General features: G+C 45.5%; 2 protein-coding genes across 2 annotated transcripts; one reads left to right on the top strand and one right to left on the bottom strand.

The window, feature by feature from the left end:
• Positions 1–18,727: 18,727 nt before the first annotated feature.
• On the bottom strand, positions 18,728–52,768 carry LOC8043108 (gem-associated protein 8). The gene is made up of 5 exons (XM_029995786.3): positions 52,666–52,768; positions 49,880–50,014; positions 47,025–47,255; positions 29,562–29,615; positions 18,728–23,264 (listed from the first exon to the last, which is right to left on the bottom strand). Exons 2-5 carry the CDS (start codon positions 50,010–50,012, stop codon positions 23,062–23,064), a joined length of 621 nt encoding a protein of 206 aa, XP_029851646.2. The 5' UTR covers positions 50,013–50,014; positions 52,666–52,768; the 3' UTR covers positions 18,728–23,061.
• Positions 52,769–55,896: 3,128 nt separating this feature from the next.
• On the top strand, positions 55,897–59,331 carry LOC115324447. Its single transcript, XM_040207347.3, has 5 exons — positions 55,897–56,161; positions 56,375–56,610; positions 56,679–56,859; positions 57,410–57,626; positions 58,036–59,331. Exons 1-5 carry the CDS (start codon positions 56,000–56,002, stop codon positions 59,154–59,156), a joined length of 1,917 nt encoding a protein of 638 aa, XP_040063281.1. The 5' UTR covers positions 55,897–55,999; the 3' UTR covers positions 59,157–59,331.
• Positions 59,332–72,089: the final 12,758 nt, after the last annotated feature.

Raw genomic sequence — 72,089 nt, 5'->3', positions numbered from 1 at the left:
TACTGAAACACAACCTACAAAGATTCAGCTACCTAGAAAGATATGTGAATCGAAATCTGGTGCGGGTTGACAAACAAGCGACGACAAAATTGCAGACTGCCTGAGGCACACATCCATTAATGAAATTAATAAAATTCATAAACATACTTTTTTATAACCATAGTTGCAATGCATCATTGCATTGCAACTCTTTACTCTGCAGAAAACAATTTTTCGGCAGTGTCTGGGCATCATAGTCAAATGTCTCCTTAACAAAACGAAAACAAAACAAAAAAATCTGATCCATCCCCTCACCCATAAAACCATACCCAAGTTGGGAAAAAAAAGAGGACAGCTTAATTCTATTTATAAGATCAGGATGACGCTGAATGTGTCTGTTCAGTTCATATGTGAGCTCATATGTGATAAAAAAAAACATCACCTAAAAACAAGCTAAAAAAAATTAGAGCCGTTTACAACTCCCTGTAACGCCGAATTAGAGCGCAGCTCTTGAGGAGGAGGAGGGAAGGGTACTGAGGGGAGGGTATACCCTCCTCGCTCCTCCTCACCTCCTCATCCTGTCAGCTGCTGCTTCCTCCGAGCGGCGGCAGCGCCGTCGGCGTAATTGAGAGGTCACGTGACCCTCATGACGTCGCGTGACCCTCGTGACCTCACGGGGGTTGGGTCACATGACCCCTTGAGGTTAGCGGCAGGGGGGGAGGGGTCACGTAACCCCCTTAGGGTGGTCACGTGACCCCCCGAGGTTACAGACCCCGCACGCACATTTTGGCACGATGCCGAAACGTCACCGCAACTACACCGACAAAAACGGCAACGCCGCTCAAGCCGGAAACGAGTGCCCAAGAGCTGCGCTCTAAAACATTTATTTCCAACAGTTTTGCAGGTCGACTGGGCATTGGGTCTGCACTTACATGCACCCATATATGTGGACTAAGCAATATGTGATATTTTCCCACTCTATGTAGCGAGAAAACTACCTGCTAAATTTAATGGTTTGCACTTTTCGTAATGAATGCAACACTCAGAAGGCCAAAGCCAGCCCCAAAACACATTCTGCGTTAAATGTCAACAAATGAGAACAAACAACCTTGCACATGACCCATTACAACCTCACGGTTCGCATAACAATGGACGTCTGGATACTCTACGACCCAGACGTGCTTTTTGTGAACATAAAAATTTTAAAAATATATATTGTTGAAGAACAATTGCACAAAAACAGAAGTATGAAATAAATCTCATTCAACTAGTCACATGGCATGCTTGTCTGCTACAAAGACATAGAACAGATAAAAGTTAAGATGTTAGCAAAACATTCATTGCCTCAAGCCAGCAATCAGCCATGATTGTTTTTTGTTTTGTTTACTGTGGACACAAATAATTCTTGGTGTTAGAAGTTAGCACATTATACAAAACTAAAAGCAAAAGAAAAGGAAAAACAATTAATACAGCATGACACTTTAAAAAATTAAAAAAACCGTAAAGTTCAGAAAGAACGCCCATCCAAAATGAAGAGATGAATTATCAAAAATATAGGTTCAGCGATGTTCAAGAATGCAACAGAGAAATTTCCTAAAAAAATTGGTGATAAGCACAAAGGGGGTAGAAAGGGCGGGCCGCCATTACAAACTATGCGAAACGAGAACTAATACCACAGATCGTGTAAACGGCAAGTCCGAGTCTCACGGTGCGCTAAGTTTGTATGGATACCGCAGAAGGCAGATGCAGCACATTCGCGCTTCACAGTGCGATAAACACTCGGGAACCCGCTACAAACTTGGGTGTCAATGGAACCGATATTGTGTAAACAGATCGTCGAAGAAAGCACAGGAACCCGCTACAGACACGAGTGGATACGACGCAAGGCGCACTTGAAACTGAAGTTTATTTAAGAAAAGCAGATAATATAAGCCGTTGTAGAACGCTTATTCATCACAACGATCAATGAAATCCCTTAATAAAATCAAACTCTTTCCTTAAGAGGGCAAGGGAGGGTTCACTGACGCACTCATTTCCTTTTGCCCTAATCTCAAACGCCTTATGAACTTTTCTATGCGCTTTTTTTTTAATATTTCACTGGAATCTTAACATCACGCAGAAGTGGTGAGCATGGGCAACGAATACAATGGATGACCAGATTAACAGAAGGACTTGCTTACATGGCTGCTGCATGTTTGCATGCACAATCATTGACAAACCTACCTGTCTGATCAATGTACTACACGTGTACATTGGCCAGACGGGTAGGTTTGTCAATGATCGTGCACGCAAACACGCGGCAGCCATGTAAGCAAGTCCTTCTGGTAATCTCGCCATCCACTGTAGTTCTTGGCTCACCAGTCCTGCATGATTTAAGGTTCTAGCAAAATATAAAGAAAGAGTGTGCCAAGAAGTTCACGAGGTGTTTGAAATGAAGGCAAATGTGATTTTGCCCTCTCAGGGAAAGCGTTTAATTTTATCAACGGGGTTCAATGGATTTTTGTGACAAATAAGCGTTCTAGAACAGCTTATATTATGCGTTTTCTTTTTTAAATAAACTTTACTTGCGAGTGTGCCTTGTGTTATACCCTGTCGTCTTTGTCTCTGTCGTTTTTGGCACTTTTCTATATTTAAAAAATACACATTTTTGTAAAAAAAAAAAAAAAAAAAAAAGAACTGTGATGAAAATGGCATTTTACCTCTTGCAGAAAATTCAGTAGCAAGCAAAATATTTGTTTGCAGCAGTCACTGATGCATTTCGAGCAGATGCCAACATCTGTTAGCACATCACTTGAAAATGAAAAAGTGATTGCATCTCTAACCGAGTTCATCTATGATAATGAGTGAGGGTTCCTCTTTGATACTGGGGCATATTACTTATTACCTTTTGTGATAAGAATACACAGGAAGCGAAAGGATCACACAGCCTTATATTTAGAAATAAGGGTGTGGTCAGAGAAGGTAGATTTAATTTACAAAGGGTATTAAAAATGGTTGAAACATGAATCACAGCGCAACATCTCAGTTGGAATAAAACCTCTCTTCCCTCAGATTTCACACACAGTAGTTTATTTAGCCTGTAAACATAATTACTGCAAAATGCCAGCGAGAACCAGCATTTCCGCTGACACGTCTATCAATCAAAACGCATCCCCCACAAGTTCTATGAACCTACCAATCCCAACACTTTAATTAAACTGCTAAAACAATCCCCCACAAATAATATGAAGGATTTGTTCTTTAAAGGTGACACCGCTCTTTAGCGGCATTAAAACCAGAGTTAGGTTCGCTGCTCTTTCGGTCGACAGCTGAACGGCAACTGTCCTGACTACCATATTTATCCCGGGTTCCTTTCCTTCTCTCTTCCTCGACTCAGTTTCTTTTCACGTTAGAGATGAACCTACAATCTGTACAAAGAAGGTCGACCCATAATAATCCTAAGCACAATTTGCGTGCCTATCGTTCTAAGCCTGCTGCTCCCCCAGGCCAGCAGCCGCTGCTGGCATTCCGGTGTAAAGCGGTGAAGCTCGACGCGCGTGTGCCGGTGAAGATTGACGCAAGTGGAGAAGTGCCACGGTACACACAGTAGCAATGGCATGGAGGCATGTGGTAGACATGATGACGGCCAAGTGATTTCATGAGTACAAGACCCTGGATCTGTCTTATCACGCTAGCCGCCGTCGTAATATTTTTCAAAGATTACTCGTGAGTGTTAGTTCCTGACGCTGCCGATGTCGTCTGGAAATTTAGACAATGTCGGCCATCAACCGGTCAGCGCGGTAGACGAGCAACCTTCATACTTCTTTCTCCTAAAGCCGATGCTACAGCCAGTGCTACGAGCAATGGAATCGATCAAACAGCATCAAAGTGCGACGTCGTGGCATTCCTCATTTCCCTGTACGTGTTCTTTCGTCGACTCATTCAATCAAGTGCAACGAATGTCCCAGGACTTGCGCTTTTAGTAGTGTGTTCGTGGTTGCACGTGTTCTAACCTAAGCATAGTTGTACCATTTCTTTTATACTTTTACTTCTCTGAATATCAGAATCGGCACTAAAATATATATATTTTTTTTTTTCTCTTTGCTTTGCACCTATTTTGGCGCAGGTACGGAGCAATTCTTGGCGAAAATGGCATTTTGGTGCAAGATGTAGCAGGCTTCATCCTTCATGTCACAATTTAGCGCAAATGGCGCAGCCGTCACAGAAAGATACATAATTTAATAAAAGATGCCAATTTTCATGCCTTAATTGTGGGAGATTGTGCCATCTGTTTTAGACTAGATGTATGCACACTTAACAGCAGAGTAAAGGCTAAAATTGTTTTCATTTTTACCCATGCATTTCATTCGTCACAAATTACATTATCGGAAGTACGAAATCACTATGGTGCAATGATAACGAAAACCACGACACAATTGATTAAAGTATGAAATCACCTATGGCACAATGATAACAAAAACAACCATCATCATCATGGTTATGATAAAACACTACGCCGCAACTGCTGAAGAGTACACTCCATTTCCTCTAACCAAGAAAAACCATTCTGTTGTCGCAACCTCTGCCACGTCGGTTTCTGAAATATCATAATTGACGCAAGAAGTTGCACTGGCATCAACCGGGATTCAGTGAATGTTATACCATACATTATAAAGATTTCAGCTTATCACATACAGATAATGGGAATAGAGAAAAAGTATAGCCACAAAGACGAAACAGAAATACTTCTGGATTTAAGATAGTCGAATGAGCGGGTTTTCCCCCAGCAGATGACAGAAATAAACGGCTCCGCATCAAAGCAAGCAGCCATTGTCAAGGTCAACTGGTATTGCTTTTGCGCTCGACCTGTTTAGAATTTCTCTTTCGGATATGTTCAGTACTTCCGAAATATAGATTGCCAGTCCACCTTTAGCAAGGTGTGTGTGCTGTATCTATAGTCCACTAGATTTGGTTAACCCAGCAGATAAAAAAAAAGTGTCAACGAAATGGAGTTAGGGAAACCGTGAAATTATCTTGAAAGATTAATTTAAGTGCTTTCAAGAAAGGTCATGGGAATAAACTGAAATATGAAATCTTTAGACAAGTGCTTCAAAAAAGGTGTAGGCTAGCCTTTCTGAATCTGGTTATCTTTTCTTCGAGATATCACTAGGCTGTACGTTTCCCGGTGTTTATTTATACTGGAAATCGGTGGATGTTCTGCAATGTTTATCTATTTTCGAAATATCAGAGTATTTCGGTCATCTGTTTCGTACGGACGCAAAAACGGTGATTATCGGTGAAAGAATCTAATGAAAAACTAAGACACCAAGTTTAAGACGCAAGGGTTTTGACAAAAACGGTCCTAGCTGGAGTGGAAATTTTCAGAAATCTGTCTTTTACAGTCATAACCGATTTTTATTTTTGACAGATGTTTATTGGTGTTTTTTTTTTTTAGTTTTAACTGACTTTACATTTCAACACCAATATATGTTTGTCGGTGTTTTTCGGTTCAAAACAAAAAAGTCTACGGCCTAGCTATCAGTTTATAAGATTAAGATTGAGTGGGAAAAAACAGGCGCTTCATAATGTTCTGTTGCAATTAAACTATCCAGTTTGAGGGCAGAAACGTGTTTTACTTTACCAACTGCAGTTTCATACGTAGATAGAGAATGCACACCAAGTGAAACTAAAAGGTGAGACATCCTGCAAATTTACTTCTTCGAGAAAGAATGATCAATATACAATGGTCAATTAAACAAAAAAAAAGGAGACTGATTTAAAGCATGTAAAACAAGGAAAGCATCAAGTGTTCTTGGTGGATCAAAAATTCAAAATATGTATTAGAAATCTATGAAATCTAAGGTATGCAATCTGTAAGCTGAGATGAAGTCACAAATGATTATAAAAAGTAATGTAAGCGAGAAACTTGCCCATAAAAAAGGCCTACACCTCAACAGATTATCCCTGCAGTGTGAGAGGAACCTAACTGCTATACCAGTTCCTCATCAAATGCAGCAGAAAATTCTTCGAATTATTGTTTCGGATGACACGGCGAGAGTTCAAAACCCGGTCGTGAACCGCTTTACGCTGAAAAAATTTCTCGCAATAACCGTAAACAGTTTTTTAATGAATATACTCTAAGAAATCTCCTTCCCATAACAGGCAAACTAATGAAGAAACTATGGTGAACGGTAGTTTGCACGTCCGCAGTCGGGTGTGCTCAAACGCATGGCATTCCCCGTAACGCTTAGGAGGAGAGCACGCACGGGTATACTGGCACTATTTATTGGTGGCCCTGTAAAACTTTTGTTCTTCATATTTATATTTTTGTAATTTTTATGCATCATTCTTTAAAGGATCCTGGGCTTGAAATAACTCTGAAAACGTTGAAGCGACTGTTTATTCTAGTGTGCAAATCTGATCTCGCAGACAGTAGAAAACCCTCAATCTAGTCATACAAGGTTCCAGGGATACCCGAACATGGCGCAAGCCTGATCTCTCGCCGTACTCGGTTAAAATGAAAGGCAACGCACTGAAATAAACTTGATTGCAGATGTGTGAACCAGCCTTATCTTGTCTGTGGTACTCCCAATCAGGTTCCATTCCATATAGGCTCCAGTTAAATTAATGTTCCCCATATTCTTTCTGGAACAAGTTGCATTTGTATGTGGATCGGGAATTGTAAGCGGAACGCCGGTTCTCTTTGCTTCATTTTTGTTTTTCTTTCACTTGGAACACGTAGGCAGAGTGTCAAAACGGAACAAAACCGAAAAACGAGAAGAAAAACCATCTTTGGGCAGAACGAAAACGGGATTGAAACATTATTCATTATACTGTTTTGGAGTAGAACCGAAAAATGTTCCAATTTGTTTTCAGTTCAAGCGGGAAGTTTAGGAACTGCTTCTGAGAGCATGCATTCTTCCTGGCGATCCCTTTTATCCGGATTTCTGTTGTAGCATTAAGCGAGCACTCACTACAGGTTTTTAATGACCTACTTTTTGATAAAAACAAATGTTTTCCTTGTTTTAATTTTGTTTCTGCATTTCCTTCGCACACAAACACAAATCATTACGAACCATTTTTTTTTTTTTCTCGTCCTGGAGCAGAAACGGAACGAAACTTTTTTCAATGAAACGAAACTGGAACCAGAACAAAAAATATTTTGTTCCGACACCCTGCACATAGGTGCTACGTGGACTGTTGTTCCATTAACATGCTGCTCCACTTGCCCTACTCCACATAACTCCTCCAGTTCAAACTTCCAGAAAGTTAATCAACTAATTAAATTTATTGTTCAAATTTATTATTTATCCGAGGCACCGCTCTGCAAAGATATTTTTGGTTTACTCTCATTTCTAGCCTACCGGTAGGCATGACCGGTATGGGCAACGAAAAAATAATAAAACATTTCAACCTACAAATAGTAAAAAATAGAGGGGAGGCAAAACAAGAAGGGGGGTCGGGTACGCTATACCTAGGGTTCTGCGTTTTCGGTTTCTATTTTTTCAAAATTCGGCATACTTTTTTCGGTGTTTATTTTAAAATCTAATTTTCGGTTTTTTTCGGTGTATATTTATGTCCACAAAAGTTAATCGGCTTTTTTCGGTGAATATAAAATAAACACCAACGAACACTAAATCAGATGATCCTTGTAGCTCTGATATTTGTAATCACTCAAAGAATAACGGCAGAAATACATTGAAAAAAATCGACATATTATTGGCAAATGTGAGCAACTGTAAAACAAACAAGAAAAACACAGACGTACAAACAAGCCAGATATGAAGCCTATGTCCCAAAAACATGGAACTTCACCTTCTGTACATCCGGATTACGTGATCTTATAATAGTACACACACATGTACTTTCCCAGGTTCTCCTCGTTGATCCGCACTCTTTCTTTCCCCTTGATATGATCCAGAGCTTCGAGAATGCCCTCTCAACGCTAACACCGGACTCTGACAGGCTGAGGAGATGAAGCGCTGCCTGAGCCAAAATCGGCCAATCAACCAATTGTGACCGTCAAAGGAGACGCGGTGCAACGTCTTGAAGCACAGCACAACATGCAGAGCTTGCATCAAGTCAGTTTTTCTTGCTACGAATTTGAAAACACGCTCGTACATGGCGAAGTCATGGGCCATTTCGGACTTCACGTTTTGATCCATGATGCGCACATTAAACCAAGACGTCGTGATGGCATCCGTGTATACATTCGGACACGTTTCGATAGACACTGTTCCACTTTTTCATCACGGCCCTGCGGTACGACTGGAAGGTCAAAGGCACCTTTACCGGTTAAAACTGAATTTTAGAAAATGGACTTGACGTACATTTATCGATTTTTAACAGTTGAAATTGAAAATGCCGAACCTAAAAACTGACCTTTTTCGGTTAAAACCGAATTTCCGAAAATAAATTCGGCGTACTTTTATCGGTTTTTATCGGTTTAAACCGAAAAATCCGAACCCTAGCTATATCCTAAATGTATCCAATTTGCGTGGCGACGGCAAAACAATGTTTTCGCCCATACTGGAAGTGACGAAATTCAAGATGGTGCCACCCTTGTGGAAAAGGTCTATAAACCACAATGTGGAACACGCTCTGAAAATTAAGCAGTCCTTTTTTGCAAAAGAGTTACGGCATTACCAGAACCTAAGTAGAGTGAGATTAAGAGTGTAGGCATTGCTAGTTAGAGCTGTCTTCTGGACATAAGGTGCTGAGAAAACTAGCAGCTGACAACTTTTCAAAACATGCTTTCCTAAAAGGTTCGGTGGTTGGCGTCGCTTTGGCAAGAGAAGGTCGACCGATCAATGGGGGATTATGCTGCAGCAGTGACCAAGGCTCTAATACAGCGATCACTCGTGGAACATGATAAAATACATTTCACAATGACTCACTTGTTGCAACAGGAAACGGTTGCAAAAATTTACTGCGCAAACATGTCGTGTAAAACAATCATTACGTCCGCCACACAATGTAGTTTAGCGCTGACTGTGAAACTCGGTTCCTGCGGGACACCTTAACGTTCCAACGAGGGGTGCTCTGGAAAAACTTGCAAAAGAATCACCCCACAAACACATCGCGCAAAGTAGGATATTACAACCGCAACCGGATCTCACGTCAGGGATGCCACCATGCTGAGACGGAAATACAGGAATAATAGTGATAAGATGTGATCAATCAACCAATCAACTTTTATTGATCGATTGAATAATAATAATAATAATAATCTTAATTTTTCCTGTGCCCACAAACAGCCTCACAGTCCGCTAAATGGAAGTACCAAAAATAAGAGTCTCCTCGTTTCTTGGAATGCTAAAGCCACGAAAGGACATATTAGCCCGAATCTTCCTAAAAATAAAGAGCCAAATACCCTCAGTTAACGAAATATAACTCCAATTCTGTGTTTCCGGATAAATTTTTTCATTTTTTTTTCAAATCCTGGGATGTTTTCTAGGGGACTTGTTTTTTCCTACAGATTTGGTAGTTTTCAATGCCTAATTATGGCATAAAATAAAAAAAGCATTTGTAGGAGTTTGCGTTGAAGAAGACAGGACACGGCCGTAGGATCCCCCAACCTTGAGGGAACGGTGTGCATAACCCGAATACTTGGAAACCGTCCCAGTTACCGATAAGGGAAGTAAACGAGATAGAAAAAGAAAGCGGCAGCTTAGCGGTCGGTAAAGAGCAGGCCGTGTTCCAGATCGAGAGGAAATAAAGCTGTAGATAAAGATTTCTTTCCGTCAAGCTTGGGCTTTTCTTATTCCAGGACAGCTCCGATTCGGTGCACCTTGGTTTTTATTGATACAGAGAAAACCGGCGGGGCCTATCAGTGGATACCGAAAACACGGACCACTGCACCTTAAAGGGAAGATGGGACACTTCTACATATGAGAAAAAACGCTCGAATTGCGTTCATTTGGCCTTTAGATTAACAGATATCAAAATTGTATTTCAATGCGACGCGCCGGAGAGCCATACGAGCAATTTCAAAATAGGACTGAAGGTGGTTTTTCCGCTAAACTACGTGAGAACTGCGTGAGCGAATGGACAAAAATTCGGAATCGGGGGCTAGCATTGAAAACCATATTGTGCTTTAATAATAATCATTATCCACAGTTTCTCTTCCTAGTGTTCTCGGTACAAAGGATGCCACAGTAATGAGCATTTCTATAATCATTGCTGCGTAACGAATGCAAAAAGGGACTCTGAAAGAATATTCCTTGCTTTGGCTAATGAACAGTTAGGATTAACTCAACTTGCATTGGCTCATAAACAGTTAGGATTAACACACCAGGGGCCGTGCGACGATATTAGGTAGGAAGGTTTCACGCTTTACACAAGCTTACTAACAATAGTGGGAGCTAAGTCCACTTGTTCGCGATGCTACTGACGAAGATTTTTCGTTGCCGCATAATTTTAAGGATAAGAGCAAACGCTTTCTTTCAGTCTCACCTTTGCAAAACTTGACGACAAAGTTGAGGGGATTGCATTGTTAGCACTGTCAACAACGCAATACCCAGGATTTTGTCATTGAGCTTCGCAATCTCCGTGGCGACAATATTTAAATGCAGTTTATACAGTGGACACTAGCACTGCGCGATCATTCGATTTGGTGTTATGACAATCAATGCCTCGACAGGCATTTTGGTAGAGGCTTGTGCCCAATCACAGCGATGACGTGAATAGCTGAACTTTAACAATCCATGGAAATGTGCTTTGCCAGCCCCAGTGCACGGCTACGGTAAACATTGCCAGCATATAATTGGCTCCAGATCACGTGGCCGCTCGTTTTGGCTGCGAGTTGAGGGGGAAACCCTGCATGTTTTTCTCGAATTTTGTGTGACTGCCATCGCGCGGAGAAGAAACCTAACACATGTTTCATAGGTAATGAAGGTTAAGGAAAAATTCTAAGTGGTATTTAGTGGAAGTCCAAACATTGTCACATTGCCCCTTTAAGAGTTAGGTCCCTTAAAAACAAATTTAAAAAAACATCATCTTTTAGTGATCTAGATTTATGGAGGGATGGTATTTATACCTTTTTATAATAACGGGCGGTAGCTTCCACCACCTAGCCTAAAAACATCTATACTAAGTGTAAATGTGTTGTGTGTTTGGTTATACAGCGGGAAGTCAGCCTGAATGGGCGCGCGGTGTCTTCACTCTAGATCAGAAGTCTAACCAGTGCAGTACCACTGCTAACCTGGGGACTTTCGACTGCTTCGCGCAGCAGTGATGCAACACCGCACGTTAGTATGATACTCGCCCAGTTCGAAACGAGCGGGCATTGAGCCCAGGATCCGCAAGTTCCGCAGCACGAGTTTTCACTCCAGATGCTATGAGCTGCAGTGCATTCAAACACATAGCCACCGATTTTCTGGGTCCATGGTCCCTTTTTGTAAAGAGACACACCAAATGATTGGGAACTAAATATTTTTACCTAGCCTGCACAGAGAGCTTATCCAAAGCAGAAATCCACTGTGTTTCCTTGACGCAGCTGTGTCGACCACTCGCAGTACATGCACACAAATAAAGCCCCTTCGAGAATGCCATTATCTGCCCTGCCCAAAGTCAAACTTGACAATCTAATGGTGGCATCCCACTGCTTCACCACAACAGGAAAGCAGAAGAATCACATGGACCGAATCAGCGACGTGTGCGACCAAGTGTCGCTGCAGCCGGTTTTCTATGTCTGGTCAAATGCTCACCACAAACAAAACTACTCAAAAACCCAAAGGCAAAAAGAACAAAATGGACCAGACAACAATGGCTCAGGCATTGCTGTCCCGTCCCCTTTTCTTGCATTTCGTGTCTCTGGATTTTTCGGTAATTATTCGCTCGACAGCATATTAACTCTTAGTCCGCTCGCGAGGACGTCCTAAAAGCTATTAATTCTGCTTTGGCTGAGAGAAATAAGAGTGGTGCCAGTGTGTCCATGGCAACGTTTAAGAATGGGACGATTGCAAGATTCCGCGACACTTCATACATGCACACCGGCGAACTTCAACTGATGATAAGGAGCCAAAATCACAACATCATGATGAGGCAAATCCTAGAGCTCATGTGGGACTCTGAGACCCTTTAATCTTGAGGAACCCTCACCTTGCTCGACGGGAAGCCGAGGGACCCTTTCGGGTCCTGGCATTAATGCACCAGTGCAGTGCAGAAGCCTACGGACCTTGTAAGGAATAATGCATTTTGTATCTTAGTTATGCATCAATGGATGGCTCAGATCTGCTAAGACAGCACTTCAGCTGGAGAAACACTTCACTTAGGGGCAAGGATAGTCGACAAACCCTCGATTTAAAAATCAGACCAGTTTCACTATAATGATGTAAATTCCTTTCCTGCAAAAAGAAAATTCCTAATATATATATATATATATATATATATATATATATATTTCTTTTAAATATTATTGCTGCCCATTATTTGATGAAAAAACAGTTAGGGCGCAGGCGAGCTGGTGTAGGTTTACCATTTTTTTAGACCACCCAAAACCAGGTGGAAAAAACACAAGTTTCTTCCACCCAGTCTCAGGGAGTCTTAAAAAAATGGTATTATTTGATGCTTTCTGTGTGCATTTGTTTGGTGTTAAAAATCGAGGAATCACCGAGCAAAAAACATTCATACAACTGAAGACTAGCACAAAGCAGTGGTCTTTCGAGAAAATTGGAACTAAAAATATGTCTGTTTTTGTTCTACTGTGGGGGGTTTACTCAATAAAAAATGGTTACTCAAAGTGTACTTTAAATTTACAGCAATTCTTTCTTCCGCGTTGTTTTCAGCAATCAGACGGATTGATGAATTAATCTGTCACACTTAAAAATACATTTAGCGACTAGGAAGCAGTATTTTATAGCTATAGTGATTTAAATCAAATAAATTTGATCAACTTGATTTTTAAAAAAAAAGTCTTTTTTTCTTACACTTTGCTAGCAACCCAGTTTAAATTATGTAAGGGAACCATAAGAGGATGCCACTGAAACATCTAGGTGTTAATAGGGCCAGCGGCAAAGAACCGATTCCCCGAAATTGACCGCTGTACACCGCACAACACTTATAGCCCAAACACAACATTGTAGTTTTTTTTGCAGTTTGCCTCGAAAGGCATATCTACGGTCCACCGAATTCTGCCAATTGGGTCAGTATCCTAAACGAGTGCTGTAAACTAAATTAGCAGTTTTGGCAGTGGTCTTCTGGTTCTACGAGAGAAGCGAGGAAAACTGGCGAACACTTATTTCCACCAACACTGTTCATCGCCTTCAACTCACAAACATGGGGGCACGTAGTTTAGGCACTTTTTGTTCTCCCGTCACTGCCATTGGAGTGGAAATTTTAAAGCTCCCGTGACGACCACAAGGTTGGTCTGACGTCTGAAAAGGGTCTATTTTGAAAAGTTAGATCTCAAACAATTATCTTTCCTAACCTGTTCAATATGCAGAAATGCAGGTCGACGATGATAGGTATAAGGTTTAAAAGCGCAAACAGAAAGGGACGATAGAAAATAACACGAACGACAAGTGATGATGGCACGGCTTTTTCCCTTTGTAGCGGTTCAGCTCAAAGAAACTTTTGTGTCCTAGTCAAGACTATATTAAAAGACTAAATTAGGGTGGCAATGCAGGCTAGTTGGTTTATACCAAGTAAAATCGACACGGTGCACAAAAAATGAAGACGAAGTAGAAGTGTGTACACAAGGCAAGTGCTTCAGGGTGTACACAAAACAAGCACTTCCACCGTTGAGAATTCTGTACCACCTTTCTAAACTACAGTGCCAACTAGTGGCTCAAATATCAAGTGTAACTTTTGACATGTTAATGGCTGCAAAAACGCATTAAGGGGGCATGTTGTCTTCATGTCTTCTTTGTCCTCGTGTTGTTCGGGCTTCTTAAACCTATTAACTAGTCTAGATCAACTAGCCAAAACCCAAGTTTTAATGCAACCGATTCATTTGACAAGAGTTAGAAACTAATGGCGACGCAGCACTTGTATCCTGCTAGTGCATTGCACTCCGCTATAATCTAGTAGGCACAGGCTTCGTGTTATCTGCTCTGGTGCGCGTCTTCAACTTGGCACGCTATTGGCGGCCATCAAAAAGCTGCGCGACTATGCCACAGATGTCATATACACTCAGATGATGACAGCAACGGAAGTAGGCAAACTGAATTTTGGAAAGGGTGAATAATTTTGATGTCTAGCATTTCTTTCGATGTTACTAAAAGTATATACACCAAGGACAGTCAAAGCGACACCTCTTTCAGCGTGCTTATACTTTTAGTGTAACTGCAGCCAATGTGCTCACCTTGTTGGTTGTTTATGAATATGAATGAACTGCTACAGTGTAGTGAAGTATCAGATGGTGATAGTGGTTGAAGCAAGCAGAATGAATTTTGAAAAGGTGGATAATTTCAAAGTCAAGCATCTAGTTTGACGTGGCTTGTAGCATACGACTGATACCTGCGCGATACAAACCAATATGACGGAAAAGTACAGTAAAGTGAAATAGCCCTTACACCATAATGTGCCCCTATTCACGACTGTTCCCAACAGTGCTACCCTCAGGAGCCGATTATTTTTTAATGAGCAGGCAACGATGGTACATCAACCATTTTTTCAAACTCTTTAAATACTGGAGAGCATGGTCACACATGTATTAAATGTGGCACAATAACAAACAAGTTCCCAAAAACCAAAACGGCAGCACAAGTGGGGTAAACCGCCTCGACCGCACCTGAGTCCCTTTGAATGGCGCGAGTTCTTAGCGTGAACAATTCAATTTTTCTTTATTTTTCTTTGTCCTTTGGCGTAATTCCCACTGAACTATAGACAATCCAAAGTATCGGTTCCAGGTCGATTCAGACAGAACAGCAGAGGCAGATAAGAGCAAACCAGACATGAATAAAGCCGGAGGCTGTGCAAGTCGAGATCGACCGTATTCTTCGTTCAATGAAACTTTGCGCCCGTAACGAAGCCAACGCGAAACTACCGTTCTAATTAACACCTCGAACAGCATGGCTTTGATGAGAGCTGCCAGGTGACCGCCCTAGCACGCACCGCACGTCCCAAGATCCCAATAGTTACCGGCGGCTAGTTGGGTTCCGCGAGGGGTGACCAAACCATACCCAACGCGCGCTGGTGTCAATTCTCGACCGATTCGCGGCGTTTCAGGTGTCATTTTAACGCGTGGCAATCGGCTGTTGGACAAAAGAAACCGGGTCGAGTATTTGTCCGGCTTCGTGCAATTTTTAATCCGCTTATTGTTCCGCATTTATTTGTATAGCCTTCCCTCTCCGCCCCCACCACACTCGTATCCATTGAAACGGAGGAGCGGTCAGCAGCGCGCGGACTGCGAGTGTGCGGTCAGTCGCTGTCGCGTTGCGACACAAGCGCATTCCGATCCAGACCAGAAAAAGCAGATAACGCACGCGATGGCATTAAAGGGACCCTATTTTTTTTTTCTTCTCTTTAATGCTGCCCTTTGCGCAGGGTATAAAACAAGAAATGAAGGGATAGGCGTGGTAAGGGTGCCCCCTCCACCTCCTCCCCTTGGCCAGTGTTTACCGGGGAGGGGGGGGGGACGCGATATTTTGTTTTTGAAACGTCCGTACGCCCTGCGGACTTTGCGGCACGACCGATCGCGGCCGACCGCGTGCAATTCGGGCCTCAACCCGCACGTAAAGTGAGCCAACTCACCGTGCGGAGCGTCTCTTGTAGCGATTTTAATTTCTTCCAGTATGATGGGGGCCATGGTGTAATGGCACCCGGAAGTAGGCACACCGGGCGCCACCTGTGTTGCGGCGGGAGAAGCCGCTTAAAACCGGGCGACCGAAGCACGGCGGAGACTGCGCGGGAAACGCGCGGACCGCGTTCCGAAAGTTTCCCAATGGAGAAGCGGCATGTTTGGCGTCTTTCGGGCTACGGCTACGCTTTCGACTCGTGATGCGCGTCCCGCCGTAATGGCTTCGGATTCGGAACGATCCGGACGAAACCGCAACATGGCGTCGCACCATTTCCGGTCTATCTAGACGACTTTCCCGGCGTTTCGGAACTACCCTCGGTTTCGACGGGCCGTAGGAGAAAAATAAATAAAATGCCCGAACGGATTTAAAGAGACACGATCGTTCGTGTGTACGAACGCGCGGCAGCAAATGTGCGTGTGTGTGTCGTTTTGTACGTTTGTTTTGTTAGTTTCCGCGCGGCCGTGTCGCATTGTTTGTACACAGCGGGGGAGACGGGGATGGGTGCTGCGGTGGGCAGTGGGTGGCTGGGACGCAAGACGCGAAAGCGTGTCAGCTTGAATCGGCACCTGCTCCCGCCACGCCCCTCCGGCACATGCGTCGTTACACTCGAGGCCATATCACGCGCTCGCTCCTCGCCGCCGAACTTCGCTGGTCGTGCTAGCCCGAAAACTGAGCGCAGATCACACACATTTTGGTTTGTTAATTAAATGACGGAAACAGAGATCAGTCGGTTTGTCATATGATTAGCAGACACATTTTCGATTAAATGATGTGTGTATGTATGTATGTACGTATGTATGTATGTGTATAAATATATATATATATATATATATATATATGCTGCGAAGAATCGTCTCAAACGATATGTTTAATTTGCCTAAACCGTTTTGCGAAAAGGCATACCACCTTCAGATGCCTGACCTGGCGACCTGGCCTCCAGCACGCTCGTGTGCCTTCCGTCGTGCTTCTTAACTGCGCATGCGCGCTCGAGGCTCAGGAGGCGCCATCTAAGGTACAAGGCTCGTGCTAGACGCGTGACAGCAGGAACTCTGTCAGCATATTCGCGCGGTGTTGGCTTGACCGTATGCGAAAAATTTAACGCGCTCCTAAAGCGGGCGACTCGTTCCGTTGCGTCACTCGCCCGTTTATAGCAGTCCTTTTGCAATAATTGTGGTCGAGCAAATTGTTGTAACGCGCAGACGCTGATGAAATAGCCGCGGGAGGAAGCGGCCGTCGCGTAGACTTGCGCTTGCAGAACGGAATCCTTACGACGCGCTTACAATTTCCTTTGGTAGCTAGTTCAATTATAAGCGCAATTAACCAGCTGTTGCGGGACGAAATGAAGGGCGGATTGATTGGAAATTTACGCGGCAATAAAAAATAGGCATGTCCCCCCCCCCCTTCTTTTTCCCCCCTTAAGAAAAAAAAATCCTGAATTACTTCGTATGAAATGGCACATCAGCAACTGAAACAGCCCAAAGGAAAAAATGAATGACAAAAGAGCTAGCTAGCTTTTTTACGTTAGTGTTGCTGTCCTTCAAAGACAGCTCAAAAAATGCCTAAACTCAAATGAAAAAAAAAAAAATAAATAAAGTTTCAAACATGTGCAATACACTACTTTTAGGTATGTCTGATGGTGTCAGGTATTAGACACTACAACAGTAATCCAGATGCCCAGCTGCTGTACTCCTCACCTCAAGAAAGAAAAAAAACTGTGCAGTTATTTTGCTGCGTGAAGCAGTTCTTGCAAGACTTGGATGTCAGAGAACAAAAGAAATAAAAGACAGCTTTTGCATTTTAAACATGTATGTCCCGATAAAGTGTCCCATAACGAATCTTCACATAACACAGAAAATTAGTAACGCACTGCATGGGGTCAACACCTTTTTACTAAATCCGTTGCAAGTCAACAAAAGCAGCACAAGCTCCTCCCACAACGCCCTTTACACTATTCACTTTAGCAGAGCAAATGCTGGAGCGAAAGTGAGTTGAGAGGAGTACTACCAACCGTGAGGAGCAGAGAGCTTTGTGGGAGGGTATTGTCCAGCTATTCTTAACCTGCCATTTCATTGCAACAGCTGCAGTTATGTAAATTCTAAGGTGCTACCCATGCAATGCATACACAACAAAAACAATGAATTCTAACAACATGTCTGCCGATCAGAAGGGAGCAAAAAGAGAAAGCTCACCCGTGGACATTTGTGCATTGTGTGGAGAGAAACAAATTTGAGTGAAATATAACCCTTACAAAAAGTTCGCTAAAGCACATAAAGTGAGAAATAACGAAAAATGATATTAAACCGCAAAAACATCCCTTCATAAAGGACCCATGATGGCAAAACAGTAATGGCAGCCAGACTCCAGTCAAATAGTCAAGTTTGAGACATTCTGTGGAAGGGATAAGCCTCTTTTGGAAATGTGCCCTATTAAAACTTAAACTGTTTTACCATTTTTCTTGCTGTTAGTAACCGTGACTGCAAGCAGCTACCACCAGATAACAAGCATAAGTAAATACACCCCTTACAAAATCCCCACCAGACAAAATTGGCGGTCATAATATTTTGGACACTGCTTTTGACATAGCGCCTTGCATACATAGATACCCTCATGAGCATCTTCGAATGGTACTAGACGGTGCACACGTTTCAAAGGGGTCTGTTTCACAATTCATGAATCGTTTGAACTAAGGAACCAGTATTTACCACTTTTATTCCGAATAAATGGCACCGAGTAAATGAAACTGGGTAAACAAAGCGGAGATCATTCGAAAGGTAAAAACTCTTGCTGCGAACTTCCTTCCCCAAATAGCATATTCTCTGCAGAAAAAAACTGATTATACTTTTCACTACTCTCAACAGAGGTGCGATCAACCTTCAAAATCTCTGACCAAGGACATGTTCTACCTGGTAACAGTTGTGCCAAAGAAACATTAAATTGTGAGAGCGTTATGGTTTATTCAAATGGTACACAATAATGAAATTTTCATCATGTACCATTGCCAGAAGTAGCAGAGGCTTGCAACAGCATACTAAAACTTTTAATGAACCTTCTTCTCACACATCCTTTATTCAAGTTGCCATATGTGTACAGCAATTGTCAGACATAAAATCTCACACACAAAAGAATGTGAGTGTGTGTGATAAACACACGGCAATTTAAAAACTTAATCAAACACATAGTCACACCTTACAAACTGTTTCGAGCGGACACAAATAAAGTATGTACAGGGTAGGGCACCTGCCCACACTCAGCCTTGGACAAGAATGTACATTGTTCCACTAAAGAAGCACTCCTACATAGGAAGCTGGGACACATGGCAGCTACCCATCAGAATGCTCTTTACACGCATTGCATCACTCACTGGGAAAGATGAGTTGATAAAATCACCAATTGAACAAAACCTGTATCTGGGAAATGTCAAAATCTGACCCTTGCATGCTCTCAGAAAGGCATGATCACACACAAACTGCACCCTTGATTAACTGTTCACCAACCAACAATGCAAAGCTGCACACCAGAGCTGAATAAAAAGTTGATGCCTTACTAAACGTCCATGTTATGAACGTGCTTATACAGTGATGTCTCGTTAATATGGACACCTCCGTTCCCACAAAAAATCGTCCATAATGCGAGTTGTCCATATTGAGACAAAAATGCATGTATTCTCCCGGTTGGTCCCCGAAGGTGGTGTCCATGTAGCAGGGTATCCATATCAGCAGGGTCCATATTAACGAGACATGACTATATTTGCAATGTTGGTACAGCTTGGGAGTTTGTGCAACCATGCTGCACATTATATTGCCTCGTGGCAGAAAGATTTCAGCTAGCAGTCATAAGTACCGTAAAGAATGGCGGTGACAAGAGTGTCTCAGCACGGTTCATATCTAGGGTGGCACAAGCGAACCCGACATTCTGAAACAAACCGAGAAAAATTGGCACCTGCTCAAAGAAAGTTCAAACTCTCACAGAATGCGCAACGAGCAGTTCAGTCTTGGCGTGTGAAATTTCAAGGGATAGTTCTCCTTCTGTAAAAATAGAGAGCAACAAACCTGCTAAAGTCAATGTTGGGCACGTTCGCAGAAGACTGAGTTAGTGGCGAAATTAACTTGTGTCGCCACCCCCCGATAGGCGAAGCAAGCAGACGACAGAGTGCGTCGTCTGCTCCCTGCCCCCATCAGGAGACGGTGCCGCAAGTAAATAGCCTCGCTGACTTGGTCGTCTGCAAATGCAACCAACCTTGACTTTGGCAAGTTTGTTGCCCTCACTTTTTTCAGGTAGAGAACTAACTACACCTTGAAATTTCACACGGTAAGACTGTCCCGGTCAGTGCACATTCAATGAAAGTTTGAGGTTTCTTTGCACAGACACCAATTTTTCTGGCTCGTTTTACAGCGTAAGGTTCGCTTGTGCCACTCTAAATATATTCGAGTGTTGATCTCCCGGAGAATGCAGCCCCCTTCCAATTTCTAAAAAATTTTGTTGTAGTATTACTTAACAAATAGGTCAACAAACAAAGTTTTAAAGAGAGAACAATGGTACTTAGGGTTGTTCTTACACTAAAGTTTAAGCAAGATTGCTAACAAAATGAATTCGGCATTTCCATGAGCAACGTTTGGTTTGTTTACTGAGGTTAAGGTCACACACAAGCTGTTGATCACTGAACCCCATTGGACAAGTCAAAAAAATTAGTCTTCCTTGCATCGAGTGATTCCTGACTGGTGAAGATGAGTGGACCCCTCATTTTCTCTCGTAACAGGTCAGGTAGGAGTGTTACGGCACTTCAACATGGCATGCAATTATGGCTCGTCGTCCAGAACGGTTGTCTCTCTAGCTCCTTTCTGCAATATATGAGAGGGAGGGGGGGTACATTGAAGGGCCAGCTGTGTGAAGGATGTAATCTCTGGGATGATGAATGTCTATGACAAGTCAACTTCGGTTTCGAATTTGGCACAGAGAAATGGCGAGGGCCTTGAGGAGGACAAGTACTCCCTCGGGAACAGTATGTGCTACAAGGCGGTTCACAAAATGCCAACCTAAGTTTACCTGCAAATGCTATGCGTTCAAAGAAAAGAGGAGATGCTTATTAATGATTGCCACAAGATGTTCAGTTAGAAATTTGCTCGTTAAAGGCCCGTTCACAATCTTGCAACCGAGTACGACCGAGAGAGACGAGACCTGTCGAAACCTATTAAAATTTTTTAGGACGAGAGAACACACTGGCATCCTGGTGCCATCTATGCGGTGACCCTGGAACTGCATTTCACAAGAACCAAGGTTTTGCAGGATTTCCGAGGTCAGATGCGCGTAATACCTATAAGAAAGGCTCGTTTATAACATTGACAAAAGTTTTTTGAGCCAAGAAAGAAAGGATAATGCGCAAGGGAAATAGAAAATATGCCAGACCACCAGGTTTACACTGCTACCCAATAGATAACGCCAGTGTGTCCTCTTGTTGAACAAGATATTAAGAGGTTCCAAGGCACCCGGTTTTCTAAAAGGTCGCAAGTGTGTGAACGGGCCTTAATATGAGAAACTACTAAATAAATCGCATTTGAAACTCGACAAAAAAAAAAAAAAAGCTTGATCTGAAAGTTATGTTGCGGTATTGGCATTTCTTTGCCTATCAATGGAAAATTAGCAGCCATTAAAATGTGCCTCCGAGGTCTAAGTTGTTGTCACTATAATGCGGCAAAGAGTAGGCTCAAACACCGGCAGTACATTGAAATGGACGCATTTGCGAACATGCTTTAATTCTGACTATAAGCGACTTATTTTGTGGCTTCCAATAATGCTGTGCAATCATGTAATGAGGACATGCCTTTGTGTTTACGGATTATAAAGTTAATTAGTATTCACACTTAATTAAAAACTCAAGCGTCCCAAACACCACGCGTCCACGTCTTTCCTACGCAGTGCGTAACGTTTACAGGAAAACTTCCAATGGCATTTCGTGAAACTCTAGTGATTGGACGCAGCACAGTGTACTCCCGTAAGGTTCATACAAGTGCGGATATTTGACTCCTGCATTTGGCCCCTTAGCGAAACGGTGAACTCTAGAACCTTTTTTATTGTGAGCAAATCAATATGTTCGAAAATAAATTTTCTAGAAAAAAAATGTTTCTTTAGGAGTTCTGGAACGAGCTTCTACTTTGGACGTTGATGCCAAAATGGAGGCAGTTTTCGGGACCGCTGAAACGAGTCGCGCGACGAAGATAGTGCTCCAATAATTTTTGTATTTGAGAGGGGAGGGGGAAAAGTTTGTCTCGCAACGTAGGTACCCTTGCAGACAATATGAGCCGAGACACCAGACCCGGCCTTTTTCTACATCTGCGGGCCCCGCAAGCTCTGCTATCTTTCAATTTCTCAAAAAGTCAGAAGTACGGATCTCAGACATGCGTTCCATTCCTAAATCGCATCACACCGTTTTCAAAAGCCAGCAGGTACAGTGAAGAAACACAAAGGACTGTTTCGGCTCATAGTGTCTATGATAGTACACGAGCTATCCACATAATTAGGGGAAACATAGGCCTATGTTTCAAATTGTTTTGAAAAAATTTCAATTTTCAAATTTAAGGTTTTTGGTTTTAGGAATTATTTATTCACCCTTACAGTAAATTTGATAACCGTACGCCAAACAGTTATGTTGATATAAAGTATTTTCAACAGATTGTGAGGCAGTAAAAAAGTAAAGGAGTTCAATGTTTGAATGCATTTTTCTCAGTTCCACTTTTTTGCCGCAAATTTCATGCGGAGGAATCTATTGTTCGAAGGTAAAAGTATTCTGACACCGCTATCAAAATGTCTCTGAACTTATATTTACTGGGGGATAGCGCTATCCACTTTACCTTGTTTTAAATTGAAGTCCCAACTGAAAAAAAAGCTAAGTTTTCAAAAATTTACATAGGACAGAAATGCATCTCATTTTTCGAGGTAATAATTCTTTCTAAATTCATATTTGAGTTTGAAAAACAAAATAGTCCAAAGTTCCACATCCCCCACTTTATATTCAAGCTGTCCAAATGGTGCTTAATAGCTTCATTTGCACATCATAGATCTCTTAAAGAAGAATGACGCATCTTCTTATGCAGGTATCTAAAATTGTCTTAAAGAGTTGAAAGTTTGGACAATACACCTACATCTGATGTTAAATCTTCCCCGCACATTTCATTCCGATCACTCGGGTACTTCAGAAGTTAAAACTCTAGCCAGTGTCCCCCCTTAAAAAGAAGATGTTTCTTGGGAGTTCAGTGTCAATTCGACTGACAGCGTTCAAAGGCCGAGCTCGGGCAGTCCATCATACAAATACAGGCTCCAATAGTGAAGATGAAAAAAAAACAAAAAAACAATGTTGTTCTTGGTGCTACAACTTGAGCGGTATGTTGGGCCAGTGCTTGGGCTGCTTTGTGTCCCGGAAGCGGTCGCACGAGAGCTGCATGGCCGTCTCCATGCCGTGAATCATGGCCGCACTCTTGCCGTACAGGCTCTTCATCTCCGCCGTGCGCCGAGACAGCCGCTGTCCGGCCGACATCGGCCCGTCGTTGGGCCGGGGTCCCGACAAAGCTGCTGGCAGAAGGCAAGCGGACAAAGAGAGTGAGAAGACCCACGTAACCCCAACCCCGTCAGTGCTGTACGAGATCTCAGTCCGCACGTAGCAGAAAGGAACAAACTAAGAGCGCATGTCTCGCTTCCGCTTCGGCGCTCGTCCGGTCTGCTGCCCGCCTTTATCCTCGTTTTGCAAGAATGAAGAACGTCTTTGCAAGAATTTGCAAGAATAAACACACTTGCTTGCCCCCCCCCCCCATCGCCAGCTCGATTCACTAAAAGCGGTGTTTCCCAAACCGCGGGTTGCGACCGCAAAGGAGGTCGTGACAGATTCAGCGAGGGGTCACAAAAAAGCTCAGGAGCATAGAAAAAAAAAATCCAGACTTTGCTTTTCTTTTTTGCAGTGGCGCCGACGAAAAGAAAGTGCGGATCGCAAGAGCCGCGGTGCCTGTCGAATAAAATTTCCACCTCAATTTTGTGCATTTCTGTTTATGCACTCATATTGAAAAGCCAGTAGCATCGCGAAAGGCCAGAGATTGCAACCCAATATTTTTGGCAGGCTGCACGTTAATAGATACTCGTAATTTACGGCGCAGAAGAACAGTTCACACTGAAATATGCATGTCAGTAAAAAAGGAACCACTCATTCGGAGCTGGCTGTCAACTCAGTGTTACGTTTGGTCTTCTTCTTGTACACTGTTTGTACATCTATCACACTTTGTTATTTTCTATTTGTTGCTATTGTCGAGATCGGTTATAACAAAGTCAACGGGAACCAGAAATCACTTCGCTATATCCGCTATTTCGTTATAACCGACTTCGGTCAATGAAGTGCAAAAGAGAATGCGAAATCGTGATCGCTCCGCTGTAGCCGCTATTTCGTTATAACTTCGTTATAACCGGTCTCGGCAGTATAGTCAACCACGCTGCGGCTCGCGGCTCCCTCTGCTCCCTACTCCCTACCCCTAACCCCCCCCTCGGCCACCCTCCCAGTGACACAAGCACTTCCCCAAAAAGAGAAATGGAACGCGTTTTAAATCGAAAGACAGGTAGCGGTTTGGTAGTCTTGTGCTACTGCTATCTTACGTGCAGTTGGACTGCTTTTCACTCAAATAGATTGAAAGTTATTTCGAGTTTCATTTACTGCTCTAAACAAAAGTTTGAACCCCCCCCCCCCCCCCCCCGCGGCCCTTGGAAGTTTCGTGGTTTTGTTTGCGGCTCTTAGGCCGGGTCAGCCTAGCCACCCCTGGTATAGTCCGTTGCAACTCAAGAAGGTGGGGCGAGGAAAAGGAAGGCTGGGGAGTAGGAAGCAGACAGAACACTGCAGGAGTAAAGAAACCTCTTCCTCTATTTAAAGTTTTGTCTGCTTCCTCTTCCCCAACCTTCCTTTCTCTCACCCTGTTTTCTTGATTTGCAACTGACTACTATAGGTAAAAGAACTCTTTCTCAGACAAGGTAATAGAAGGTTGCTAACACATTTTTCGTCCAGCTTCACACTGATCTTGGACTCAATAATTTCTCGCGGGAGCTGTCGAAAGTTCCTGCTTATAATAGTGCAGTCTTTTAAGTCTGCTGAGCATCTGCTATCCCACCAAAGATGCCTAAATGTACAAAATTGATTTTTTTTTTTTTTTATCTTGTTGGGGTGTTCTCTTATGCGGTCATTTACACATCTTCTCTTTTGTCTTATGTTTTTTACCACTTAAGAGGGAGAAAGAGTATACTAAATGAATAGATAGCCAACTCGCCCAATCTTCCGTCTCAAGACATAAAAGAGAGTTTGAAAAACACAGTTGTATGTCATATTCAAATTTTCAACACACTTTCGATGCATATTTTCAATATACTTTTAGCGCACCATTTGTCGTAGCAGTACACTGCACATACCCCTAAGGGGTACACACACTCAAGGAATGTCTATGGGGAATCAGTCTGTTGGCTCGGGGAATGATTGTAAGGAGGCAGCACATCACGAACAGAGTATACATCTAAGACCACGTGACTGCGTAGTCTCGTTCGCCCTTTCGCCGCAGCAACGTCAGAATGTCGCTAGACACCATGTGTCCAGGCGTCGCGTGACCGGATGGCAGGTGACAAGGTAGCACGGCCCGAGAGCTCGTGACCACATAATTCGTGTGATTGGATTCTCCATCCTAAAGAGTTTGACAGGAGTCGAAGCATTTGTTTTATTACGCTTCTAGTAAGAGCCCGCTTAATCCATCCGATAAAAACTCCTCGGTAGCCTGTGTGCTTAGTCATTTACTATCTTCCCATCAGAGTTGATTGTAACCAGCCTTTTTATGCATTAGTGCATCGCATTAGGCTGTGGTCTGAAAGCGAAGATCCTATGCGCGGTGCCACGTTGGCTGATAAACGTATTGTCACGGGTGGTGACCAACGAACAATAAATAAACAGGAAGAAATAAACGTTTAATGTGGTGAACTTGTGCCAAAAATAAAAGGGTACAAAAGATAATAACAGAGCGTCGCATGTACATGCGTGGGCTTCTGGAATAATCGGTGTAGAAAGTTCGACGCGTAGAATATTCGGACCTCGAACAAGCAACAGGATTCTCGAATTTACCAGAATACTAGTCTGCAGGAATAAACAAAAAGATGCGTCGCTCCCAGGAATCGAACCCTGGCTTTTCACGTGGAAGCCAGGTACGATAACCGTTAGGCCACGCGCGCGCTGCCTACTTGGCCAGTTGCGCGCGCAGCAGTATCTTGTTCGTAGTGCTCGGACAGAAATACGGTTGAATTAAATCTGCGGTTCGCGGTGGTCCAGAACTTTCTATCTATTGAATGAAACTCTGGGGCTTTGTGTCCTATTGCTTGAATCCCAAAAAGGCACAAGATCATGCAATGCTGCCTACTACAGTATAGACCACTTACAACGTAACCGCTTATAGTGCAGGACCGGGTATAACGCGGTTTTTTTAAACCACCGGTTCACCTCCCATAGAACTCCATGTAATTACATACCGCTTAAAATGCAGGCGCGCGAAGGGAAATACCGGTTATAGTGCGGTTTTTGGCACAGCCCGCCGACCGCGCCGATGACCGGAGCAGCGAGCTCGCTTCCCTGTGCGACACTAGATAACGGCGCTGACGGCGCGAGCCGCAAACTGCACTCGCGGGGCAAGGAGGTTGCTCGAAAATGCGGGGAGAAGCGAAGACAGAGGCTTCAGTTGCCATAGCTACGGAGGGACGCACGCACGAGTCGTTCACGTGCGTGCGTCCCTCCGCTGCGTTGGAAACAAAGAAACAAACAACCGCAACGACAGACCAATCGCAGGTCGAGGAGAAGTGTTCGCGCGCGTTGCATGCCGGTGTGCCGGTCGCGGGCCGGCTGCTTCTATTCCGCAAACAAGGCGTCGGTTGTGATCGTCGTCGTAGACGGCGTGCATCTCATCATTCTGCGTAAAAGCGCTATTCTTGACTGTGAATTTTCGTTGTGTGTCGCTATGATAACCCAGCACGTACTAGAAGGGAAGATCCACCTACTCATGCGGCGATGTCGTGGCGGCGCTCTCAAGACGGCAAAAACGCCCGTGTCGTTGTGTTTGTTTACTTCGACTACAGTGGTGATTTCTAAGCATTTGTGTCCTCGAACACCGCCCGGATTTCTTATTTGGCGCATTTCATGCGTGTGCTCAAGTTCAAGGTATTACTGGCGCGTACCGTAAGAAGGATGCGAATTTTCACGCGTTTTCATCGGCGAAAAGTGATTAGGGTTAGCAATCCTGAACGCTCGCAACGTCCGTCCGCAACCCGCGATGCCGTTAAAAGGCTGCGCCAGGCAAAAGCCGCTAATTTTTTTTAAAATGTGTGACACACTTGAGACATAACTGTACTAGTCTATTGAAATAAAGACTTTCCTCAAACTAAGCTTATTTTTTCATCTAACATAAAATAAATTCTTTTACAAAGGTAAGTTGTCTCATGGCACATATTTTGCCCTGAAAAATTTATGTTTTGGTTATAGTGCGGTAGCGCTTATAGTGCGGATTTTCGCGACTCCCGAGACATACGTTATATGCGGTCTACACTGTAGTAGTAAAAGACGTCACCAGAGACACTTCATACTATTGTGCAGTTTAGATACCACAAGAGCCCACGTCCTTGGTTCGTAGCTATGGCAAAAATGAGGAGGGAGTGTGTTAACTCCTTCCTGACCACGGGAAAAGTAGCAATTTTCGAAGGATTCATGAAACCGCTTTTATTTTCCTAACTAATTTGTGTATGAAGCAATATGACACATCAAAATGTGGCCAATTGTTGTCCTTTCAAAAGGAACAGAGGTTGGTATAATGTGGGATAAAGATGTTAAAATTCAACTTCTTCAAGATATAGCACATGCGGAAGGCGTATAAATGCTGAAACTGCTAATGCTGTGCCAAATTAAACGACAAATAAGAACACTTCCGATATATAGAAAGTAGGCCCCATACCTATGGCTATTACTTCTGAAAGTTACTGTACTCTAACGTTGTCTATTTTTGGTTCGTCGGAGAGCTAGCCTCTGTAACACATGTGCTTTTCAACAAAGGAATGCTTATATTGGTGAAGCACGAATAGTACACCTCACATTCCCTGCAGGGTTCTTTCTTTGTGTTCTACCTTGGTTTTGTGAGAGCCTTGATTTCAGTTCCTTCATGTTTAGCATTTTTGTCCATGTTGTTGGGACCATGAAGCATACACGCCGGCTCGGGACAGCATTGGAAATTGTGTTCCACAAGATTGTGAAACACAAAGCTCCGCACTAAATTTAATTTCTCAACGGCACTTGGGAACCTTCGATCACCGCTAATCGATGGCCTATAAGCGCAATCGGGAAAGAGGTAATGCATTGGAGCTTAGAGTGCATGAGGCGAATGCTCGTGCTGCATGACCCCGGGGACCCTGGGTTCAAGCCCCACTCCTGCCCGTTTCAGTCCAGACGAACATCGTACCGGCCTGCGGTCAAGTATCACCACTGCGTGACGCACAGTAAAGACCCCAGGCTAGTAGTTGTACTGCGCTGGCTAAATTTCTCGTCTACAGCCGAGACACCAGACGCCCATTCAAGCCGACTAACCTCCCGCCATATAAACAAACATGCAACACAATTACATGGAGCAAACAATGTACAATTATAACGGGGTCCGACGTGACCCGACCGAATGGTCAGCCGCCTTTTTTAGGACGGTCACGAGAAACACGCCAACATCACCGACGTACAATGCCGATGGAGCTTCGAGGTAGGGCAGCAAAGTTGAGTAAAAATAAAGTAAACAAAAAACAAAAGCACAATGTCCACGGCATGGCGTCAGTGTTGGCCACGCTTCTATACTCCGTTTCACCTTCAGTCCGAGTGCAGCGGACGCTAGGAGCCATCCCAGCCATTCCAGCGTTGAGAGAGAGTCCTGTGACCTTGAGCTCCCTGTGTCGCTCTGCCCAACCGGCAGGTCACGCGATTTTGTCCTGGCGCTGGATCGGCTAGGGTAGCTCGTGGTGTCCACTGCACTCGGACTGAAGGTGGAACGGAGTATAGGCATCCACTAAATAGTGTATTATGCCGACTCGTCACACGACGGACTTCGATGCTCAATCTAACAAACGTACAGAAGTATTCGGAAGGTGCAATGGTTTTGTCAGATGACGCGGAAGCAAACGGCATTAATATTTCCCTAAGGCTCGCTTCAGACAGAGCAATTTCTCCCAGCAACTTGGTGTCGCAACACCGGCGTTCACGCGCGCAACCAATGGCTACATTTGCCATCGTCATTATTACATTTTATTTTTCTCACACTATTTAGACACACAGTTATGCACCATAAATGTGTTTTTATACCTTTAAATGGCATTGAGAGTACTAACTCATCTTTCTGAAACGGTACATTTTCAAAAACAATCAATTTAAAACCAGCACCGTGTCTTTAGTTGTCATCATCATCAAAACGGGGTGTTGCGCAAAAATACTGCGTCCCCGATTGGCCGCTGCCACATCAAACGTCTCAGAGTTGCTCGTCCGTTTCGAGCCGCACATGCTCCGAGCAATTTGCGTCGCACTAGGGAAACCTAGGGAACAACTCACCAGCAACACCGAAATTGCTGGGAAAGTCACCCGGTCTCAAGCAGGCCTAAGAAAAGTTAAAAGGAGCACACGAAAGAAAAAGAAAAGATATAAAAGAAAGGAATAATAGGAAAATGAGTTTGGTTACATTACAAGGCTGCCGGGAGGTATTTACACCTTTCGGTCACACGACGCCGGCGACGCACCGCAGCTCGCAAAGCCGAAAAACGTGCCGCAGAAGTGAAACAACGATGACTCACTGCTGCCCTCTTCCCTTGCCTTGTCTTCGTTGTCTCTGGACTCCCTGGCTGCTCCTGGAAAGTGGCAAAGAAAAACGATGAGTCGACCACAGTGCTTCGTTCCACCGTAGCTCGGCAGACGGCAAAGTCTACGGTTTCGGTGAGCCAATCGGCGCGTTGGAGGGGGACATGTGACTACTGTAAAAACTTGAGAGAGCGCTCACCTAACATCAAGAGCAAATCGGCTGAAAATATGAAGTGGGTAACTCTCAGTGTACAATCAAGAAAAGTTATAAAAAATTGTTATTTTTAAGTCGTGCCCCTTCCAAACTTATTATGGTGACAGGAGGCAACGAAGCAAAGATGACTGTACTTCCAAGTTAGCAGTGTTTGCTTATATCCCACCATAGCGAACTAGCCACATTTCCGCCGAGGCCATCATTGATTTCAACACTACTATTACTAAGAGTGGGCTAGCTTTCGGCGTTTAAAAAAATATAGCTGATCAAGTCAACAATAGGAGTGGGCTATCTTTCGAGGGTGAGGCATCTCTCGGGATTTTACGGTATACTCCATCTCGCCACTTGCGCGCAGTGCTGTCTAAGCCATCGGTAGGAGAAAGGAAAGCCCGTCGCTCTGGATGGATCGAACGGGCCGTAGTGTTTGCTCTTTGCCGAGTTATGGTGGAACATGGTATAGAACATAATTACGAAGACCTCCGGGACCGAAACGGTAGAAGGACAGCACAAATACAAAGTCCCAAACTCAGCTGAAATTTATTCGACGGGAGATTGCTTAAAGGTGCGGCGCAACAACACTGGGTTTAAACGATTTCCCCTTTACGCAGCTTGCTGGCACTATACTCCGTGTCACTAGTTGCATGCAGTACAGACGAAGGCAGCGCCGGGCAAGAGGAGAAAGGGTAAACACTAGGAAGGCTGGGGAGAAGGAGAGTAACCTCCTCTCCTCTCTAACGTTTTTAGTGCTCTTTCTTTTTCCCCTCGCTCTCCTCTCCCGTCACGCCTTCCTAATGCTCGCCCCTTCTCTCTTCACGTGGCACTGCGTTCGCCTGCGCTGCACAGAACCAGTGACACGAACTTTAGTGTGACCTGAGAAGACTCGCACGAAACGCATCTGACCCGGGATTTTCCTTGTTGCAGTGTAATTTCGTGGAAAAGAGCAGACTTTTTCCTTCATTTACCTCTTCGTGAAACATGATCACATACCATATTTACTTGATCCTAGGGTGACCGCGTTCGTTAACGCAGGGGCAACTTTGCACATTGCCCCGCGGAAAAAAATAAAGCTACGAACGTAATGCGAGGCTAAGTGGGGAAAAATTAACACTACGGTACTTTACTCCATTTGCTCGGAACACCTGCGAAAGTTCCGAAACAAACCCACACGCTACCAACCGGACCATTTAAACTTAAAGACCACCGAGCCAGTTGAATTCACCCTAACGTCAAGTACGGAGGTTAACACCACGAGAATCGCATAGACGGCCGGTTTTTATGTATTTTAATCTGGATTACATAGTTCACATTTCAAGCATCGCGAAGTATGCGTTGCCAGCACTAGAATGAAAACCGCGGGTACCCAAAAGGTTGCAGTTGTTAAGGTTGCAGTTGTTTCAAAATGGCGGCACCGATCGGGTTATTTTTGCGGACATTCGATTATGACGCAGGAATCAACTTTAAAACACAAAATTAAAAAAAAATCTTCAGGTTACATTTAGTTAGTTACGGTAGTCACGGGCACTGCAGTTTCGTCACGGTCATGGGGGTTGGCGATATCTGAATGTGGCTAATAGATTCGACATGAGCACCATGTTAACACTCGATTCGGGCTCGTGATGATCAATGCCTCAACAAGCATTCCAGCAGTGGCTTCTGTCCAGTCGCTGCAATAAGGGCCAAACTTTAACGATGCCCGAAACTCGGCCCATGCCCTCCACAATGTCAAAATCAGCGCGTGGCCGTGATATGAACACTGGCGTCATGTTATTAGTGCCTGGCCACCGTTTGTTCCGACTGCAAGTTGGAATAATTGCTGCTCGTTTCTCCCTAATTTTTTTCTGCAATTGCCACTGCTTAGAGAGAAAACCGAATGCATGTTGTGTAGGTTATGAAAGTAGAGGATTGATTGTGATTGGTTTCAATATCTCCACTCTAAATGGAGAAGTCGTTGCATTGCCTCTTCATTAAGTACAGTCAAATCTCGTTAATTCAAACTCGAGGTGGACCAAAAATTTGTTTTAATAAAGCAAAGTTTTGAATTACCAGGAGTTTGATTTACCGGGACATGGGACCTGCATGTTAGTTTGATATATCCACAAGCGTGAATTAAGAGAGTTTGAATTAACGAGATTCTACTGTAGTACCCAAACACAAAAAAGACACGAAGAAATGAAATAAAAACAGTACACTAAAACCACCCTCTTTACAGAAACAAATGAAAGATGCATTACATTAACCAAAAAAAAAAAGGTTCTCCTTATTTTGCTAAATTTATACCAGCTTGCTTGCGCTCTTATTTTTGTTCAACTACTAGACCGGCACTGCAAACACCGACACCAAGCAGATCACCGACAATTAATCGCTGATGAGTGATTTCATAATGGCATTAGTAGACCTACATGAAGTTACTATTACGGGGACAGTTCGATTGCTTTTCTGAGAGAACAAAACTGCTGGAAATCATTATTCTCAGTTGTCTTGTTCTTGGTTAAAGGCTGACATCCACTTTGCACTTTCTACTCTTGACCAAGGTTGTATGTCAGTCTTTAACCCTTTGTGATCACAGGTCAGGCATGGCTCAACATTGGAGAAACGCGTTTCCGGTCAGTTGTTGGATGTCGCCCGACACGCGACTGCCGCTCTCGTTTAAACTTATTCCTCCGTGCTTTTTGACTGGGTTGGTGGCGCCATCTCTCAGCACGTTTCTTTAACACTTCATTGTTTCTATAGTTTGAGTTTTTTTCCAATAGAGGGCAGAAGCGCTCGTGAGCGGTGGAGGCGCGGGCCGTTTCGAATTTCGCTGGCTGGAAAAAAACATGGCAGCGTTAGCGCCACGCTCCTTTTATGGAAACTCATCGCATGATTTCGTGGAGAGTGATGGCGATTTTAGTGAAGAGGACAATAATGTGCCTCCATCAGACGACGATGAAACCTCCTCTGCTGACTGCATTGACAGTAGCGACGAAGAAGTGAGCGTACCAGACAACAACAGTGGACCCTCATCTCCACGTACACCAGCGTTGTCCTCGTGGACTGCCAACACACACAATCTCCCAGACTTCCCTGGTGTAGCGTTCACCATTCAACCCTGGACCACAGGTGGGATCATCAAATCTCGGCTCCGAACTTCAGTTTTTTCAGTTATTTTTTACTGATGAACTCATAGAAGAAATTGTCCAAGAAACGAACCGGCATGCCCAAGAGAAAATTTCGTCCATGGATTCGCTCACTGAGCAATCGATATAGAAAAGTTGGGAAGACACTTCTGTAGAAGAGTTTAAGGTTTTCCTCGGTGTTCTCATGAACATGGCCCTCAATCCCAAGCCGGACATCGAGGAATATTTTAGCCAAGAAATTTTGAAGAAGATGCCATTTTTTCCCGCTGTGTTCACTCGCACACGATTTCTGCAGATATTTTGGATGCTGCACGTCTCTCCACCTCCACAGGGTCCCTCGCACCAGCCGACACGAGGTAGCAAGGTGAGGAACATTGTGAACTACATCGACACGAAATACCGTGAGCATTTCAAGCCCGGTCCAAAGATTTGTGTCGATGAGAGTACAGTTGGCTTCAAGGGCAGGGTCTCATTCAAATGCTACAACCCGTAGAAACCAACTAAGTGGGGCCTCCGTGTCTATGTACTCGCCGACTGTAGAACAGGTTACGTGTCAGTATTTCAGCCCTACTACTGTAGCACGACAACAGAGAGCCTCTGCCGGCCAGACCTCCCCTTCACATGTCGGACCGTCCTGCACCTCCTCGAAAAAGTGCAATGCACTTCACTCGGAAGCAGGTACCCCCTCTATACGGACAGGCTTTACACGTCCCCACAACTGGCTGAGAAGCTGCTCTCTCAGGACGTTATGCTCACTGGCAACGTCATGACCAACAGGAAGCAAATGCCCCAGCAGCTAAATAAGATGAAGAAGGGTGACGTGGCAGCGTATCAAAAGGGTGACTCATACATGGCCCTGGCTTGGCAAGATAAGTGCCAAGTTACAGTGCTGAGCTCAGCACACAATCCCTCGACGAAGCCTGTGACAAGGAAACAAGCACACGGCCAAGCTGTGACACTGGACAAGCCAGTAGGCATTTGTGACTTTACAGAAAACATGGGAGCTGTTGATCGAGCCGACCACTACTGCACGAGTTACGCATTCTGCCGCAAGTCCCTCAAGGGGTGGAGGAAGCTTTTCTTTTGGATCCTTGAGGTTGCCATCGTCAATAGCTTCCAGCTAATGCAGATGCAACAGGCTGCTCAGAGACTGAAGGGGCAAAGGCACCCCCAGTACCGCCATAAGCTGATCGAACAGCTGGTCGGGGACTTGCGAGTGCGACCCAAGAAAAGAAGACGGGCATCACAATCCGACACTGAGGAGAGATTAGATGGAAGGCAGCACTTCATATACAAGCTACAAGAACGTACCAGCAAAGACTGCACAGCGTGCCCCAATCGAAAGACGAAAGGAGGCAGAAGTGGATAATTTTTCTACAGCAAGACTTGGACAAAGAACCCCGGTCTGCACCCCGGAGAATGCTCAGAAAAATAACACACTTTGTCGGAGTATCGCTAGAGAGCACAGGAACGCAGAAGCACTTCGAAAATAAATATTTCTTGTTACCTCTGTATGCTGCAGTAATTTTTCGTTCTTCTGGCTAATGCGCCCAAAATAATATCTGACCGGAACCACCGTCAAGTTGGTCAGACTGGAACCACCGTCAAGTTGGTCAGACTATCTGACCGCAAAGGGTAAAGAAATCTGCACTTCCGGCAATCTTTTCCATGTGCAATTTTCAAATCACGGAAAAAATATGCAGAAACTGGTCAAATAATATAGAAAAACATTGCATTCTTACAAATTCTTTGAGGTATTCCAGCCTCTGATAGCACCAAAAATACTGCAATTGTAGCATGACCCATAAGATCAACAATTAAAAAGTTAAGTGACAGGTTTTAGTTTATTAGCCAACTTGCTGTAACGGTTATTTCCTTATCTAATGTCTGCCAAACCTGATAAATACACGGTGAAAACAGCACCCAGAATACCCTGACCTATTGTGTTTTTTTTTATAGAAATCTGTCATAATGAACATAAAAACCCCCGTATAAAGACAGAATTAGGCAAAATTTACTTCTTCTCGGTCAGCACATCTGAGCATACATGCATTGTTTGCTAGTCATGTCTAAGGTTGTTTGTCCATACACACACACATATAGACGGTCCGAGAAATACTGTGATGACAAAGGTGAACTTGAGCCTTTAAAGTTCCCACAATTTAATGGGTGCAAAATTCCTCCGCTCAATTCGCACGAAATTAGGGCTGTAAAAGTAAAGGGCCTTTAATCGAAGCAAAAAAAATTGCGGTGGCTTAGCTCGGCTATGCCAGGATATACGTAGCGTGAGCTTATGTGCACAAAATGAGAGGCGCTAGCGGCTCCGGTGCAGCCTTGGCTACTGCGCAACGGAGGCGCACAACTGGGCACGCGGCGGCGCCAGTGCGTCTGCCGCGGCTATGACGTCACTCCTCTGGAATGTGCAGACCGGCAAGGCGGGCGCAGCGGCGGCAAAGCGCGCCAGCTGTGCGCCGTGTGACGTCACTGCTCCTCGCGCATGCGCAGCACAGCTCATCATGCAAGCCACGCGAAACTGCTCAACCTCGGCCAGTGCAGCTCACGCTACAAAACAGGATTTATGTCACGTTGCTGTTGCCATACTGTGCCCTCACCTGCTAAATTTAGTGGGATGCCAACTATGATTTACAAGGTCACATGGCTGGTGTCAGTATGGGTCACGGAGTTAGATGACCATGTGACGTCCATCAGGCAACATTACTACATCACCTCAGTTGTGGAACTCCCATGGAAGGGGTACCCCCTCACACTCTTCAGTCCGCCTCCCGTCGTTTGAAGCGCCACCTAGATTTTTGTTTTAAAACTGTGTGTTCCATAGAGCAGAGCTGGAACGCCACCTAGATGCTGTGCTTCGAAACATGCACGTTCCATAGAATACACTGCAGTTACCATAGCGGCCGTCCGGCGCGTCGAACGACGGGAGGCAAGTCGGGGGGAGGGGGGGGGGGGGGGAGAGGAGGATACTGCTCGTGCGAGCACCGTCAACAAGCAGTTCCATAACGGAGCTAGTCTAATAATGTTAACGTGGGGTCACGCCAGGTCACAGGTCACGCCCAGGTCTTGGAGCTTTCTTACATATTTTTTGGCCAAGCCCAATGAAACAGCACAAGCACGTTCAGATTTTTGTTCTGATTTCAAATATCTGTTATTTATTTTTAATTAGTAGGTTAATTCTCAGGATAATTATAATTAGCCAAACTTTGTTTTGAAAAACAATAGTGAAAAACCATATTTAAAAAAATGCAGATGGTCAGATACTAAAAATTTAAAGAATACAATGTTGTAAGCACTGTTTAGATTGAACCTATATTAGTGACTTTACAACACATTGAAGTTCAGTGCTCAATGTGTGGCTACCAAGCAATAAAACAACAGTTAAAAATTTTCTTACACCTATATTGAAAAATTTGCTTTCAACATTGTATGCTTTGCATATTTGGCTATATGTTGTTAAAAGAGTTATATTTTGGTATGCCCTAGATGTCGAGATATCCCTCCTGAAAATTTGAACAGTTCAAAATGTGTGTCTTGAAAAAGCGTTGTTTTAGCATCAGCTTCAGTGCAATTGTGGCCCAGAGAGATAATATAGTGATATTAGGCTCAAATATTAATCTTCAAAATAAGAAACATGGCAGATCAAAAGAAAAATATCTGTAGATTTCAAAATTGGCATGTTCCAAAAAATTGCTTTCTTAGGGATTTTTGGGCTTCAAAGACCCATGTCTTGTCTTAGATATATGATATAATCCCGCTAAATTTACTTAGAAATACTTCCCCACATAACTGAGCAGTTTGTGCTCTTTGCTAATAAACATAACACTCCAAAGGTCAAAACCAGCCATATAATACAATCTGCATTAAAGAGGCAGTGCAGCAATTTAAAGTAAAAAAATTAGCTGCATGTATTTTTTATACCGTTTACCATGGCACAAATGAGAAAACATTTGCCACCTTCCCTCGAAATATGGCAAATCCGCCGCATAATCACAAAAAAAAAACCATTTTTCTTTTTCTGCAGCTGCATTGGCGGTCATAAGAACTATGGTGTCACGTCTTGAAAAGTACACAGCATTCGTGGCCCCATCGAAGAGAAGTCAATGAAACCATTCCCTCTGTGCCACTAGCCTCCCCATCAGCACCGTCTTTTGTCTTGAACGCTTCCCCGCAACCTTCGGTGACGCCGAATCCTCGAGAAGACGCCAAAAGCCCTCGAAAATTCGGCAAACGCAAGAGGGAGCGCTGGGGACCCCAAAGACTGGCCTTTACAAGAAACAAGCTGGTAGCCAGCGACATCGCGCAAAGGACCCTGTCGAGGGTTGCAGGGTACCCTGAGCTTTGATTTTTCAAGCAGAGACTGGTGCACGTAGGAAAAAAGAAACGGTTCTCTGTTCTTCATTTTATAATTGGCATTAAACCGATTCTTGCTAATTAATTGGCCAAAGTCTGAAAATTGTTGCACCACCTCCGTTTGAGCGCACAGGCCCGTATATGCTCGAGCACATTCCCATGCAATGTCAGCTTTGGTTTGCTACCTGCCCCTCCCAACTAAGCTGTCTTTTTTTTTTTTTTTAAATGTGTAGCACACGAGTGAGCAGCCGATGAAAACATTTTATTTTCTAATCTCAATTTTCAATGGCACGTAATTTTTTTTTTCTTAGGCGATTTCTGGTTTGAGGCGCTCCTTCGTTGTTACATAATGGCTAATCTATGTCATTTAACCTCGCGCACCATGGAGCAAACATTGGGATCTAAGAACTACCAATGAACATGGTATTTGATGATTGTGAAAACAAGGAGGTCACGGTTCTGAAGGAACGAAGACTGAGTAAGCTTGCCAGTGATGCGATTTGCCTAAACCATTTTGGAGCACCTTTCAGAGCAGCCAAAACAGTGTTTTGGAGCAGCAAAAGTGGCTTTTGGAGCAGATTTTCTTAGAAAGATAAAAATATTTGTTTTAAGCGCTGGACAAACGATGGGCAGTTTGTGTTGTGTTCTGTTGTGATGTGACGTGTTGTGACGAAACTCGCTGCTTATGTTTTTACTGCTGAGACATCCCACAAGTGTACAGTGCTGTAGGCATTGCCGAGCAATTCCGAAACAGCACTTGCCACCATTTTACTGGTTCCCGATGTGCCAGATTTTTGTCAAAAGTAAGCAAACGTAAAACAATGAATTGCAAGCGTGCCGGCTGGTGCCTCTGTCATGCAGTCATGTTTCCATGCACGCGAGAGAAACTTTGGCAGGCTTGCAGTTGCACGTCCTTGTTGCGAGAGAGGAGACAACGGCCGTTAGATCGAAACCGAAACCATGCCACTCCACTCTGTCACCAACAGTTCTCAAAATTCTATGCAAAATATAACTGTCCAGCATACGACAAAAAAACAATCCAGTGACGCATGCTTGCCAAGCGAGGTAGAAGGTAAACACACAGAAAAAAAGAACCTGAGCGCATCGATGCATGAAATAGCGAGCCAGGGTTAAAAAGTTCTTGGAGTGCTTTGTGCAACGACTGAACTCGAGACAAACAAGCGCACTCTGCGGGTTCAGTGTGCAGACATTACCTTCTTTTCTTTAGCTTAACTCTATTCACCAACTTTTTTTTTTGCGGCAGATTTTTCATGTACCGGGTTTGCTCTCGAAACAAAGCCCACCGAGAGAAACCTAGGTAATCAATGCTTCGACACAGGAGCCTTTGGGTTAAAGAGGGATTTTTGCAGTAGCGTATGATTTAAACAAAAACAGAAATGTTGATGAAAATTCGGCGGTACTAACGTTTCAGTTTAGAAAGCGCCATATCTGCAACGACGTCGGGACGGCAAGACCCGACGTCATGCGATGACAGCGACTGGTAGGCAGGGACCAAATATAGTTTTCCCCCAACCGCCGCTTTCAGGAGCGAGTGTTTCAGCTCGCAAAGTAACTCCCGCCGCACAAAAGCGTGGTTTCGTTTTGAAGCATGACGGTATGGCTGGTACCCGGCATGCTAGCGTCGGAGCGTCCGCACACACCCGCGTCTATCGTTGAAAAAATTAAAAAAAGACGCGAGACGAGACCCAAGAGACGACGAGAGCGTGAAACGTGAGGCGGCAGGAAAAACCGGAAAAATTCATGCAAAACCAGATGGACCATTGATGAAGGGTACTTTCTGTCAGGTGGCTGCTTGCACCACCTATACTCTTTTTCACCTCAACTTGTGCACCGGCGAATTCTCCTCAAAGAGAATTGTATCAGTGCGCCAACCAACCAGAGTGCCGGGTGTCCTCACCCGCACTCCCACTGGGAGGAGTCAGAGTGCATGTTGACAGTTGATTCAGCCAGCGGGTTGCAAGCAGGTTTGTGGCGTGCGTATTCGTAGCGGTCGCTCAGGTCGCTCGCGAAAGAGCGGGAGTCTGTGCTATCAAACCGCACTGGCCGGCATCTCAACAGGTGCAAGGAAATGTAATGCATAGAAAACATGATTCGCAGCTATCGTCGCGCTTCGTCGCCATCGCTTTCAATCGGGCATGCGGACCGCGTTTGCAACTTCGCTGCCGCGCAACATTCGCGCTTTTTATGTTGCCTGGTATGTGACATGCCCTTACGTTACGGTCGCGGTTTTGTTGAAAAAGTTTATATTATTTGCTTCTTGAACTGGTAGCCTGCGATTTCAGTCTCTCCAGCGCCAAATACCACGCCCGCGAACGGCTCTCTGCTGCACCGATAGGCATGCGAGATGTCCGACAGCATTTGGAAATGACTGGTAAAGTGCCAGATTGCTGTAACAGACGGATTACTCAGCAGATTCTCAAAATAGTGTAAAACGTGTTTTCTGCAGCTGACGTCGACTGCATCAAAGCCGCGAATGTGGAGTGGTGAGAATTGTGGTCTAATATGAGCAGTTATACAATATTGTTGGTCTAATATGAGCAGTTATAGTTATATGAGCAGTCACCAAGAAAACTGCAAGTATATCTACAAGGTTTATTGTTGGTAACAAGGAGCATACCACATTCATAGTAGCTCTGGTTCATGTTCTGTGTTCATTGCAGGCCACTGTCCACAGCTCTTCTAGCCCCTGCTTTTTTGCTGCGATGACATGTAGCATTCTAAGTCGAAAAATTGTATGATCAAATGGTGGATATACACAGCATTGGTTGTTCTCTTTCCCCCCTCCCCCATGGTAAAAGCCCCTAAAACGAACAATTTCGGTATTGTACTGTACTGCCCAAAACAGTTTCCTGTTACAATGCTTGCATTGTTTATTCCCAGTTCTCTTACCTTCGAGAAAACAGATGCAGCTGTACTACATCTGGGCACTATAACTGACCGCCCCACATCCACTTATTTTAGTACGGAACTATGTCACTTCATTGCAGGTCTAATCCTTTGAATCACTATAAAATATTTCTGGGACAGCACCAGCATGCATTTGTGTATAGCGAATGTACTTGTGGCATCTTTTGTTTGCAGTGCCACAGCCCTGCATCTTTGCGACTCATAAGCTTCTTGAAGTTCGTATTTTGTACATCCCTAGGATGAACACAGGACAAGCACTAAAAGGCCCTTTCGTGTTTGTCCTGTGTCCTAGGTTTACAATGTGATGTAAGCTCATGAGCCAAAAACTGGTAACACAAGCAAATTCTGTAGACCTGCACTGTTCAATTAGACCTCGGGCACTTCCTGTGTACTCTGCATTCAACGAACTGCATTTCTGGCGTCTTTGGGGCCAGGGGTGTTCTAAAATTGAATTCTGCTGTGCAAGTCTATTCTGTAACCTTTGCTGTACCCTTATTATGCTGTTATATTGTGTACGACAAGTGTGTATGATGTTTGTGATTGGGAGGGGGAGCGGGGGGGGGGGGGGGGGGGGGGGGGCGGCGCCTCGTGAGGCAATTCTGTTTGACTTTTGTGTCGGCTCTTGGGCAACGACTGTTTGTATGTTGTTGCCTAAATAAAGATTCAATCTAAGAGGAACTAGCAGATGAGTGCACACAAGCCGGTGTAAGCTGAAGACATGCTAAATCCCGCAATATTAGCCTGGGAGACGAGAAGGGAATGGAACGACGTCTTGAACATGGCTCGGTGTTTAATATTTCTGTGCAACATAACGGAGCCGACTCGTCGTGTTGCTGCAACAGTTCTCGAAGTGGCAGGGCTTCAATCAAGGTGACGAGAGTTAGCCCACACAGGCAGGCCGCCTTGTTTTCAGTGAAGGCTTCACGTAGGCTTCCGAAGCCGCCTCGTCGTGTTGCTGCAGCCGTTCTCGGAGAGGCAGGGTTGCATACCAGATATCGGGAGTCAGCCCACACAGGCAGGCCGCCTTGTTTTCAGAGAACGCTTCAAGTGGGCCTCCGAATCCGCCTCGTCGTGTTGCTGCAGCCGTTCTCGGAGAGGCAGGGTTGCATACCAGATATCGGGAGTCGGCCCACACAGACAGGCCGCCTTGCTTTCAGAGAAGGCTTCATGTAGGCTTCCGAAGCCGCCTCGTCGTGTTGCTGCAGCCGTTCTCGGAGAGGCAGGGTTGCATACCAGATGTCGGGAGTCAGCCCACACAGACAGGCCGCCTTGCTTTCAGAGAAGGCTTCACGTAGGTTTCCGGATGCCGCCTCGTCGTGTTGCTGCAGCCGTTCTCGGAGAGGCAGGGTTGCATACCAGATGTCGGGAGTCAGCCCACACAGGCAGGCCGCCTTGTTTTCGGAGAACTCTTCAAGTGGGCCTCCGAAGCCGCCTCGTCGTGTTGCTGCAGCCGTTCTCGGAGAGGCAGGGTTGCATACCAGATATCGGGAGTCAGCCCACACAGGCAGGCCGCCTTGTTTTCAGTGAAGGCTTCACGTAGGCTTCCGAAGCCGCCTCGTCGTGTTGCTGCAGCCGTTCTCGGAGAGGCAGGGTTGCATACCAGATGTCGGGAGTCAGCCCACACAGACAGGCCGCCTTGCTTTCAGAGAGGGCTTCACGTAGGCTTCCGAAGCCGCCTCGTCGTGTTGCTGCAGCCGTTCTCGGAGAGGCAGGGTTGCATACCAGATATTGGGAGTCAGCCCACACAGGCAGGCCGCCTTGTTTTCGGAGAACTCTTCAAGTGGGCCTCCGAAGCCGCCTCGTCGTGTTGCTGCAGCAGTCCTCGGAGAGGCAGGGTTGCATACCAGATGTCGAGAGTCAGCCCACACAGGCAGGCCGCCTTGTTTTCGGAGAACTCTTCAAGTGGGCCTCCGAAGCCGCCTCGTCGTGTTGCTGCAGCAGTTCTCGGAGAGGCAGGGTTGCATACCAGATGTCGAGAGTCAGCCAACACAGGCAGGCCGCCTCGTTTTCAGAGAACGCTTCAAGTGGGCCTCCGAATCCGCCTCGTCGTGTTGCTGCAGCCGTTCTCGGAGAGGCAGGGTTGCATACCAGATATCGGGAGTCAGCCCACACAGGCAGGCCGCCTTGTTTTCAGTGAAGCCTTCACGTAGGCTTCCGAAGCCGCCTCGTCGTGTTGCTGCAGCCGTTCTCGGAGAGGCAGGGTTGCATACCAGATGTCGGGAGTCAGCCCACACAGACAGGCCGCCTTGCTTTCAGAGAAGGCTTCACGTAGGTTTCCGGATGCCGCCTCGTCGTGTTGCTGCAGCCGTTCTCGGAGAGGCAGGGTTGCATACCAGATGTCGGGAGTCAGCCCACACAGGCAGGCCGCCTTGTTTTCGGAGAACTCTTCAAGTGGGCCTCCGAAGCCGCCTCGTCGTGTTGCTGCAGCCGTTCTCGGAGAGGCAGGGTTGCATACCAGATGTCGGGAGTCAGCCCACACAGACAGGCCGCCTTGCTTTCGGAGAGGGCTTCACGTAGGCTTCCGAAGCCGCCTCGTCGTGTTGCTGCAGCCGTTCTCGGAGAGGCAGGGTTGCATACCAGATATTGGAAGTCAGCCCACACAGGCAGGCCGCCTTGTTTTAAATGAAGGCTTCACGTAGGCTTCCGAAGCCGCCTTGTCGTGTTGCTGCAGCCGTTCTCGGAGAGGCAGGGTTGCATACCAGATGTCGGGAGTCAGCCCACACAGACAGGCCGCCTTGCTTTCAGAGAAGGCTTCACGTAGGTTTCCGAAGCCGCCTCGTTGTGTTGCTGCAGCCGTTCTCGGAGAGGCAGGGTTGCATACCAGATGTCGGGAGTCAGCCCACACAGGCAGGCCGCCTTGTTTTCGGAGAACTCTTCAAGTGGGCCTCCGAAGCCGCCTCGTCGTGTTGCTGCAGCAGTTCTCGGAGAGGCAGGGTTGCATACCAGATATCGGGAGTCAGCCCACACAGGCAGGCCGCCTTGTTTTCAGTGAAGGCTTCACGTAGGCTTCCGAAGCCGCCTCGTCGTGTTGCTGCAGCCGTTCTCGGAGAGGCAGGGTTGCATACCAGATATCGGGAGTCAGTCCACACAGGCAGGCCGCCTTGTTTTCAGTGAAGGCTTCACGTAGGCTTCCGAAGCCGCCTCGTCGTGTTGCTGCAGCCGTTCTCGGAGAGGCAGGGTTGCATACCAGATGTCGGGAGTCAGCCCACACAGGCAGGCCGCCTTGTTTTCGGAGAACTCTTCAAGTGGGCCTCCGAAGCCGCCTCGTCGTGTTGCTGCAGCAGTTCTCGGAGAGGCAGGGTTGCATACCAGATGTCGAGAGTCAGCCAACACAGGCAGGCCGCCTTGTTTTCAGAGAACGCTTCAAGTGGGCCTCCGAAGCCGCCTCGTCGTGTTGCTGCAGCAGTTCTCGGAGAGGCAGGGTTGCATACCAGATGTCGAGAGTCAGCCAACACAGGCAGGCCACCTTGTTTTCAGAGAACGCTTCAAGTGGGCCTCCGAATCCGCCTCGTCGTGTTGCTGCAGCCGTTCTCGGAGAGGCAGGGTTGCATACCAGATGTCGGGAGTCAGCCCACACAGACAGGCCGCCTTGCTTTCAGAGAAGGCTTCAAGTGGGCCTCCGAAGCCGCCTCGTCGTGTTGCTGCAGCCGTTCTCGGAGAGGCAGGGTTGCATACCAGATGTCAGGAGTCAGCCCACACAGACAGGCCGCCTTGCTTTCAGAGAAGGCTTCACGTAGGCTTCCGAAGCCGCCTCGTCGTGTCGCTACAGCCGTTCTCGGAGAGGCAGGGTTGCATACCAGATGTCGGGAGTCAGCCCACACAGGCAGGCCGCCTTGTTTTCGGAGAACTCTTCAAGTGGGCCTCCGAAGCCGCCTCGTCGTGTTGCTGCAGCAGTTCTCGGAGAGGCAGGGTTGCATTCCAGATGTCGAGAGTCAGCCAACACAGGCAGGCCGCCTTGTTTTCAGAGAACGCTTCAAGTGGGCCTCCGAAGCTGCCTCGTCGTGTTGCTGCAGCAGTTCTCGGAGAGGCAGGGTTGCATACCAGATGTCGAGAGTCAGCCAACACAGGCAGGCCGCCTTGTTTTCAGAGAACGCTTCAAGTGGGCCTCCGAATCCGCCTCGTCGTGTTGCTGCAGCCGTTCTCGGAGAGGCAGGGTTGCATACCAGATGTCGAGAGTCAGCCAACACAGGCAGGCCGCCTTGTTTTCAGAGAACGCTTCAAGTGGGCCTCCGAATCCGCCTCGTCGTGTTGCTGCAGCAGTTCTCGGAGAGGCAGGGTTGCATACCAGATGTCGAGAGTCAGCCCACACAGGCAGGCCGCCTTGTTTTCAGAGAACGCTTCAAGTGGGCTTCCGAAGCCGCCTTTGCCACACTGCTTACATATTAAGTGGCTCCACACCTGGAATGTGTGGCTGGCCTGATCCAGAGACAACTTCATCGCAGCTTTCATCTTCATAGGAGTTGTCGCTGTCATCTCCGGCATTGATTTCGATGATGATTGGTGCAACCTCTCTGTCCGACAGGCTGTCATTCTCCCAGAACTGCCTTTCCATCTTCTTAACATGCTGTATAGCAGCGGTCCAGTTGTCTTTCGTGACATTCTTGATTGCCTGCTCTAGAAGCACCTTCACATCTTTTAGTTTGAAAGACGAGTTGCTTCGCGCAACCTCATTCTTCACTTGCCCCCAGATAAGCTCAATGGGATTCAGCTCACAATGATAAGGGGGCAGCCTAAGAACCGTGCACCCAACAGTTTCAGCACGTGTGTCCACTCGGTAGCTGAGGAACTTGTGTCGCACTTGGGAGACTAAAGAAATTAGTTCCACCTTGAGCATGTCTTTGTCCCACTCAATTCCCTTTGAGCTTAGCCATTCTTGGATGACACTCTTGGTTGAAGATTTCGTGGGGACACACTCCACGCGTCTTGAGTGGTAGGAAGCGTTATCCATTACAATAACGCTTCCTGGCTCTACCTTGGTCAGGAACAAGTCAAACCAATGTTCAAACCTGTTGCCATCCATCTCGTCGTGGTAATCGCCCGACTTCACTCCATGAAAAATGTCGAGGCAACCTTCCACAAAGCCTTGGTCACCCCCAACGTGAGTGACAATCAGTCTGCTGCCTTTGCCAGATGGATTTTTGAGACCGGTGCTGAGGCCGCGGTTTCCTGCGTCTCTGGCAGAACGCACCGTCGTGTCGACCCAGATCTTGTTGACGGTGTGTCCGGCGTTGACCCACGTTTCGTCGAGATAATAGATCGCCTTACCCTCTGCTCGAAACTTCAGGATCGAGCGGAGGTACTTCGCACGCCACACAAGGATGTCGTCCTTCTCAATGAGAAGAGAGTTGCGACTCCTCTTCTGCAGCTCGAACCCAATGTCATGCAAAAGACGGTACACAGTCGATGGACTCGGTTCCACGGCGACCTCATCATCCTTCAGCGCTTCAATGAGGGCTTCGCGTATCTTCGTGACGGTCGGGGTTTCGTTCCTTCGAAAGAAGCCGTGCACGCAGGACCGCAACGCAGACAGCACAAAAGAGTCGTACTGGACCAGGCGACGACGGGTGCCAACCGACTTTGGGCGCTTACCAGTTGGAGTTCGAAGGAGCCCGGAATTCGTGATGGCTTCCTTCTTTATGGCAGCAACTGTCCGTGCTCCGACGCCAGTATACTCAGACGTCAGCTGGTATAAGTCGTTCCTCAACCTGTCCGGGTATTGTTCTCGCAGCTTGGCATACACGGAAAGAACCATCTGCTTGCAATCGCTCGAGAGCTTGCGTCCTTGCCGATGCTTCTTCCACAAATTTACTGGTGTCGTGGCGGCTGGCTTACGTCTCGACGGCGGTGGAGATGGAGCCATGGAAACTACCTCAACGATATCCACAAAGGAAATACGCTGAATAATAAAACAGAACGATAAAGTTGTAAAAAATATCTGAACACGCAGAAGAAGAAGAACGCAATCGGGCCGAGCGCGTCGAGCATTCGATTCCCCGAATACAACAACAACATGACGTCACCGAGTTAACCGGACGCGTGCGTAAATTCAACAGAAGTAAAGAAATAGACACTCAGGCTGCAAGTCTTGCGCCGTTTAAGTGGACAGTTTGACGGTACAATTGTTTTATTTGAGAAAAGATGTTAGCCAAGTCGGGAGTGCTGGATTTATTAAGAAAGCAATTCTGTTTGTGAACGACTCACTCTTCCGTGAACAAACGAACGCAGTCAGTAGGGCCTCAGTCACCACGCAGCGACTGCGTGCGATTCGTATTTTAAAAAGAATCACACCAATAAATTTGGACATATGAAAAATTATAGCTCAAAACGTGCTACATCATAAGCCCTATTTAAGATGATTGGATTATCACGATTACGACGCTCGTATAGAACTTTTTCTTTGTAGACACTTTTTTGTTTATATTTGTTTCAAAAATGGCGGAGGAGCGCTTCGTGGTGGTGCGACGGTGACTGGCCAATGCGCGGCCTGTAGAGGTGGAGCCTCCGGTGCACAAGTTGGGGTGAAAAAGAGTATAGCTCCTGCATGCTCAATTACGGTATTCAGTTTAGTTTCGGATTTGAAAGGCGACCGAAATTGGTCCTTTGGCACAGGCTTGACACAGATTACCCCTATTTTGGCAAAATGTAGCAGGATAGAGCAAGGTTAGCCTGTTGGCGCAGCAGTCACATCACTGGGTTGCTCATTCTTCACAGAGCATGCTACAGTGTCACCGGGACCAAAATGTGCGTTCTGCGTGCATAACGAAAATCCCCCGGACTCAAAAAGTTAACGTGAGAACCCATCAAAGATCAATCGCCCCCAGATAGAGCAAACTCACTGAGCTCTCTGCGATGCCTCTCGCTCTGGGCAAAGAAGGCAATCATCTCCTCGGTGACCTCCATCTCCAGCTCTTCCTCGGGGCCATGCTGGTCGTCGCTGTAGTCTTCTTCGTCACCGCACAAAGGCGAAGGGGGCTCCGCCACGCTACGACGGCGCTTCCTGCTCTCGTCGTACCTGCCCTGCCAGCGCTTGGAGCCGCTTCGGCGCTCGCAAGCACCATCCCGTTCGCCTGGGAAAACCGTGACCCGGTCACACACGGTGAGCCCACGACTTCCGCAATACCCCAAAAGATAGCCCACCTAAAATCGAGAGCAAATCGGCTGGAAATAAGGATTGTGAAATGAGCACACTTTTCAATCTGCAATCCCGAAAGGTTTTCAAAAATTTTATTTCTATGCTAAGTGTGCTTGCTACACTTGTTACCATATTGAGGGGCAATGAAACAAAAATAATGGTTATGATGACTGAGTGTTTCATGGCACAAAATGTTACATGGGCCAAAGTGCACTGAATCAAAGATAACTTAACCCCGAAGTTGCGTTGACCCGAACAGCACAATTACTAGAAGTACATGGTTTTCCCGAGTTTTGGTAAAACCGAATCAGGAGGTTACTTTACAGGGTTTTTCGGTGTACGGTTATGCCGCATTATTACTCACCCCGTTAATATGAATATCCTGCTATAGACCTTTCTAAAAAGAGCTCTCCGGCAGCGCGACATGACATCTGCATTGAATTCGGAGTTTCCAGGCCTTTTTGAAAGTTTTCACTTTATTTTCCTATTCGGAGTGCTCACCATTTTGGGTTATCTTCGCCTGTGAGAACCAGGAAATATCAGGGCTGGTAGCTTGCTAGGCCTTCGCGGCAAACAAACTAAAAAAAGCAAAAGTCGGCCAAAAACTGTCTTTACGAAAATAATCTCTGAAAAGCCTGCGTGGTCTTCGCAAAAAATAGCTGAACGGATGCGGGGTGTGGGCTGGAACAGACTCGTCCGTTCCTTCGCTTCAGTGCTGTGCAAAAAAATTGCAGTGGCTTCGCTCGGCTATGCCAGGATACACGTAGCGTAAGCTTAGGTTCAGCTGGTTATTCTTAGCTTTCCTGGTTGTCTAGGATTAGCTTGATTATCATGCTTACTGCTGCTTCAATGACACACACAGGTATACGCATTATGTGACTACTTCGGGATCCAATGAGTTGAGCTTCTCCGCTCTCCTTATTGCGGAGGAGGCGCCGTGTAACCGAGCTTTCGGTTGCACGTCAAAAGATCCTCAGGTGGACCAAATTAATCTTCAGTCCTCCGCTGGGGCGTGCCAGATGCCCGTCGTTGGTTTTGCACGTACAACCCCCAAATTTGACTTTTTTGCGCCAGCTGTGCGCCGTGTTGTTATGTATCAAGCAACCAAGCTGCCGCCCAGGACAACCGGACAGTGCGAGCCACAATCTCGAGCGGGTGCATGCGCGCGGCGCGTGCATCAGGGACTGACCTAGGCGCCATACCAGTCTTGCCCATTCCATCACTGCTCCTCGCGCATGCGCAGCACGGCTCTCCAGAAGACACACAAAACTGCTCAACCTCAGCCAGTGCAGCTTACACTACAAAACAAGCTCTCCTCGAAACATGGCCTAAAACAAGTCCGGATTTCGTCGATCGTTGTGAGGTGACTGTCGTCGACACTAGACTGGCTAAACCGTAGACTGGATATAATCTCAAATAAGTCTAAGCTCATTACAACAGACCTGGTTACAACAGACATTTGGATATAACATACCGATTTGTGAAGTTCAATTGGTTTTCCTCCATGCACCATTGACCCAACTTCATATCTGCATACAACATACTCCTTTTATGACAGACCGAAATCTTTGTCAAAATTAAGGTCTGTTATAACGAGCTAAGGCTGTAAACCCTTTTCGGGTAACGTGGCACCAAGGGATACGCACAATCTGTTCTTCAGTTGATGAGACCTGTTCAATTTTATGTTGTAAGCGGTGAGCCACGCCTTTCGGATATCTTGTGTGGTCACGTATTTTCGACAGTTAAGACCTTTGTACATTAATACGGCCGAGTGTATGGCATAGTGAAAAATTGCCACGGACTCATCAGAAATAGCTTTCGTTCGCTTGTTTTTCTTCCAGAGAATAGAACAATGCTTTCTTAAAAGCCTCCAGAAAATCTATTTGCCATAAAACACAAAAGAAGCAATAAAACGCAGCAATTTAGCCACCATCGGTGTATGGAATTGTGCCTATGCAGGCTACCACATCCTACTGGTAAGAAAACCCACAGTCCAGTGCAGTCCGGCAACACTGATCTACACTCTCAAAACAAGAGACGCACGCTGTAAATTGCTTTGTTCGAGACTGCCGCTGGAAAGGTCTAAACCGACGACATTTCCGGGGATAGACTGCGTAAATATGTGCATTTTTGTCTCATTATTATGGACAACTCACATTAGGGATGCCTTTTAGGGGCAACGAAGGCACTTATACCAACGAGACATCACCGTATACTGAAAATAGGAAACCCTACATATAACCAACGCCACTTGCCAGTCAATTTAAGGACCCCCGTGATCACCGCTTTTTCGGAAACATGCTCGTCTGTCACTGTAAAGGCCTGTTCCCACATGCAGCGCAGTGCCGAGATAGCTGCGATGCCAGCGCCACATCGGCGCAAGCGCCGAGTTAGCACTACATAGCATGTGTAAACAGGAAAAGGTCATAACACATGTAGAGCAGCACCAATGCGGCATAGATGTGGCGCAAAGTAGGCGTTGTGTTTCTAGCGGTGAGCAACCGCTGCGCAGCACGTGTGAGCAGGCATTAATGATGCCAGGAGAGAAGGGCCACTCACACGAGCTCTCGACACCATGCTCGAGCTCGTACAGGACCTGCTTGTGCCGCTGGAACCAGCCGAGAGTCTCCCGGTAGTGGTGCCAGTACCGGTCAAACAGGGGGTTCTGGTACCACTTCGGGGAACCGTCCATGCCTAGCTGCAAACAGGGAGGAGGCCTGCGAATCGGGAAATGGCCAATGGGTGACACAATAACACCAATGAAACGTAGAGCGCCTAAATGATGCTGGGCTTGCTTCCTCTCCAAGAGTGGGGACAACTCTGTGGTCTGCTAGCAGAGCTGCCGATCTGTCTCCGACTCATATCAAGCCCATTTGCAATCCGCTTACACAGCTACTGAGCGTTACCATGCGCGAAATGACGCAGGGCAACCTTAAAGGGAAGCTACGGAGCTTCTTGAAAAAAATGAGTTAGAAGTGAATTCTAGTGTTTTTATACCTCGTGAACCCGAATACCAAAACCCTTTGCCGCGCAAGTATTGTGAAACGGGAGAAAAACGCGAAAGACAGTCGCTGTACGTGACATCATCGACGGATCTTTTGGCTTGCCAAGGCTAAGGAGGTGGGGCTTCAGCCCTAATTTCAAATTGCTCGTATGGCTCTCCGGCGCGCCGCATTGAAATATAATTGTGATATCTGTTATTCTAAAGGCCAAATGAACGCAATTCAAGCGTTTTTTCTCAAATCTAGAAGTGCCCCATCTTCCCTTTAAGAACACGCAACACCATGCGCTCTGTCCAGTAAGCGTTTCTTTTTCGTGTCGCCTCTAATGAAAACACGATAGCATTGTATAGAGGACTGCATTTCCGACGCTTCGTTGCGTTACGGAGACGAAAAAGCCACCACTCGGTATAATTTATCAAGATTTCAACGAGTAGTTTTTAATTTGGCATTTTCCCAGGTGCAAGCCGATCCACCGATCTCACGGTCAATGCATCACGGAAGGCGAAATGGTGGCTGTGACTGAAAAGGCGGCACTTGCCCTCCCCAAAGGAAGTCGCCACTCTAGCAAGGCGCAGCCAGGAGGCAACATTGAGGCACTCTAATTCAATGGACATGCCTCAATCGCGGGAAGTGTATACTCCGTGTCACTAGTTGCGTGCAGTACAGGCGAAGGCAATGCCAGGCGAGGGGAGAAAGGGCAAGCACTAGGAAGGCTGGGGAACAGGAGAAACCTCCTCTCCTCGATAACGTTCCTAGTGCTCTCCCTTTTGACCCTCGCTTTCCAGTGCTCTCCTTCCCCGTCCCGCCTCCCTAGCGCTCGCCTTTTCTCTCTTCTACTCACGTTGCCTTTGCCCCCCCTGCACACAACTAGTGACATAAGGTATAGGTGCATGCTCATAGATAGGATGTATGCTGCGTTTCCAAACTAGTCACAAACAGCCTAAGAAACACGGGGCATTGTTATTATGTACAGGTTTCTTCCTATGTGATGTGAAGGCCAGGTATGACTGATTTAGGGATAATAAAAACCAAATTAAATTCATTCTTTAGCATTCTGATGGGCTAATGTTGCAAGCTCGTTGGCTGCAGATTGATAATAGGACGTCCGGGACTCGTCCTGTGCGGCGATTCTTAGGCTTGCAATGAATATGATACTCTTTATTTCGATGCTTCTACAAACAGCACTAAGCCTAAAAAGTGGCACACTGTCATAAAGTACAAAAAATATAGCTCCAAGCAAACCTTGAAAGGAAAACCCGACGTTTTGAAACCAGCTCAGTTTCTTCTTCAAGGGTGACTGAAAGCACGGGGAGCAGCAGCAGCTCCTAACCTGGTCGTCTTCAAAATTAATCTAAATTTTCCCCAACCAAGCTTCTTACTGCCGAATATGTTTACTTTCGACTGTCATAAAGACACAAAATTTTTTTCTGTAAGTTTTTTGGTTTTCTTTTTTTATATAGCATGCAGCTTTCACACTGTTTCTAACTTGATGGGATTATGACATGAAAACAGGCAAACAAGGATTGGATAAAGCCTCTTCCATTTTTAGAGGGATAGTGAAATGAAAACTGAGATATACATCTAGCGTTAAGAAATAACTTGAACATGATCAATGAAATGCGCTAATGGCAATCATATATTTGAATTTTGAACAGATGGCTATATTTTTCGCTCCAAACGGCTGCTTCTAGCAAGCGCCCGAAAAATAGCCATCGGAGAGCACAATGCCAATTGTTGGTGTTCCAATTTTGGCAAGCAAAAATAAAGATACTATCCTTTGCTAGGATATAGACCTCAAGTTTGTAGCCTTCCAAGTGGAAGTTGACACAATCTGCAATGCAGAGTTTGGCGGGTGACCTCATATCTGACGTTGCAGTTTTATCTCCGAGAGCAACCGCGAGTGGAGAAAAAAACTGAAGAAACGCGTTTGAGACTTCCGCTTCGTCCACACTTGTAGTCAGTCTCCTCCCTAATCTACCAATAAAGTTATATTAAATCATTCATCCATTGCATAAGAGACCTTCGTTTTCAAAATTAGTAAAACTCTTTCAAAATGATAAGTAGTGATATTCTTCTGAGATTGCTACGTCTTAAAGAGGCCCTGAGAACATGGAAGTGAAACCCGCTTGCGCGCGGTTACCTATTCGTTTAAGTACAACTTGGAGTAACAGACAATCTGGAAGATCGGCACGTTGAAACAGCATCGTGGATCGAATAACAAAGCCCCGATTTTCACCAGGATGATCATCGTCGTCGGAAGGCCATTTGACGTCAAAGTGCCGGCGATCCCTATTACCGTGAGAGGATAATTACGTGTTTTAGAAGCAAGAGTTCGAATCCTACCTTTCAACAGCTCACAGTAGCAGAGGTTACGACGAAAGCACAGCAAAACGGCTTCAGCAACCAACACAACCGCACAGAGCGCGCTTGACGTACACTGGCTTGGCGATTGAATCGGCTCACCTTGGATTGGCTTTGATAGAGTCCTTGGTAGCGTTGCTTGGTAAATTCACTGATAATTAATTAAATAAAAATATATAGAAAACAAAGAAATAAGTTGATTAGGATAAACTAAACCTCTAATTGATAATCGCATGGTTGTATTTTAGTCAGGATTCTGGCGTGCGCACTGATCTCAACAAGGAGGTTTTTGGATCCCAACATGAGGTCTGTTCGATTCGCCTGAACTGGCTGAACGGGCTGAACTAGTTCAGCAGTGCAGGAACTGGTGCATTCGATTCAACCGGAAGTTGCCCGGCCGCTGCACGGGCGCGTTCGATTCATCCCAGTTCTGAACGAGTTCAGACCACTGGTTCAGACCAACGAGGTAGGTTCAGACTAGGGGTGTCGCGAACTTTTGTCGAACCAGAATTTTAGGTCGAACTTTCGGGGTTCGACTGGGTCGAACCGGTTCGACGAACCTTCGAAACTTTTCACCAGATTCGACAGGTTCGACTTTGTGGACAGTGTGGCCAGACCTTGATACAAGCATGTCTAAGTTTGGAGAATTGTTTTTTTATGAAAAGGGTTATTTTATTTTATAAACAGTTGCGATTAAAAGAAACTAATTCTAATCACTAAAGAAGTTAATGACTTAATTTTTTGTACTGTATTAACTAAAATAACCAATCAGCGCTGCCTTAAATTCATTCCTTAGCCATCACCATCCAATCCGAAGCCAACTGGCCAGCCTGTGGCGCATGCGCACACGAGTCGAACCTCAATACAAGGTTCGTCGAATTTTTCACCAAAAGTTCGAAAAAGTCGAACCTGGTCGAACTCGAACCTCGGCTGGTTCGCGACACCCCTAGTTCAGACCCAGTTCCTCAAAATCTCGCACCGGCTCCAGAGTCAGTTCAACGCCCGTGCAGAAGCAGACGACAAGAGCAGACGGCGATAGCAGACGACACTCCTCGTCCGTCTCTGCTCGCGGTGCCATTTTTCGCAGCTCTTGCTCAAATGTCTGCGATGTTTAACGCCGATAACGCCGATACGGACGTTGCATTTCCTCCCAATTATGATAATAAGGTACCCGCGGTGGACACGGAATTGAGATCAATTAGGAATTTGATTGATTATAATATTCTGAAAGCGTTTTAGGCACCTGCTCGTTAGGTTTGGCTCCCTGTGGTAAGTGTTGAAATACTGGATCACGAAAATTGTTTGTTTTTGATGCTATGTGGGAATGCACAGTGTTGATATTCTTCCTTACCGACACGGGAAAGGTATTGCACTCTTGATAGTCCCCGCCTTCAGTTGCTCTTGGATGCGTACTGACGACTCCGATACATTGCAGAGGTCTGGGATTAGGTACATTAGCCCTCGCATGCCCCGTAGCTGAGCATAATACTACGTGCTTTGTCCGCTGGTATCTGGACGCCCACTAACGTGCCTGGGGAAAACGACACCGAGAATCGGCATTGGCTTGGTAGTTTTATGCAGTTCTTTCTTGAGAATCACCATAAACGCTTTAGCTTGACGCCATAGTTACGGTCGATAACTGTCTTGGCCAAAACGCTATCGTCAGGCCTTCGTCTTCGAGGTGACCGCTACCGACAGCGCGCTGCCGCCAGTGACTCCCGACGCAAAATCATCCCGATGCCGCGAACATATCGTAGAAATGCGACACTCGAGAGACTAGGAATGAATCTACTATTGCTAAATGAATGTGAAGGACACGAGCGGTTATGGAAATGAGAGGAACCGAACGGCCGTTAAAAATGCAGACAGAAACACATTTCGTGCAGAAAACGTTTTTAGTGCACGCGAATAAACAATATTCACAGAAAAGGTTCTGTTATTATACTTTAAAACTAAGGAAACACGAATTGTCTCATCAACCCACGAACAAACCCATCAAAGACAAGCAGTTCATTATTTCCCATAACAATTATCTGAGCGAGAAAAGTCAGCGAGAACGCACAAATATCAGCACAGATTTTTTCAGCAACTACAACAACTGCAAATATCAGTTGGATCGGAATTTTGCGTTTGGAAACAAGAGCCAACAGATGCAGACGACACCCTGCGCTTCCGCTCGGAAAGCCGATCACAGCGCCAGTCCTAGCGCGGCGGCTGCACTGGTTCTGCGCCGCCGCTGCACGACTCCTGCACTCCTCTGAACTCGGGCAGAACTAGTTCAGAACTTTCTGGCCAAATCGAACAGACCTAACGATTGATGGGTCGCACATCCCAGCCAGCTTCATTTACGGCTCCGCTCCTCAACGAGGTTGCCGCTCCTTCGGAGCAGAGTAGCGTAGAGTTCCTGTATAGGCTGGTAGCATATACAGGAACTCTAGAGTAGCGCAATCTAGAACGCCGTCTCTCGGCGACTAGCGGCGAACGCCCGGAGGTTCCAACTGCGGTCAGAAATGCATGGAGAACGTGAGAAAATCGTTGTTTCTTCAGTTTTGTGGGGATGTGCGGAATGGAAATCATTTTTGACATAATAATGAAACATTTTAGAATAATATGCGATAAGTTTTGTGCCATACAAGGACGTAACTTTATTTAAAAAATTGCCTGAGCGGCATCATGCAGCAGACGACACGGCGACGTCATACCATTCACGTGACCCGCTCCGGCCAACCCGAAAAGCAGAGCTGGGCAGTATCGAAGATACATGTATCTTCGATACTATCTTTCGATACAGTTGAGTATCTTGTATCTGGTATCGCTTGCCAGAAAAACATGTATCGAAGTATCGGTATCGAAGATACTTTTTGAAAGTATCGTGTATTGTAAAAATACCCGATACTTGCAAAAGTGCGCTTCTAAATCGAAGCTGCGTTTTCTTTCACTCTTGTTCAGGGGAAGCTAGAGCATAGAAGGCCTCCGAAAAGACAACATCAAGTAAACAAATCTTGTGTCCGCGGCTAAAACAACAAACAAAGAAACACGATCGAAAGAAAGTCGAGCGGTTTCGTAATCTCTGCACGGGCATTCTCCTTTTTTTGTGTGTGTCTATAGCAAACCCGGGTTGCACGGCCGCCCAGAGCACTACAGGAGCCAGACAGGAGGGCGCCGTCTGCAAAACGCTAGGCGGCCATGCTGAGCTCTGTCCCTGGTTTTCTTTTCCGCGGAACTTCACTTGATATTTCCGACTGTATGGTGCGCACTTCGCAGTCCCAGTCTTGGAGTTGAAAGTTATTTGTTCCGCCGCGTCGACGGGCTAGCAATGGCAGACAACGACAATACTCCTCGCTGTGCCATCTTGGACGGGAAGTATTTTACCGTGATTTCATCTAGGGACGACAGAGTAAAGGCTGCCTGTTCGTTTTGTAAAGCGACCATCTGTGGCGCCTACTCGTCAACCTCGAATTTCAAGCTTCACTTAAAGGTAAGTGCAGAATCAACATAAATTAGATTTTTTGTTTACTTGTAACATGCCAAGAAATGCATTGAGTCGAACAGAGTGTATCTATATGTATCTAATTTTTCAGTGCTGTCTTATGTATCAAAACGGTGCATTTGCATAGCTTACGGAAGTACGCTTTGTGTGATATTACTTGTGTGGCGGCTATATAATTAATCGATACTTATTTTGTTTCAGCGCGTGCATCCACAAGAGCTAAGAAGGTTCGATGAGTACAAAGAAGGGTGGAGAAAACAAGCAGTCAAGAGAAAGGCCGACGCCCCTGCTGACAAAATGCGCCAAACGAAACTGTTTTGCTCTCCCGGGAGTCAACTGACTCAGCCTAAAGTAGACAATCTGATCGTCAAGTTCGTTGTGGATGGGTTGCATTCATTATCGACAGTCGAAGAGCCAGGCTTCATACAGCTTGTAACAGGTGAGCTTTCAATTCTATGCGAAATCAGACTGCATTATAATTGTACATTGTCTCTTTTTCTATTTTGGGCTTGCGCCCAGGGACTAGTGTGATGTCGCGACGCTCCCTAGGTCGGCGAATTGATGAGGAATGGGAAAAGTTTCTGGATGACGCGCGAGAGAAGTTGTCTGGTCAAAGCTATGTTGCAACCACAGCTGACATCTGGTCCACTCACCATCGTAGCTTCATGGGTGTCACGGTTCATTGGGTAAGCGCATTGTGTTTTGAATAAAACAAAATGTGTCCCTTTCCTTCACTGCCGTGGCAAAGGCAGTGGTAACACAGAATGTGTACGCATTATTTTGGGGAGCTTCCATCAGCTTGCTGGAAACAGCGTCTCCGGAAGAAAGCCCTGCCAAAAGTAGCGCTCGAGCGGGAGTGGAACGCGTAGGTCACGTAGATTTTATGCTTCGCCCACGTATAAGGTGAATCGAAGCATATAGTTTCCTCATAGAGCGGTAGTACAGTGGTTAAGACATCGGATTCACAGTATGAGGGTCATAGATTCGTAAAAAAGTCCCTAGTAGTTCAGTGTTTAAAAGACATCGGATTCATAATCTGAGGGACGCTGGTTCGTATCGGAGCGCTGCCGGTGTCTTTTTTATTTCAATTTTCGTGTTCCGCACCTTCGTTACCTAGAAGACGTCGCCGGAAGTGCCTGAGGCCATTCCTATAACATATTCTGTATTAAAAAGTAGAAGTTGTGGAAAATCATGATTAAGTAACTAATGAATGATAATATTTGCATATTTATTTAGATCGATGCTGACACCCTTTATCGGAGGTCGCTCGCACTGGCCTGCAGGACGTTTCCTGGAAGCCACACGTACGACAGGATAGCAGAAATGCTGGAAGACATTAGGCAGTCCTTCGACATCTCGCGGGAGAAGGTCGTAGCCACGGTCACAGACAACGCCAGCAACTTCGCTAAAGCCTTCAGGGAGTTCGGCTTTTGTTCTGAGAATACTGACCAGGGTAAGGGTAATGCTGTATTTATTATCAAACATTTTTTCAGATTTTTTAAGGACTGATTTACGTCTGTCTCAATAACCTAAACCCAAGTGGGTAACGTGCGATTACAAATGCAAGAAGTGTGAAAAATATCCGTCAAGTTATGCACCGATTCTAATTTTCCTCTTGTCTGGTGCAGCTGACTTGCTTAATTTTTGTGATACATATAATTCTTCTTTTGATACGCAATACAAATAATTGAAGATGAAGCCACTGGAGCTAATGCAAACGAGAGTGTTTTTGATTATTGCACAACTGTTTTTCTTTTAGTATCAATGAATATGTAATATTCACCGTAAAATGTTTCCAAACATGTAATCTTGAGTGCTGTTTTAAGTATTTCGGCTAAATGTGTTCCTTTTTTAACTGGCAGATGATTTCGCCGCCGACTTGTCCTTTGAAATTATGGTCGAACCCGACAACCTGGACGATGCTGAAATCAACTTGCCTCGTCATCTTCGATGCGCATGTCACACACTGAGTCTCGTGGCAACTTCAGATGCGAAGGCAGCCTTGTCGACACCGTCCTTTGAACGTGCTAACACAGCGGTCATGTCAAAGTGTTCGGCTCTATGGAACTGCGTTCGAAGACCCAAGTCGTCTGAAGTTATTGTGGACATCCTAGGGCATTCTCTGAAGACGCCATGCGTAACACGCTGGAATTCATTGTATGACAGCATGAAAGACCTCCTTCGCTCGAAGGATAAACTGCGAGATGTCTGCGATGGACTAAATCTGCAGACATTCCAAGAAAGAGACTTAGCATTTATTGCCGAGTACTGTGAGATCCTGCAGCCCATCGCCTCCGCTCTGACGCGACTCCAAGCGCAGTCCGATTGCTTCTTCGGGGAGCTGCTGCCAACGCTTTTTACCGTAAAATCAAAGCTTCAGGAGAAGGCTGGTATGGACTTCGTCTACTGCAGACCACTTTTGGATGCGGTTACATCTGGGTTCATTCGCAGATTTGACGAGCTTCTGCGAATGAAACCAAGTGCAAATGAAGCGACTGTTGCTGCTGTTCTTCACCCTTACTTTAAGTTGCGGTGGTTGTCGCGAGAACCTCAAGATGTCCGCGAGCATGGCCAGCAACTCACAGAAAAAGCTGTAATTGACTTTGTAAATGCAACCAAGCATACCACGCGTCCTTTGGCGTGCGCGCCATCAACCTCTGCAGCCTCTGACGTATCGGCTGATGCATGCTTTTCTTTTGAAGCCCACTGCGGCACGAGCCCCAGTTGTCAGGAAGATCAAGTTAAACTTGAGTTCCTGAGCTACCTGCAAGATCCTCGAGTTGAATTCGATATGCTCCGCTCATACCCTTCTCTGAGAAGCGCCTTCATTAGATACAACACCCCAACGTGCTCCTCGGCTCCTGTAGAACGGCTGTTCTCCTTCGCGTCGCTAATCTTACGCCCGCATCGTGGCGGACTTTCAGACCGGCGTTTTGAGCAAATGCTTCTGCTTAAGGCTGCGGTCCCACGGGTGCCATCGTGACCGAAGGGTTTTTCAACCGCCAGGGCGGCAAAAACGGCAGCAAGCTCTTGCGCGACAATATTACAATAAAGCGACCAGAACGAAAAGACGCAAAACATGGTGCTAAATTGCTGCCTACTTGTACGTCTATCTAAAAGTGTCTGTCATTTCTTGAGGATTCAGAACGCAAGTAAACTCAAGGGGCTAATATGAAAACGAGACAGACACCGACTGCCATGTCTGTCTCATATTTCTGTGTCCCTTCTTCTTACTTGCGTTCTAAATCCTCCTCATGAATGTTTAACCAACACGCTCTCCTGATTCTTTCAATGCCTGTATTTGTTTTTCGAGCTTCAGCCCCCGACAGCGACAGTAGGGAGTTTCAGTATATCGTTTTCATTGGATCGATACCATTCCATGCGCGCGCTTGAGAGCATGCTTCGATGTGGCAGCGCGAGCTCCCAATACAAGTATCTTTCCCTGAAAACACGATCTACTATAACTCGTTAACACCACATAGTCCGTGTTTCTGAAAAAAACTTGCGGAGACTAAAACTCAATTATAGACAGAACGTTTTGGTTTGGTAGATTCTGTGGATTTGAAATAGCGTGTATCTTTATACCTCGCTGCTCTCTTGGCTGCAATATTTTTACGGAGGTTTGCACCTTTGTGTAAACGTTTGAAAAAAAGACGCAATATAACAAACACAAGAATTCAACTAATACCTTTGTTAATTAATCTAAAGCAATAAGATACACCCATTTTAAAGTACTTCGGATGAGGTTTTAGCGATGTATCGAGGTATCTAAAATACAGTATTCAGTATCTGTATCGGAGATTAGTTTTGCATCTGTATCTTGTATCGGTATCTCAAATACAATTTTCGAGGGTATCGAGTATCGGTATCGAAGATACCATTTCGAAGTATCTTGCCCACCCCTGCCGAAAAGCCCATCTCCGCTGCGAGCAAAAATCGTCTGCTTCAAACGCCATTGCCTTGGCAATTGCCTTCTCAAAATTTGCGCACTCATCCGATATTATTAAAACTTTAATAAAGTGTTTAGCGCTTTACTAACTTCACGACAGGCTAGTTTTGAAAGATGTGAACTCGCCGTTAGTTTTTTAATCAGCCGTGTTATGTTGATCTCCATGTATTCTCCCATAGGGCGGGCCGCCTCCTGGAACCCTGAGTACCACGTGACTCGCGCCGAGCCGCTCTGTCGGCCATGTTGTCGGCAAAACACGGGGTTCAAAGGATTGCGCTACTCTGCTCCGTAGGAGCTATTCGCGACTCCAAATAACTATAGGTGGCGCCACTCATTTTCCAAAATGGCGGTTATAGTGAGGGTCGGAGATCCGTGCCGGCTGTTGAGCCAGTTGAGCCTGTGTAGTGTGCTGGCTTCACTGAGTGAAACAAATCATTTCTGGTAATACGAGGAAGCTACGGTATTATGGGCGCAGGTCACCTCTCTATCCTGAAAACAAGAACGGTGTTTAGCGTAATATTTACGTAAGGATGTGCGTTTTAATTATGGAGCGAAACCGAAACTAGCCTCTATTTTGGATTTAATTTCTCGATATAGGTCTTAATTTCGGATTCTTTCATAATTAAAGATGTGTCTCACATCGTAATTATTTACTTACAGAAGTTGTTCGCGGAAACTTTATTTTTTGTGGCATACATGTCTGATCCAGGCTGATATTTGTAGTTGTTGAAAAAATCAGTGCTGATATTTGTGCTTTCTCGCTGCCTTTCTTGCTCAGATAATTGTCATGCGAAATAATGAACTGTGGGCCTTTTAATGGGTTTTTCGGTGTTTAGACGATTAATTGGTTTAACATCATTCCCAGCACAGGAATAATAGAACTTCAATTTTTACAAATGTCCACAAAACGTATAAATTAATCAACGCTGTTCTCACTTCGACAGCCCAAAGGCGGGATCCGAGTCAGACCTGAAGTGTGTGTGCTTTTTATAGCAACGCGTGACGCATAGGACCTTATATTACATCCAGTGTTTGACTGTTTGTCTATCTCTATAACGATGTCAGAGATTTTCGTATGCTAAAAAGAAAACAAAATTATACTTTCTGGATAGAGTAATAGGGTTAAATGGCGCATTTCCGTGATCTCGGCGTTAATTGGGGGCATAGATTGCCGCGATTGGTATTAATAATAATAGTAAAATTCAGATATTGTAATACGTAATTTTTCAAGCGTTGCTCATGATCTAATTTCAAACGCGCCAACAAATATGACAAGCAAAATTCTGCTAATTATCATCACTGGTGCCAATTGCAGCATTTTTAATTACCGAGTAATAAAATAAAAGGAGTCCGAAGTCAATGAAAACATTCTATAGTCGGATGCAACCTGAGAACAATCTTTTAGCTCCACCCACAAGCTCATGCGCCCATCTGAAGTGCCTCCGCCGTCGGGAAGTAGTTCGCTAGCAACGTTGCTTTTTCTTCCTTCAGGAAACGTGTCTTAAACTACTACAATATTTATTTAATTCATTTAGGACATTTAAATAAGTTAGAATACGTTTTTGTCAACGAAGTAGCTGTTTAGTAAAGAAAGAAAGTCATGTCCAGTGTACCGTCTTCCCAATTCATTTTCTGTCCAAGATACTGTCTAACATACCGTCTTCCAGCGCCTTCGATTGAGGGAAAGCGAAGCACTTATAGTTCCTGCAAATGATAAATATTTAGTGATTTACTTAGTTTTGTGGGCTTTGCGCACGAAATGTGTGCCTTTATTTTATTGGATGAATAGAAAACAAGAATAATTATACTTTTCGGGTTTTGACAAATCGGTACCCTCCCAAGTCATCGACACCACCACCGCGCCCCGCTCTCTTTGTCTTCCGTCATGGATCCCACTGAGGTGACATCGGAAAGCGATTCCCCTGATTCTTCTTGGACGAAACAGCCTGGCGCAGCCTTACCGGCGACACCAAAGCGGTTCTTCAAGAAGCACAAGCGAGGTCGAGTTTTGAACAGCGGCCAGCGAGCAGTGCTAAGTTTCTCAGCAGTGCTAAGCCTCGCGCCCGCTTCGAAATTTTCGTTGGCGATAGCGTCGCTGGATTCTCACGTTGTCGCGCAAAAACTGCTGCAAACGCAAGCTGATACCATTAAGATTTCGTGGCGTAACCTCGGGCACGTAAAACACGGTGCAAAAAGCAGAATAATTGTCACGAGAAACTAGCGTCGCGTTGCTAAGGCCAGCAGCCATGTTGAGCTTTTTTTTTTTTTTTTCAAAAGGATCGCGATCGGTCCACGGAATCGTGACGTCATGAAAACGATTGGCTGGCGTTTCTCGGCGTAGGATTACAGTTTCCTCTGAGAAGCATTTCCGGTTTTTTCTTAGCTTGCAACCGACTATAGCTATTGTGAGAAATCCATGTGAAATTACATTAATTCTGGTTAAAGTATATTTTTGTATCAAGGTCGCGACTTCTGACAATCAGCAAGACGTAAGTCGCCGCAAATATTCTTCCAAACCAAATGCCCAAAAGATTTTTAAATATATATATATATATTAATATTTTTGTAACATTTAGTTACTTTCATGTTGGCGCTCCGTCGTTTTTTTCCAATGTCAGCCTTTCCAGTTTGAAGGAACGCCTACTTGCTTGCACGTCTGATAACTGCAGCACGTTTCGTTGGCGTTGGAAGCCGGTGAAACAGTAGCGAGTGTTAATATTGCGTACGAGCGAACGCAAGTGCTGTGTGTTTGTGTTAGCTTTGCGTGTCCCTCACTGCGCGTGCGCGGAGCCAAAAATTGCCGTCTTGAATGGCGCATGGCGACGAGGCGCACGCAGAACGTGGCACTTGCAACTCTAACGCAAACGCACACCGCTTGCGTTTGCTTCTATGCGTAATACATAAACTCTCCAGTAAGGTACAATCCCATACCGGCTGCAGCACTACGTTGGGACAGTGAAAAGTGATGTTTGCATTCGAAAATGACATTTTGCGAGCCATGATCACGAGCAGTTCCGTCGTGCCCGCTGAGCAGGAGAATCGGGGGACCCTCACTAGAGCGCTTCCCGTTTCCGCCGCGGGAGGGCGAGCTTCGAGCTGCCCTCTGGCTCTGCCCAGCAGCTTGTTCGCTGCAACGCGAGTGCGGCCACCGGACGACCATCTTTGCATGCAGTTTTTTCTCGTTCTGCTAGCGTTGCAGAGCCCGGCGGCAGCGTGCTTAAGACACGTTTCCTACTCTCTCGTCGTCATTCGCCAAAGACGTTCTTTAAGATTTTGAATGAGGCGTGATAATTGCCGTTGAAAACACGTGGAGATACTTACGAAAACGCAGTGCCGCAGGAAAAAAGGTACAGTCGAGGACAAAAGTCCCCAGGACGCGCGAGCTGCGAATGAAGTACGGCCTGAAACGCGTTGCATATGCCGGCGAGTCGCCTGGTTTCGAGGTCACACAAAAGCGCATGCGCGTCCTACCGTACTGGCAAACATGTGTGTTTTCCCGCTTTCCTGCGGCGGGGCGCCTAACTCGGAATCGGGCGCGTAATACCGCCTCGGAGATGGCGCTGGCGGCTGACCAGAGTTATACCTCATCCAGTGCTTTAACCAGAGTAGTCTGCTACACATTCCGAAACTAGATATACCGCCTGCGGCATTGCGCCGCATTGCGCCGTGTCAAGCTTTTTAGGTGCCATGTCAGTAAGGTCGCATGTCAGCAGAAGAGCGGGACAACACACATGTTTGCAAGGAGGTTAGAAGCACTAGGAGGGGGCACGTTGCAATATTGGTGAAGCCTAGTCATAAAAAGTTTAAACAATTTTGTGCCCAGCGTGACCGCTGATCTCTCTGGCGATTGGTGCGCGTGACATGTCACGTGTGAGATGGATGGTTGATTGTAGAAGGACTCCTTGCAGGCTTGCGCGCGCTCCGTCCGGTAGGTTTTATCGGGTCGAAGTCTAGACTGTGGTGTATTCTAGTACCCCACAGCAAGACGAAGTCTAGCTACGGTCACGTGATGTGGTCACGTTGGCATGGTAAGTGAGGAGAGTAAGGAGGAAAATGAGAAAGAGGCGAGGCGTCAAGGGAGCATGGCTTGTGGAGGCTACGCGGCCGACGTCATGCCCTCTCCTACCCTTCTATTCTCCATGCATGTTTGCCGGCACAGTAGGACCAGTGTTGCCAGATGCTCCCACCAAAAACCGCCAAACGACTGGGAGGTTCAACTGGCGCTAGTGTCTATGCGACTTCCGGGAGGCAAATTGAAAGCAGACAGCAACCAGTCTACTTTTGCCATGCTCCCGTGCATTCCTATGCGAAAACTCGCGTGAATTTTGTCTCTCCGCCGGAAAATAACATGAATAATGTTTATTATTTCGGTTGTACCGGATAGTATGTACATTTATTAATATTGTAAAAGTGTATTAATTACAGCATTTTTCTTTACCACTGAACGATATTAATCTTCGCTATATTTCAGGCCCAAACCTCTGTTCCATGGCTGGTATGTAAAAACGAGCGACAATTCTAAGCAAACTAACGATCGAAAAGAATATAGAGTGCGTTCAAGGCTCGCTAGCATCCCGGTGGCGCTTATATATTGCTAATATGCCCGTCCTGTCACTCTATGAAAATGACTCTGTCGTGCATCTTTGCGATCGGTTAAAAAACATTCAAATGCAAAAAATAAAGTACGTGGGCTACGAAAGGTGCGTCTTTTTATTATTTCCTATGTCAGGCAGGTTTTATCGAGCACCTGTTCTCTAACTTGTCCCTATTTGTAAAGATTTAGAGCGTGCGGTTGATGATTTGAACTCAAAACATGTATCTTCGCACCTATTCATAAACAGAAAGAATAAAGCAGTACAAATCGGACTATATTACGTGGCTTTCAATTTATTTTGATCGCCTAGCTCATGCACAAGAAGTTACTTATCCAGCGTTACTCCGTAGTTCTTGCCGTCTTTCTTGGTTTTACACGTCCTTCGTTTGTTTGACACGTATATCACCCATGGTGGAAAGTTCCGACGCCGTGTTCGCGCTAACAGTGTCCGGCAGTGCACTTTAAATACATGTACGAAGCGGTTTTAGCACCGTTTTTCATGCCACGAATTTCAAATAAAAACTCCATAACTGGCCAATTATTTCGTCTGCGTGACTGAGAAATGTTCCAATGTGCCTAGTACGTACGAAATATTCGTGATATTTGCTCTTATAATCGAGCGCAGCGAGAAAATGCACTCGCTTTTTCCCGTAGAAATGCATTACCGGAAGTCAATTTCGAACTGGTTGCTGTCTGCTTCAATTTGCAGCAGCACACTAGCACCAGTTGAACCTCTAGCGTACATTATAATACCTCTATGGGAGGTATAGCCCAAATATAGCCAAAACCGTAAAAAAAATATAGCCCAAAATAGCCAAGACCAAAAACAATGATTTTTAAGCCTTATATTCACAATTTCTCACACTCACACAATGCACGTTACAAACTCTGTTTCAACCCTCAGATGCACCAACTTTTGTGTACATTATGTTACTTGTAAATTTTTCAAAAAAAAAAAAGCTTCGGAAGGATGACAATCCGTACAAAACTGGCCCTTCCTTAGGTTTTCAGAAGTACAAAACACACAAAGACAGCTTTATTGTGAAAGACTTCACAATAAAGCTGTCTTTGTGTGTTTTGTTCAAAGTTAAAAATACCCATTGAGGTATCAGTGGGATCATTCATTGCATTCCAATTGCATTCATGCATTCCAATCGGAATGCATTTTCCCAATTGGTCACACCAATTGGAAATATATATACCAGTTGGTATTTATCAACCAATTTGCCATTCCAATTGGAACACATTTTTCCATTTGGTCACTCCAATTGGAAATATATATTCCAGTTGGCATTAATCAACCAATTGACCATTCCAATTGGAATGCATTTTCCCAATTGGTCACACCAATTGGAAATATATATACCAGTTGGTATTAATCAACCAATTGGCCATTCGAATTGGAACACATTTTTCCATTTGGCCACTCCGATTGGAAATATATATTCCAGTTGGTATTAATCAACCCATTGGCCATTCCAATTGAAAATAAATTTTTCAATTGGTATCAAGCAACCAATTGGGACAGTTATTCCAATTGGATTCTTTAGACACTCTAGAAAAATTCTACAGTGAAGGATTGTGAGCTTACTCTTTTGAATCCAAAATAAATTGAAAAAACATGTTTTTAAAAAAAAATTCGTAAAAAAAAAGAATTTTCTTTTTTTTCTTTTTTCTGTGACTTTTATATATATATATATATATATATATATATTCTCTATTATTAATCTGATGGCTTTTCGTTTTAGCAATTCTTTTTTTTAGTTTTACTTATAGTTTCGATTTCAAAGTTGGAACACCCCATCGCTAGTGACACCAATAGTTGTTTGTTTTTTCTGGGAGCATATGCGTGAGATGCGAGTAGGGGGATGTGAAAATGTGACATTTTCATCAAGTTTACCAACATTTGACGTTCATTGTTTTAATCAATGTCTCCAAGAAAAGCCTGGGGGAACTGCAACATGCTGGGGTGAGCCAGCAACTTCGTCCCGTGGCAGCTGCGGTGAGTGCGTTTTTTCTCTTTGTCCTTCGGACTCCTGAAGCAAGTTCTGAATATTTTCACGTGGTCAAGCTTGTTTGCTAAAGTGTTCTTATTGCCAACTTTGCTTGTTTTACCTGCTTTTATGCTTGGAACTGTTGCCGCACGTCCGCGTTAGGGAAAAAGTTTGCCATGCGGTGCACACATCGCATTGTAAAACGCTTTCCATTGTGTCTCACTATTTCCTCATCCAGTATTTGAGCCTTCAATATATTTGCTGTTTTTCTTTAGGTTGCTCTTAACACCCTTTTTATTGCCACGTGTTGCTTGCAATATTTGTAAATTATTAAATGCTTCCATTGTGCAGAATGCAGCTAGCATGCTATCATAAATATTCCTTTGAATATGGACGGCTGTGAGAATAAAGCTAGCTCTGCTCTCATTGCAATCAAAGGCATGTGTAGCCTCACACATACAAATAATGACAATTGTATCCTTTCCGAGATCCAGTGTGCGCAGTTGCAGTGTGCACAGTTGTTTTCTCACTGCAAAGCCTTAAGCTGCCTCTGTGGCTCCAAGGCAAAGCACCGGCCTACGGATGCCCAGGTGGCGGGTTCGAATCCCGGCCGAGGTGCCCGCAATTTGATGGATGCTTATTGCGGAGAAAGGTCCGTGTGACCAAGCTTTCGGTTGCATGTCGAAAGATACTAAGGTGGTCCCAATTAATCCTCAGACCTCCGCTGGGGCGTGCCAGACGCCGGTCATTGGTTGGCATGTGAAACCCCCAAATTTGACGGACTGCAAGGCTTTGGATCCCCTCTCAGCTGATAACAACATAGTAAATTTCTCTCACTAGGTATGTAAAAAGGGACTAATTGTGATGTAGAAGCTCAATGATAATGTAGTGTTTGCGCAGGCGAGCTGGTGGATGCTAACCATTTTGTTCTTAGCCCGAGACTGAGGCAGGAAAAGAGGAAAGTTTCAAAGTAGAAGAAAAATGAACAGTCGAGGACACGTCTCTATAGAGACGTGTCCTCGACTGTCCTCGACTGTTCATTTTCCTTCTACTAATAGAGACGTGTCCTCGACTGTTCATTTTTCTTCTACTTTGAAACTTTCCTCTTTTCCTGCCTCAGTCTCGGGCTAAGAACAAAATAGAAGCTCAGGATGGCAGAAAACTAACGAATTGAACAGACAACACACAACTCTCTGCTGCCAGCTGTGTTAGACTTGTGAGCCGTTTGTCCTTCCAACATTTTCGATAAGCCTTGGATCACTATCATAATTCAGAAGCCCATACTAACCTATTATCCTTATTACCTAGCTTTCATTGATTTCTATGCTTTCATGTTTTACCCATGTCATGATACCGACTGGCATTCCTGCTAATGTACTCCTTGTTCCACTGTTCATTTCAGAATTTCAAGCAAGAAGAATGCAGCTCTGATTTTAATAGATTAAAATTCAGTTTGTGACTATTTACAGTGTCTGCAGACCATCCAGAGAACAAGTGTTTTCCAAGAGCATATTTGCATAATAACTGCGAAAGGAACGCTAAACAAACGCTCAATGACGTCATAGCGTCTCAGGAAAACAAAACAGGCTTCAAATGTTTTGTGTATAGTAAAACCCTATTTGTTAGGAACATATCCAACTGGCATATCTAGACATACTCATGTGAGACATGCTTAATTTGAAATTTCATTTGGGAGTCCTACCTTTGGCTGTGTAAATTGCTAATGCATCAGAAAACCAATTTATCTTGCTAGCTTATAGTTTGAATTAGAAATGTACGAACTGGTGGTTTTCTAAAGAGAATTTCAGACCAATTGGAGAAATGCCAATTGGTGTGGTTCCGATTTGAACCATTCCAATCGGAACCACACCAATTGGTATTTCTCCAATTGGGCGTCCCAAAACACAGTCGGTCACGATTCCAATTGAAAAAAAAAACCAATTGCTATATTTCCCATTGGGCGTTCTAAAACACAGTTGGTCATGGTGCCAACTGGAAAAAAGCCGATCGGTAATATTGAACCATTTGGCATTTTTTCCAATGGGGCGTTCCAAAACACAACTGGTTTTGGCAATTGGAACCAATTGGAAAATCCAATTGGAACCAATGGGTATTTTTAACTGGGATGATCATACAGTAAAATAACAAAATACAGAAGCAGAACGGTCAGAACGCTAGGTGTTTCAAACCAGAACACCAATATCTCAGGTCCTTAATTACCAATATCCCACCCGTCTCTTTTTCTTTGTGAAGAATATTAGTGTCACCAATTCATGTTCACGCTATTTCTCATTGTGTTTGTAGTAGCGTAGAAGACGAGAAAGACTCGAGACATAGGAGCGTGCTGGGCTCACGTGAATCGAGGGATTCGGGTCCTGGCGCGTATGAAGAACGGTCTTCGCAGTGCAGTTCTCGGGCCCAAAGTAAAGTGCATTTATCCTGCCATACGGGTCCGTGTCCACTCCGCTACAAATTGGCGACGAAGATTCCTGGAGAACGGCTCAAGGTGATGAATGCATCGAGCGAGACATCGCAGCGAGCAACATCGAACGTCTTCCGGTTCATGGGACCAGAACCATTCGACCCGGAAATAGAGGACTGGAACTTATACCAAATAAGGTTCCAATCATCTCTGGACATCGCCGGAACAACAGATGATGCCACAAAAAGGAACTTTCTGATTGCATCTCTGGGGTCCGAGACGTACAAGTGAATTCACTCTCTGGTTCAGCGAGGCAGGTCAGTGGAGGTCCGTATGCGAAATTGACAAAAACACTGGACACTCATTTTTCGTCGAAGCGTTTCAAGGAATTTGAACGAGCGAAGTTGTTTTCAACACGCCAGGATGAACGAGAGACACCACCGAATTCCCAGCACGACTACGATCAGTCATTTGCAATTGCGAGTATGAGCACGAAGTCGATGCTCCGGCATGTTCGTTGCTCACTGCTTTCATAATTGGACTTCGAGATCAACGCTTGAGGGAACGCCTCGTCCAAGAGAAAGAGTTATCGATCGACATTGCACTCAGATTGCCGGAAAGCTTTCTTCGAGCGGAAGAAGAGTCCCGTCAATTGAGAAGTGTCGCAGAATCACCCATCGCAGTCAGCCAGGTGAGAGATCTACACAGGTCTGCTAGACAATGTTTCCGTTGCGGGAATACAAACCATGTCGAAGACAAGTGCCGGTTCAAGTCTGAAGATTGCAGAGCTTGTGGAACCAAAGGGCACTTTGCCAAGATGTGCAGGAAAGGACAGTCTGGCAAATCCCGATCAACCAGGAAAGGGACGGTGCAAGTAATCACCAGGGTTCAGTCCGTTTTCGATCGAGATGGCAAGTGTCTGGAATGTCAGATTGAAAGCAAGCGCGTGGAACTCCAAATAGACACGGGTTCACGAGTCACCTTACTGGACATTCAGACTTGGCATCGCCTCGGAAAACCTAAGCTGAACGAAACCCCGTACAAACTGCAAAGTTTCAGCAAGGATGTCGTCAAGGTCAAGGACCAATGTGAGCTTCAGGTTGAATTTGAAGGCAAGAAGTACAGTCTAGAGGCTATTTTTATTAACACAAGCCAAGTCAACTTGTTGGGGAGGATCTGGGTGAGCTCTGAAATTGGATCTCAACAACTTGTTCGTCGCTCTTGTGAAAACAGAAGAGAGCCTCAAGACGCTGCTGACTAGGTACGCAGTACCATTCAGAAACGAACTTGGTCGGTGCACGGAGATCAAGGCTCAACTTCACTTCAAAGAGAATGTCATCCCGAAGTTCATGCGGCCAAGACCACCACCGTTTGCATTGCGCGAAGCGGCAGAGTCTGACTTGAAGAGACAAGTAGCCAACGGCGTATTGACTCCAGTGGAAACAGCGTAGTGGGCCACTTCGATCGTCGTTGTCCCGAAGACCAGTCGATCCGTGAGGGTATACGGAGATTTCAGCGTGACTGTCGATCCTCAGTTTAACGTCGCGCAGTACCCGCTCCCACGACCCGAGGAACTTTTCTCGAAACTCAACGGAGGGCGGAAGTTCTCGAAACTGGATCTGTCGGAGGCATATCTTCAGATGGAGCTGGAGGAGGATACAAAGAAGTATCTCGTCATAAACACCCACCAGGGATTGTTCCAGTTTAACCGGATGCCTTTTGGACTATCATCAGCGCCTGCCATCTTCCAGCGAACCATGGAACTAGTAACCGCTGGCCTGGGAAGCGTGGCATGCTACCTGGATGATATAATCGTCACCGGAGAAGCTGATTCGTGCACCTCAAGAACTTGGAGCTCGTGTTCCTACGACTCAAAGACTATGGGTTCACGCTCAAAAAAGAGAAATGTGCGTTTATGTCTCCTGAAGTGGAATATTTGGGTCAGATTCTGTCAGCGGAAGGAATACGTCCCTCTCAAGGGAAAGTTGGAGTCATACTGATCATGCCGGCGCCGTCTAACCTACATGACCTACGGGCATTTTTGGGCATGGTTTAGTACTACGCAAAGTATTTGCCAGGGTTAGCCGACCTGTGCGCACCGCTGAGTAATCTACTCAAGAAGAATGTCCCTTGGCAATGGAGTTTGCGTTGCGTAGAAGCCTTCGAAGACATCAAGACGCGTCTAACGTCCATGGAGACCCTTGTTCACTTCGATCCAAGCGAGACAATCTATTTGGAGGCTGACACTTCATCAGTTGACGTCGGAGCGGTCATCTTCCACAAGATAAAAGGAAAGGAACGCCCAATTGCGCATGCATCGAAAACGCAAACTTCCGCGGAGAAACGATATGCCCAAATTGAGCGAGAAGCTCTAGCCATAAGTTTTGGCGTAGAGAAGTTTCATCAGTATCTGTGGGGAAGAAGATTTGTCTTGTATGCAGATCACAAACCATTGACGGTGATTTTTGGCCTAGTAAAAGGAATCCCTGTGACGGCAGCCAACAGACTTCAACGGTGGGCCTTGATCTTACAAGGGAGTCGCCGATGTTGTGAGCTTCATTTCTTCAGACGTCATGGCAATTGTTGACGAAAATATGACCAAACTTCCAGTCAGGGCATCCGACATCGCGGCGGAGACTGCTAAAAACAAGACACTGTCGAAGGTCTACCGGTACGTCATGGAAGGATGGCCATCGGTTGAACGCGACGCAGAAATGCAACCGTACACATCGAGACAGTCGGAACTCACTGTGGCAAATGGCTGCCTAGTTTGGGGCATGCGCACAGTGATCCCTCTTAGGTTTCAGCGTAGTTTTCTGGATTTAATACACGAAGGACACCTTGGACAATCAAAAATGAAGATGTTTGCCCGTTCCTACGTGTGGTGGCCAAACATGGACAAAGAGATTGAAGCGAAAAGTCGGGCCTGCGAAGCATGTGCTTCAGTCTCTGACAGG

The sequence above is a fragment of the Ixodes scapularis genome, unplaced genomic scaffold (genome assembly GCF_016920785.2).
Source record: "Ixodes scapularis isolate PalLabHiFi unplaced genomic scaffold, ASM1692078v2 PGA_scaffold13__105_contigs__length_92229423, whole genome shotgun sequence".
NCBI classification, from domain to species: Eukaryota; Metazoa; Arthropoda; class Arachnida; order Ixodida; family Ixodidae; genus Ixodes; species Ixodes scapularis.
Note: the sequence above shows the minus strand (reverse complement) of the source record. Positions and strands in the feature narration are given on the sequence as shown.

What these genes read in the sequence shown, in the direction of transcription:
- LOC8043108 (XM_029995786.3), bottom strand. Translation starts at nt 50,012, where the DNA reads ATGGACGGTTCCCCGAAGTGGTACCAGAACCCCCTGTTTGACCGGTAC. An exon ending in GAGGCATCGCAGAGAGCTCA is followed by an intron (nt 29,616 to 47,024) that starts GTGAGTTTGCTC and finishes GCCACTTTCCAG; the next exon opens with GAGCAGCCAGGGAGTCCAGA. An exon ending in GGCAAGGGAAGAGGGCAGCA is followed by an intron (nt 23,265 to 29,561) that starts GTGAGTCATCGT and finishes GCCTTCTGCCAG; the next exon opens with CAGCTTTGTCGGGACCCCGG.
- LOC115324447 (XM_040207347.3), top strand. Translation starts at nt 56,000, where the DNA reads ATGGCAGACAACGACAATACTCCTCGCTGTGCCATCTTGGACGGGAAG. An exon ending in ATTTCAAGCTTCACTTAAAG is followed by an intron (nt 56,162 to 56,374) that starts GTAAGTGCAGAA and finishes ATTTTGTTTCAG; the next exon opens with CGCGTGCATCCACAAGAGCT. An exon ending in GGCTTCATACAGCTTGTAAC is followed by an intron (nt 56,611 to 56,678) that starts AGGTGAGCTTTC and finishes TTTTTCTATTTT; the next exon opens with GGGCTTGCGCCCAGGGACTA.